We start from the raw sequence: 67362 nt of genomic DNA, 5'->3' as shown, positions 1-67362 counted from the left end.
ATCACGGGATCAACAATACTTGTAAGAGATGTTGTTTTGCACTTTTTTCGTGAAGCTGCAACATGCTCCGCCTTTAGTAATACCATGATATCTACAGTTTCTGCACAGCCAGCCTAAAGTTATGCAATAATAATTATATTGAGTGAGATTGATTACTTCTTCCATTTCTTCGTTTTATACTACTTACAGCAACAGTTGAATAAAATTCTATAAATGGAACCAAAAGCTCGTTTTTTTCGGAAACGTTGACAGGTACTTCAACACACTGTTCTTTATGCATAACAAAAACACTCGGTGCCTAGACTGACATACTCCAATGACGAATTGCATAACCTAAATACAAAATAAAAAGTCAATATAAAAATTAATATGGAACATACGAAAAACGATAACAGTCGTTTTGCTTACCATGTCCATGTAAAAAATGCACCTTTAATTTTTGGAATGTGTTAAATGATGCCTTTGAATATTTTTGAGCTAATGTTCGTAACATAGCAAGCATTCCAAACATAGCCTTGTAATGATCAAAACTAGACTTTCCACTGTTGTTACTTCCATAACCGTTTGAGACTTCAGTTAAGAGAATTTCCATGTTTAAAAATTCATCAGCACGAAGCACTCCATCTGCGTTGTAATGATACCGGCCATCTTTCATTCCAGATTGTTGTAACTGTTTGGTGATCGCATTCAATTCAATTTCACCAGGTAAAAACGTAATTTTGTATCCAGTGCGACGAAGATACTTGGCAACGTTTTTAAGACAAGGATCAAATATGTAATATCTGTAAATTGTTTCGGATTTTTGCAACACTTCTACTCCCACGTTAACATACACTTCTTCGGCACTAAAATTTGTAGGAAACAATAATGATCCGTAAGCCTCTTATAGTTGCGTAAGAACTCGATAGTGTATACTTACAATGTTGAAAGTATGCTACTAATAAATTTCTGTTCTGAAACCAATTTAACATCGTCAAGTTCTAGGCGATTAAGCTTTTCTATGGTGTCTTCCATAACCTGGCGGGATGTCTAATAAAATATCAGTTATTATCTTTTTCATGTATTCTCCCTCTATTAATGGATACATACCGCATCTGTCACGTCACTTACAAAATCAAGTAAGCACAAGTCAACGCTTTCAAGTTTTATACTGCTTACTTCTTCGTTTGTTTTTTCATAAAGTTCTGCTGAATAGCAGCTTCGACGTCGTACCAACTTTCCACACCAGATTACATTATGCTTTTCCAGACTAGTTAATGGCATGATTCTCAATAAGTAAAACATGTTACATCAAGTTTATGAAATAAAACGAATATAACCTGGTGAGTTTTAATAGTGAAGTCACTATAAAGTGGGGAAAGTGAAATTGTTTCTGTTTACCTCAATTGAATTAAATGTGACGTATTATCTGGATTGCCCAGGAATTCTTTCCATTCAGTCCAAATGCATTTTTCTTTGTTGTCATCTTCTTCTCCTTCGATATTATTATTATCAATTCGTACTTTTTTTTACTCAATTTTACTACTATTGCCCGAGCTCTCTCCATAATTTCGTTTACGCATATTAATTTCTTCTTCATCAGCTATTACTTGCGACATTATGCTTCGTAACCGTGACTACAAATTTATGTTAGAACAAATTTTACCTCGATCTTGCCTGTAACTATTGAACAATAGGCATACTTTTTGTGTTTCAAAATTCATCGCCGCAATTCCTATTGGTGTAGTATGGTGTTTGAAGTATTCTTGAAATATTTTTTTACCTCGAGCGTTCTATAAAACAACTACGGTGAGCATACTGTATAATGCAAGCGAATTCTAATATTATCCTATAATTATACTTACAGTTGGGTAATTTACAATAGCTGTAACCATCGTTTCAGCCACAGTGCCAGCTACCACATGCTCTTGAATTATTTTAGCGTCATGACGGATGCGAATTGACGCATTTCGGTTGGAAACGGCTGGGTCAAGTTTTACCAGGCTTTCTAAATAGTGCGTGAGAGTCCAGTGACAGGGCTCTTCCAAAAGCCAAAAGTCTACAGAGGTAAAATAAATAAAACGATTGTATGTATGTTTTTCGAGTTGAAGTAATACACTTCTTACATGATTTGAGTTACCTCTTAAATGTAAATCGCGTACAACTTCTTCGGTAAAAGTAGTTTGGAAAAATTTTGTATTGATGGTTTCCATGCGAACAATAGATCTTGTAAATCACGAAAAAATAAGGTATATAAACTGGAAGAAGTTGTTGAAATTAGGTAAAGTTAAAGTCAAGTTTTTTTTTTTAAGATTCAAAAGGAATGAATTTATGGGCAGGTCTATTTGCACACCCCCTCATGCACACCCCCAGTCACACCCAGGTAGGATTTCCGCACCACTGGCGCACAGAATTCCCTGCTAAAAATTGCCCGCTAAATCCATTTATTTGCTAAAATTAGCAGTTTTCAAAACCAGAGTTAGTCACTAACGTTGCTAACTTTCAATTTAGCTGACTACCCCCTTTTACCCAGAGGCCATTTTTCCGCCCCCATGAATTGATAGAAACACCTGCTTTTTTTTTGTCACGAAATATAATACTTAGCTTTATAAATCAAGTATCCGATTCCGCTTCTACGCAACACATTTTTGTTTCTTCATGTCTCAGACCTATCTTAAAATTCTAATTAGATCAATATTCCTACGATCGTGAAGAGCAAATGTGCTTACTTGCGCGTTTTTATATGATGGACCTTCAGATGGTTTTAAGAAAAAGAAATAAAAAAAGGATGAAAAAGGTTGCTTGACAATAATAAAATGCCTAAACCTCACGCAAGTATGTTCCCATCGAAAACTTGAATTGTTCGCCCATAAACCTTAGTTTCCATTGGCTGCTGCTCATTCTTTCTCAGCAACCAATCAACCCCATTTAAATCTAACAAAATCTTGTGACGTAATTTCTTTTGCCGATTGTTTTTTTCTTCTTTCCGTCTCTCACATATCTCACCAAAACAAAAACCTTCACGACCATGCCACACATCTAACATCTTAATATTAACGTTGATAATTATGAAATACTTTTAATGGCGAGGCTGATATTTTGAAGGACCGGTTCTTGAGCTGTTCCAGCTTTTCAACTCGTTTGTTTGATCGTTGAACATTGTTGCAAGTCGGCCAAGAACAGGAACAGATACGCGTTTTTTTGTTTTTGTTTTTTCGACTTCAATCTTCAGTCGTTCAAAAGAATCCATAAATCTACAAAAACATAAGCATTATTTCAAGTACTATTATTAATCTGATAATTTTTTTTTATATTTTACCTATCCATAGCTTCTTCAGAAAGAGTTTCGGATGCTGTGGATGCAGCTTCATCAGTTTCCATGATGCTATGTTGTGGTTGTTGTATTGGCTGTTGCTCTTGCTGTGACGATGATGATGATGATGATGGTGGTGGTGATAGTAGACGGATCAAACTGATTCCAAGGACACGATTGATCTTTATATAAACAAAGGTTAATGATCGCTCAAGTCCCTTATGTATTTACATACCAAATACATATGTTTGCATGGTGAACCGTTTGTCTGGTGATCGACACAAGTGCACGACACAAGATAATCTTCGTCGATATTGACCGAAACATCATATGTAGTACTTTCTTCCGGGTCAGTGAAAGAAAGTACTTTGTAAACGTTCCCTTCTTGACCAACAATTTTGGCAGCGGCTTCTTCATCTATGATGTGCGCAAAAAGGTTTGTATAATAGTATATATGAAATAATATTATATTAAATGGCGAAAGAGATACTTACCGTTCAATTCATTGACTCTTGCAAGTCTCATTCTTTCTGCCTTGTTCATTGTACGAAGCCTAAAGTTGGCTACCGTACAAACATGATCTTGCATTATATCTGGAAGAACATGGCTCCAAAGGATATAGACAAGCACGTCAACACGTTGTCTTCGCAAGCTTGGTAGGTAAACTTCTTTGAGGTGACGATGCCAGCTCTCTATGTAGTTGTTTGTGTTTATGTGATGATGGTGCTTTTATATTCGTGGTTAGTAACAGAATTCGTCGAAAATGTACATGAAAATATAAGATGAAGCAAAAACTTACACTGCGCCATGATTGGCTCCATTTCTCACGTTTAGGAAGAAACTCCCTCTCAAAGTACAAATACAAACGAGCACTTTCCCATTCATCCTCACTATCAATGGACCAAGTTTCGAATCGTTCATGTTCAAGATCGAAATCCGTTGGTACCTCAGCTTTCATCATATTCATCATTAGGGAAAGTGCATGTTCACGCATGTCTTTCTTCTCCTTCAGAGTCTTCGATGGAGTGGACGGTTTTGCGGTGAGTTTGGAAAGAATGTTCTTCTTCCATGCTCTAAGGACATGCCAGTGGCAGATAAGTATCTTCACTTTGTCAGTAAATGTGTTAGTGGACGGATCATCATTTACATAGTTATACGCCTTATTAATAGCAATAATTTCTGTATCAGAATCGTCGATTATAACACGGGGTGGTATATATTCATGCTCATCCTTCAGCCATTGAAGCCAATACAAAATAGGATATTGAGCTTGTGAATTTGTGATCATCCACGCCAATGGCTTGCCCTTTGCGGTAGTCCTGCATCTTGCTACAAGTGTATAGAGATAACAGTCATGATTGGCACCATCCACACAAGTCTTATGGGTGAATCAAGACAAACAAGGTCTCCGTCCTCTTTCAATTGCTATATAACAAGGAATATATATATGATTACGTACGTGTATAATGTATATCCATTTGGATCGATTGTTGTACATTTAATTGCCATTGTGACATGAACGCGAAAAAGAACATTCCCTCTTCATATCTATCAAGATTTTTTGAAGTAAAATGTCCTTTCTCTTGTTCTATTTTGTCACCCCATTTACCAAGACTGATTGCCATGGAAGGATCAAGTTGGGATTGACGTCGAAGATGCACTTTCATTGCAAAATAGACATGGTGATAATTGACTCGAATGGATTGAGGTATGTTATCATATGTTTCGTCAACCAAGATTTTATCAAGAACATCTTTGTCGAGACGAAGCATATGTTTGATATTTCTCCAGGTAAGACTTTTCTCTACTTGCTCTTGAATGAATTGCATCACAAAGCTAGGGAGTGTACCGGATGTTGTATCTATGTTGCTGCCAGGTTCATGACCGTATGCTTACGCCGGTATTGTACCGTGATCATGTCCTTGTTTTCACTGTCTTGGTTGACAAAGGCAGTAAATCCTGCTTGGCAATTGCAACAAAATGAGTTCGTTCCACGAGGAGGACCAGCCCGTTGGCACGTGTAGTACTATCGCAGATGGATTATACACAAAGCAGAAGTAGAAGTCATCTAATAAGTATCACACAAATGTTTTTTATGTTTACAATAAAATTTTTTGAAAGGTTTACTTCATTGAAGTAGAATGCTTCTCTTCCTCTGCTGCGCTTTTGACCGGGTGGAGGAGGTGTGTATCCATTTTGAAGATACTCTTCGTTCTTCTCTTTGCGTCCACGTTCAGTTTTCGTTTTATTATAAAACTTGCAGTTGTATTGCGTCTCTTGAGCTTCGATCCAGTTGCGATATTCTGATCTCGAAATAAATAATGTTGCAGGCGCATCATCATTTGCTGGGCGAGTGATAAAGGTAGTGGTAAGATAATTTTCCATAGTAAAGATACAAGATCCAGGGACAACAAATAAAAACAAGTGCCAACAAAAACTTCAAAATAATGAACTCAAATCAGGAAATAGCAGTCCAAGTGGTATTTTTAACTAGGCAAAATATCTGGCCAATAAAATTTGAGGTTTATGGGCGAACAATTCAAGGCTTGCCCACACAGCAAGTATGCCAGTACAAGTATGCCAGTCCTGTAATATAGCAGACGAGAATAGCTTTGAACTCTCTTGAAAGAATAGCACCACAAAGCGCACCTATACTTTGCGGACCTCCAATTGAAAAAGTTTGCCGCTGACTTTTTTTGAGTGTGCGCAGGTTGAGGTACATATGCCCTTTCTGATTTTTACTTTATTTTTTACCCTTTCTGCTCCCCCCAACAACAAAATAGCAAAAGTGCCCTATCAGTTCCACCCAAACACAGACCCCACAGTACCTGCTCTTCTTTTTTTTTATTTTCCCTTTCCCCCCCTCCATATCAAACAACGAAAACCATTAAAACTCAAAGGTGATGGCGCCGCTTGCCTTGAAGATTAAAGGCAACAAGTCATTTTCGCCTTTTGCCAACCTCGATTCCGAAGAGGACTTATCAAAGACCTGGAGGGTATGCACCAAGGTCAAAGACTCGTTAGAAAACGGCTCAAGACTCGAAAACCTGTCCTGGCGGCTATGGTTCCGCCACCACCTCTTGACCGAGAGGTCCAATGCCCCATTCCGCAAGTTGTCGCGTAGTACGACCCGTCAGCTCGATCACCAGAATTCGAAATTGACGCCGTTGAAAGATAACAGTATTAGTAATAAACGGATCGCCACAGCAACGAGTAGTCGAAAGCAGGATGAATTAGGTCGCACCAATGACCAACAAGTACAAAAGCAACAATTGCAACAAGAACAGCAGAAGCAGCAGGAGCAGAAGCAGCAGCAGCAGCAGCAGTTGCAGTTGCAACTTGAACAACAGAAACAGCAGCAGGAACAGCAACAGGCTGCTCAAGCGCAACAACAACAGTTGCAACTACAACAGCAGCAGAACCAGCAGCAAATGGAGCTTTGGCAAGCACAACAACGGCAACAGGCAGCACAGCAGTCTGTGTCGACACCGCCCGTTGTCACTGACAGTAGTAATAGCGGTGGAGCTAGTTTGCAACAGCAGCAGCAGTCGATGCATACGGCAGCGACACTCCCGATACAGTTATCAGCTGCCATCCAGATACCTGAAATGGATGCGTACAACCACAGCACGGATCAAGTCGATAATCTGGGAAGTCACCAGACTTTTGTTTTACATCAGTTCACATCTGACCAGGCCAGCGATCAAATGGTAGAACTAGACGACATATTTGGTGCGCTGGGAGATTTCCAGGGGTTCTTGCCGACAGGGACAGCTGGTACGAATAACTCGGCTGCTGCAGCTGCTGCAGCCATTGCACAGGATATTTCAAATGGAAATGATCTAAGCTTGGGTGGATTGAGCACCCAATGGAATTTCGACAGCTATGAATCGCCTGTAGAACTGTACTTTCCATCACCTGTACCTCCTCAAGTACAGCACCAGCAACAAGGTCAACAGCACCAGCAGCAAGCTGCAGGAGCAGCAGCATCGTCGTCATCATCATCATCATCATCATCACAACAGCAACCCCAGACGCAGCAGCAACAGCAACAACAAGCAATAATGCATCAACAACCTCAAGCATCTCGGCAACCTCCACAACAACAACAACAACAACAACAACAACAACAACAACAACAGCAGACACAACCGCAAACACAACAGCATCCCCATCAACAACAGTCTGTGCCTATGGTAATCGACGACAAGGCCATCCTCGATCGCATGACAACATCGTTTCCAGTACAACAGCAGGGACAACATCTATCCTTCTCCGTTCCGACAAGTCCAGTTCTCGGTCCTAGTCAACACCCACAGCAGCAGCAACCGAGTTTAACCCCACAACCGCATCAGCAGCAGCAGCAGCAGCAGCCGAGGCTGAGCTACATTGGATCTTCAAATAACAACAGCAACGCAAACTCAGTGATGCCGCCACCACCACAGCCTTCGGCTTGCGCACAGGCTCGTGGCAAGTTTATCGGTATGCCTGCTCCATCCGTCAGTTCGCCTACACACATGTATCATCAGCATCTTCAGCAACAACAGCAACAACAACAGCAGCAACATACATCCTCAGACTTTACCACACCATCACTATCTACATCGGCATCTACTACATCTTCATCTGCTGCTAGCTCATGTTCCCCACCACCACCTGGCATGTCAACACACATAATAGACCCTACTACATATGATTCTAATACTATGTAAGTTACTAAAAGAAAGAAAGAAAAGGAAGGTGTATATGGAACTGGGATTTGCACGAGGTGACGTACATCATCATCGTTATCACGCGAACATACTTTGGCTAACCCAGACTCCTTCACACTATATAAAGTGTTTTGTCACATCCACCTACCCGTTTCAATGAAAGTAACGATCATCAACAACAACAAACACTCGTCAGTACTCCTCCGTCTTCCTCATCATCCTCTGTCACAACACCCACGGCCACTATTACTCCTATTCCGGAGACAAGCAGTGCTGCTCCGGCTCCTACTACGACTACTTCACCAATAAATACTACCACTACTACTACTACTACTGCTGCAATTATCTCTGCTACGAGTGCCATCAAACCCAAGAAATCCATGGCTGCATGTTCTAGTGGAGGTGATGGAAGTGGCGTCAAGCCGATTTGTAGTAACTGTAACGCCACGCAAACACCATTATGGAGACGGTCGGTGGATGACGAGCTGCTATGCAATGCATGCGGTCTCTAGTAAGTATACTTGGGCAGAGACAGTTCTTTCATCCAGATCTGATTATATTAAAATGCACATTTTACTGACTGGCTCCCCTGTTTACTCATTCTCTCTCTCTCTTTTGTCTTGCACCCACCCCCAAATAACTTGATCGTTTATACAGTCAAAAACTTCACAATGCACCGCGACCCAAGACGTTGAAGCCAAACAATGGACGTAAGGATATGCGAGACGACGAAGCGGCGCAGCTGGTCTGCTCCAATTGCCAAACCACAAAAACACCATTATGGAGACGCGATACTGCTGGTTCCCCGCTATGTAATGCATGTGGCTTATAGTAAGTTAACATTTCATCACTCTATTGGAATAAGTTTTACGCAATAACAAATGTACGTGTGATTTTTCAATTAAATCTATTATCTTTTTTTCCATGAAATCATAGCTTAAAGTTACATCATGAACGGCGACCGCTATCAATGAAGACGGATGTGATTAAAAAACGGCAACGCTATGAAAGCGGGAATACCAATCCGACTGGACGAAAGCCTGGCAAAAAGTCTAAAGGGGATCAATCTCAACCGTCTTCACCGACTTTGTCAACGAGTGACGCTATTCCGCTAATGTCTGCCCAGCAGCAGCAGCAGCAGTCTCAGCAATTACAACAGCAACAGCAACAGCAGCAGCAGCAACAACAGCCACCACCACCACCACAGCAGCAGCAGCAACCGCAACCGCAATCACAACCTCAATCACCGCAAGCTGCCACCCAACAACAACAAACGCCCGTGTTCCTTAATAATAACCAATTTACCCTACATAATCCTCCTCCTTCATCCTATAAATTCTATTAAAAAGTTTGCTGAACCAGCTTTGATTTGACATTAGTTCTTGAAGTCCATCGTCCCCCTCGAAAAAAAGAGAATGAAAGGTGAATATGGTTTCAAGTTAAGAAAGGTTGGCTGGATCAGGGAAGGAGAGAAAAAGGTTCGATAGTAATAGGTACATAATTAAGATGTAGTGAGAGGAAAGATATGGACACCTCTTACATCAAGGGGATATTAACCATACAAGCTCGCTTCTAGCAAGACCCACCTAGTGCTAAACGTCAATTAGAATGAACCGTGAGAAAAGTAGGGACTTAGATTCTGAAGACAGTAACTTTCTGGTACACAAAGACCGTCATATATAACTCTCTCGCGCATGACGAGGGCATCCGAGAAATGTTCCCGGAAGCAGGATTTCCAGGTTCTTTATGATTCATGAGTTTATGCGTCGGCCAGGTATTGTCATACAGTACTTTACATGTATCCATCCAACGGATATGATAGATGGGATAAACGGATACGCTTAACCCGAGATCTTGATCGACAATCAATAATGCAACTTCTTGTATCTTTTGAGAGAACAAGGAACTTGCTTACCGTTGAGAGAATTTGTCATATCCTTATCATATCACATCCACGACTACACATAAATATGGAATACGCTTATGATAGCACGGTTGTTCTCAAGTAGTTGTTACTATATATTGAATGAAAGCACATAGTGCCAACAATTCAAACGTATGCACTTTAACCCATATTGTTCACTGTTCTTCTACTAAAACAGGAAAACCTTAATTTTCTAATCTACATGTTGCTTTTCATTGATGTATGTATTATCTACATCCTCCTGCTGCTGCTGCTGTTGTTGCAATTCCTCTTGTTCCATCCGTCGTTGCTCAAGCCATTCACTTAATGGCATCGCTTTGTGTCTCATCAATTCCTTATTGATCTGTGTCTTGAACTCTTTAAATATCATTTCAAAATCCATCACCGTCAGTCGCGGTTGTTCGTGAGAGATCCAAAAATCATTAAATCTATGATACAAGTAGCCTATATAGACATATATGTTTCCAGTTTCCCCAAAAAAAAGATTTAGACAGTTCCATCCGCCATGTATCGAGTGGAATAAAGAGAACTTACAATAAAATTCGCTATAGGCTTTTTTATCAGCGCCATATTTATACAGATAGTACTGCATTTGACGTGTTCGCAGAGCTTGGACTGCACATTGTGTGATATTGATGCCGACAATGGCAAAAGGGTACCTAGTAAAAAAAAATTTGGGACAAATATATCTTGGACTATCAGTTTTGCTCATGAACAATTGGAGTAGTCATAGTAGGACAAGAATTTTTGTTGAAAGACTGAGGGAACTTACCAGGATACGGGATGGCGTGAGCTCGAAAAAGTACGTTGGGCTGAATCGGTGTGTGTCGTTGCATAATATACGAGATCATCAAGCCCCTGGAGTCCCATGCCACGGAAATCAGTTGCAGGGTCATTACCCTGGAAACCAATCTATTGTAACTTTATTTGTCAAGAAAACTTGCGCGCCAAATGTTGAGGGGGTGTGTCTACGATCATGTCCCCCCTGGTAACAAACGTTATAAAAAAGCAAAAAACTAACCTCTGCCCATTGTTGAGTCAACCGTGATTCAAGTTCGGTGTCGGGCATCAATGCTTTCCATAACTTTAATAGCTTCTGTTCGTGTACTGAATTGGTTGAATCGTATTTGGTATGCGCTCTTTCGTTGATTTGGATCGTCAATACATAGGTTTCGCTAATACGTGATAAACTTGCGCAAAGAACGCGTGCTACTGGACTGTGGAATTTCTTTTTAGTATACAATCTCTAATGCCGGTTCGTATGGATTTTCGTACCTTTTCTTTGATCCAGCAAAGCCTTTCTTGGCCATGATCATATCTGCGACTTCATCTAATTGTCCTGATGCATTTTCAAGGCTGCGTCGTTCTGCCTATGTACACCAATTTTTTTATGGATGGGTGGCCCAGCAATCATCAGTAATTCCCCTTTTTGTTCCTGTGTTTTTTTTTTTCAAGCACAATTTTGAACAGTTTTGATCATGGAAAATGCTGCTCCTTACATCCAATTGTTTTGAGAACAGAATTGACCGGTCTTTTTTTTACATGAATAAGTCCACTCTATACGTCCTTCTTTTTATATACACTCAAGAAAAATAATGATAATAATTTACCAATCCGATACACGACAAGGGGAGGAATAGCCGCCTCTTGCTCTTGTGGAGAAAGTGACTTTATTAAAGGCGACTTTTCTTGTTCTTCATCAAGTTCGCTGTCGTCGTTGCTGAGAAATGCAAGTTCATTGTACCAGCCTAGCTGATGAGCTGCTGCATTGCTAATGCGGTACAATTCAGACGTCATGGTTGTCAAGTGCACACATGTCTTGTAGAACTTGTACAAGGCCAAAAGCACGGGTGACTGGTAGATTCGGTTGAGCACGAGGAGCCAGAATAGGGTCATGGTCTCGCTTGTTGTAGTAGAATATATACGGGTAAGGAATGAAATTGCGAGCCCCTGCAATAAGCTCACGCAAGATTTAAAAAGGGAAAAAAGAGTTAACGATCAAAAAGAGGCGTGGTGTCGTATATAAAGTGTGATTTTTTTTTCTTGTTGCTTTAAATCGAGCTGTGAAACGCTTTGGCAACAAGCAAAACACGAAACATAAAAGTTAGTTGACACGTGAGAGTGGGTATGCGTTGGCATTGCTACAACTGTGCACGTTTTCACCTTTCCACGTAAAACCCTAAAAGAGAGAAAAAGAGAGAGGGCATAGTGTGTGTCTGACAACTTTATACAGCCAACGCGACTCTGCCTTTAATAACTATCAGTGCACTTTATCGATTTTTTTTCTTTTCTTGCTCCCCTATCCCCCACCCCCGCACCACTTCTTGTTCATGGTCTTATCCCAAAAACAAGCCAATACGCCAACCCAGAACTCAACAATTAAAGCATGGCTCTCTGCAACTAATTCCCAAAAGCACCACGGTAAAGAAAACAATAACCGACACGATCCAGAGCTTGAAAGAGCCTTGGAATTAAGCCGACAAGACTTTAATGAAAAGCAAAAACAACAACGACACCACCAAAACCATTACACAGAAAAGACAATGATTGACGACGACGACGACAATGACTTTCAGCCATTTTCTCCCAAGCAATTGATCCTTCTTCAAGAACGAAAACGTTCAATGCAAAACAAACAACGCACGCAGCAACGAAAACATAATAAATCATCGAATGCCACTCGCGATTCACAAGCCAGTAGTAGTAGTAGTAGTAGTAGTAGTAGTAGTAGCACCAGTACCACTACCAGTCCTGTTAGAAATGAAACACGAAAGCGGCTCAGCAAAAGTCAAGGGAAAATACCAGTAGTATCATTAACAACAGCATCCAGCAGCTCCTCCTTTTATGACAACAACAACGACAGGGAGAATGAACACGATATCAATCATTCGGATGAACAACAGGAGCGTGCCAAAATCAGGCAAGAAAGCTTAGAGGAAGAAGTTGAAGAAGAGATTGTCAACTTTGAAGATTCATCCGATGAAGAAGTTCCAGTCATCAAGAAAGAAGGTGCTGTAAAAGTCAAGCGGGAGACACCGTTCGTGCAGGATGAAGTTGAGGAAGAAATAGTGCCGTTGGATTTTGACGATGATCTCGATCTTCCAGTGGTCAAACGAGAAAAAGACGAAGTTGATACGACGGCTATGGAAGCTGCAACACCACCAGAAGCAACACAAACTCCCATAACGACAACAACATCAGCAGCAGCAGCAAAAGTACCTATAACGTATGATACCCAGGATGATGACATTGAGGTTGCTGATCTGACAGATTGGGTACCTCAGGCTTCTAAAGGACCAGAGATCTTTACTCCTTCGCCTAGTCCTCCACCACTGTTATCACGTAATCACAACAGCATCTTTGAGCCAGAATCTTCAACATCATCGTCACGACATACAGCCGAACCATCCTCATCATCAATATCATATACTGCTGCCAACAGCAGCGATTGGAAGGGCAAACGTCCTTCTTCCAGAACCGACAACGATAACAACATATCCCAAAGCACTGGGAAGTTGAATATACCCAAGCGACAACGACGACGGCTGCTGCATGACAACACCCCTTCCTCTTTTCCTCCTGAAACGAGTTACACTCCGGCAACAACAATTAGCTCTCCCCGTCGACCGCGTCCTGTTGCTGTGTCACCTCTTCCAGAACATCCAGTAAGTGTAATTAGAATAAAAAAAATAGGTATATTATGTTGGCTCTAAAATGTTCATTCATCCATATGATCCGTCATATAGACCAATGATGAAGCTGACCCGGAATGTCCAATGTGTGCACGACGGTTTCCTTTGGATACGATCGGAGTCCATGCCTCAGAATGTCAGGGCATTGAAACTGGATCATCGTGGATGGATAGTTACAGCAGCAATAGTCATGCGGCTGCTGCTGTGGAGCCGACACGTCATGCAACTAGGCGCACAAACCATGCTACTATTTCACTTTTAGATGACGACTCGAATAATGCTGAACGAAACGACGACAGCGACGAAGCTATACCGCTGCGCGTCATACGACAACAACGATTGGAACAATTATCATCACGACGCAATCCGCGACAGCAGAGACAAAGACGACGACGGACACCATCACCCATCCTGGAAGACACGTTGAGCGATATCGAAGAGTTCGAAGAAGACAACAACAACAACGACCGACCCGTAGTAGCTACAACGCGACGTGACCTGAATAATCATTCAAGAGGGCAAACTTTTCAAAAATGCCCATTCTGCCATGATCAGATTATTGAACGCGACGTGGAGCAACACATTCGTTCAGAAATAAGGGCCAATCGCCGAATCGTCGTCTCGCGTGATGACGGAGGACAAGATTTTCGAAGGTGTCCATTTTGTCCTGATTGGGTTCTTGCCGAGGACTTGGAAGAGCATCTCAAGGCAGAACTGGCGAGACGTGGCAACAACAGCAACCCAGAGGGTCCAAGCTTTCATCAAGAAGAAGAAGAAGAAGGAGGAGAATCAGATTGGCGGACGTGTCCAATCTGTCAAGATTGGATCCCTGAAACTGAGATTGAAGAGCACATCAATGCAGAATTGGATGCAAGAGAACAGCAAAGCAGCGCAGAACCTGGATCAAGTAGTACACTGGGCGACTTGCGCGATTCCTTTGATGTGGTAAATGTGGATGACAGCGACGAGGATGATGACGGATATATGTCGCCACTTGAAGGATTTTCCAATATCAATCCTGCAGAACATCCTCAGTATTACAATCAGATCGGCAATAATAATAATCAAGCAACCCCACCTTTGGCATCATCAGCCTCTATGTCTCGTCGACGCACACCTGCATCATCCTCATCATCATTTACGTCTTCAACAACAAGACCAGGCAATCGAGCAAGCACACGAGGATCATCTTCCCGTGGATCTTCTTCTCGAGGAAGATCCGGTAGATCCTCTGGTGGTGGTGGTGGTGGAAGACGGACACTCACGCCTGCACAGAAAAAAGCAATCAGGGCAAAGAAATGGGGAAACAAAAAGTCCTTGTCGACAACAAAGAAGAGTTCCTCGTCGTCGTCGTCAAAAGGCAAGAACCCAAAGTCAAAAAAGTAATAGGTCGTCAAAAGAGCAAGATTGGTTACTGTATTAGGTTAGAGAAAGGGAGTTATTTTTTCTTCCATTCGGCTGGTACGACGAAAATTGCTATTATACGTACCTGCTCTCTCTATACATAACAACAACACCCACCGCGCGCACCGGGGCGGAGTAGTACTTATTATTAGTGATCCGTTTATTCCAAGCAACCCATTAAACCCTATTCCCCCAGTTTACTGTATAAATCTCTTATTTTTCTTTTCTTGTTGCGTTACATTGTATATAGCCAATCTATGGTATATGGAATAAAAAAAGGATAGTGTCACCAATTCGGCTAGTTTCACTCTTGTTTATGCAATTTCTATGTAGTCAATTATATTGGAGGGTGGGGTGAAAGCAAGGGAACTCGCTTTTGAGATCCAAAAATAGTGGGGGTTGGGATAGCAGCAGCAGCAGCAGCAGCATAGACACGCTCTGGTTCGCTGGTGTAACCATTTGAACACAAGCGTTTAATTAACAGAACGTTTTTTTTAGTATCACTCCTCTTCTCTCTCGACTCGCCTCCTTCCTTTCCTTCTCTCTCTTTTTCTACAAACCTCTTGCGTTCCTTTTCTTTACCAACCCGCCCATTCCTAACTTTTTCTCTCTTTGCCCCTCCCCCATTTCCCTTTCAAATTACCCACGTCATCGACACAACCTTTTTTTTTAGAAAGAAAAAATGATGAACTTTGTTCGATTGGCAAGCTTGGCCGCAGTAATGCTTCAAATGGGCTCATTTGTCCAGGCCAATCCCCTCTTTGAGGGTACACACAACAATGACGCAACGGCTGCTGCTTGCTCAGGTTAACGAAATTAATCACCACGTCTCTCTTCAAGAAAAAGCATTGCAGGAATACTTAGATCTTTTTCTCTTGATATATAGACTTCCGTGTCATTTATCCCGCTGAAACAGAAACAGGTACAGCCAGCATTTTTGGTTTTTTTTTTTTGACAGTATTCAAAACGACTAGAGCGGTCCACTGACCCCCTTCTCTCTCTTTACAAAATGAAAAATGATATTAGGTCTCACGTTTGAAGACGACTCTAGACAATTGATTGCTTGGAAAGCACCAGCAAGCATCCAATACGTCAATGTCACGATTGCGGATGCGAATCAAAAGACCATTGCCATGGTGAATGTGTTTGGTAAAAAATAAATAACAATCAAAATCCAATTTGGAATATGTTTTCAAAAAAGGAAATAATTTATTTACGAATGATGGGGTTATTAGATGCTTCCAAACAAGTGTCGGGCGAAATTCCTATCTCACTTAACGGTCAAGATACTGGCGAGTTCCATTACCATCTTGCAGGCATTGGCGGTCCAGCCTGTCAAGCAGACTCGATCACGTTCACAATCACGCGTGCTGGCGACGACGACGACGACGACGACGACGACAAGAAGACTGAAAAAGAAGAGCATAAGAACGCTGACAACAAAGACTGGGACGATGCCCTTGGTAAGATTGGCCACTATGTTCAAAAAGATAACAACAACAACGACGACAAGAAGAAGAAGAATGAACATAGCAACAACACAAAGACCGACGACGACGACGATAAACATAGCAACGATAAATGGTTCACCAACGATGATAAGCGTACGCACATCAACGCTCATTTGAACGCCGAGCTTGATACATTGTTCTCGACGCACGACAATGTCGGTGAATGGCAAGCCGAAGAACTTGCTGTCGATGCTGAGCCTGCGCATGAGGATAGTGCCGACAGCATGTTTGACCATACTAACGGTGCCACCTGGTCAGAGGAAGAATTAGACCCTACCCACACGGACGTTGAAGGGTTCCAAGCCGAAGAACATGACGACGACGCGACTGTCCAATTCATCACGGACTATTCCAACGTTGGCGAGTGGCAAGAAGAACAGGTTGACGACGACAACGAGAACGATGCTACGCATCAAGATGGCGCTTGGGTCGAAGATATCAAGACGTTCGACCATAGCAATGTTGGTTCTTGGGAAGAAGTACAAGTTGCTGATGATCACGATAGTCACAACAATGTCGTTGAATGGCAAGCTGAGGTGATTGATACTGAACCTGCTGCCACCAATGATTGGCACGAGAATGTGGCTTCGAGCGATTGGGTTGAACACGATGGCCAAGATGTCTCGCACGACGACCAAAGTGCTTGGATCGCTGAAGAAGTAGATGAAAACGGTTGGTCTGAAGCGCACACGAACCAAGGTCCTGCTGCTGCTCCTGAATCGGATTTGGAGTGGCACGTTGATGAAGTGCACTCTAACGGCGGTGAATGGCTTGACGAGAGCGGCCACGCGAATGATGTCCCTGACCATACCGATGCTGCCCCTTTCATTGAGGCTGAGATTGAAGCACTCGTCAGCGACGATGAAAACAGCCCACACAGCGATTCTTCGGAAGGCTGGTATGCAGAGCCTGCCCACAGCAATGATGCTTCGGTTGGCAAGGTAGGCACTGGCCGCATGCCTTCGCTCGACCAGTCAACCCACGATAACGACGGTACCATCCCTGTCATGCCTGCCGAGGCCTTGATTGCTAAATGGTAGACTTTTTTTTAAAAGAAAATACCCTTCCTCTCCTCCTACTACTCTATTTGCCCTTTTTTTCCGCTCTCAACAAGACAAAGCTTGATTTTCTCTCTCTCTCTCTCTCTCTCTCCCCTCAATTCCCCAGTCTGCTTTGATGTACTTCTTTTTTTTTTGGTTCCCTAATACAAAGCATGTGTACTTTATATTTATATATTTTTTATATGAACTGCTTTGGGGGGGGGAAAAAACTACCTATTTTAACCATTGGTTGTAAGTTTTGAGCAAGGTGCGTTGGCCACCTCCTCGACCGGCAGCTTGGAAATCGCGTTCCAGAGCAAACAACGCGTCTCGCACCGTGATCTTGCGTGAAGCCGGGTCACCGAGACGATGTCGTCCAATGGTTGAAGGAGGTAAGAACAATCCACCCACATCACGACCTCGACCACGGCCTCGTTTGGCATCGCCCGCCTTACGGCCGCGCGGTCGACCACGACCACGTCCGCTATCATCACCACCACCACCACCGGCGCCAGGTGTTCCTGGTGCACTTGTATCCCCACCACTGCTAGCAGTAGCAGCTTGTTGTGAACCTGTTCCACCGGGAGCAGCGCCTGCCTGTTGATCCCGTGCATTGCCTGCTAACATCCAACTCTTGCGAACACCACCAATCGCCTTCATCAAAGCCGTCTCACTCGCAACGCTGCCGCTCTTGTTCAAGCCATCATTGAGACCACCGGCACCACCGCGCTGCTGTGCCGACTCCTTGTCCTTCTTTTTACTCTTTGACCGGCCTTCTTCACCGCCTGCGCCGTCTTTACCCATCTGCGACCGTCGTTCCCTATCAGCCACGGCCTCCTTCCGCTTCTGCTCTTCTTCACGTTCGGCACGTTCAATGGCTAACAACTGTTTTTTGGTATCTTGTTGCACGATGACTTTGTAGAGTGGATGGCCGTTTTCGTCCACGGGCGGTGGTGCACTGACGTGTTGTGACATGGTTCGGTGTTTGGATGCGACGACCATGTGTTCGACAAGGCCTCGTAGACGTTCTTGCGTAGCCAGCGCTAGGTACGATACAAAGTCGCTGTCGAGTTTTCCAAGTGCGAATGGTTTTGCTGAAAAATTGCAAAATAAGTTAGACAGCCCAAACTTTTCTCTCTCTCTCTCTCTCTCTCTTGTGTTTACCTAATTCGAGCACACGCTCTTTTAATAGCTCAGGATTCATGAACTCTTGTGTTTTGGATCGATCTACACCATCGGGTAAAACACCTCCTGTCATTTCGCCATCCTTCATAAAGTGCTGCTCTTCTTCCTACACTCACGTAGAAGAAAATAACCCTCAATCAGCTATCTCTCATTTATAGACACGCCCTGTTCCCCACCTCCTTTTCCTAGCATACTCTTAAATCGACGCCCGCATAACCCATCACATCCGTAAGCGTATCGTAATCGATCCGATCACCAGAGGCAGCTTGTCCAGGTGCAGGAGTAGATGTTGATGGTTTGCTAATTATTCCATCCCACAGGGAACGTTTTAGTTTCTTTGTCGTAATAATTCACTTGATTTCAGAGAATTGATAAATATACATACGCAGGAGCAGTAGTAGTAGTAGTAGTAGCTTGTCCCGGAAGTGCAGTAGGTCCACCTGCCCGAGGTATTTGCAGACCAGCAATGTTTTGTACTGGTGCTTGCTGTTTAAACATGGCAGGGTTCATGGGAGTACTCAGTGGTGGACCCATTGGCATGCCGGGTGGTATATTATTATTATTACTGTTATTATTATTATTATTATGTTCGGTTTTGGCTCGTTTCATTTGTGGCGTTCTACATATATAGATGATTGAGTGAGTCTCAATGGACACACACACTCTCTCTCTTACATCAAATATACTTTACACTAATCCTGCCATGTGTGCATTATTCTGCTGGCTTGGACCAGCAGCAGCAGCACGTTTCTTGTCAGTATCTTTCCCATCTTGAGGACCTGGTTTGTTCTTCAAATCTTCGAGTTGTTGATACTGTTGTTGACCTAACATGGATTTGGCTCGGATATAGAATTGTTCGGGACTGACTGAATTGGTCTTTTTTTTTTTTTTACAGCAGAATAATATAAGTCTACATAATACAACTTTTCCCAAACTCGAAATTTTTTACCTGTAATTGTCGGAACAATCCCAAGAAATCTTCTTTTCGTTCTGGAGAAAGTTGTGATATGATATTTTCTAACAAGGTCGTAGCTATATAGACAAAAAAAAAGAGGTCAGGAGACAAACACGTGTGTGATATGGCTGAGCAAAAAGGAAAATTAAAATTGTTTCAACAGACTCTTACTTCCTGGCTGCGGTTGTGAAGGAGGATGCTGTTGTTGAGGTTGAGACTGTGGTGTATGTTGTTGTGGGATGAGTGGAGGTGTAGGAGTATGCGACACGATGGATTGTGGGTGTTGTTGTTGTTGTGGAGGCGGTACGGACATTGGTGCCGATGTAGGCATTAGCCATTGAGTAGCAGCTTGAATGTGTGCTTGTGAAGGAGTAGGTATTGCGTTCATACTCGTTGTTGGCGTGGCTATTGTTGTTGTTGTTGTTGTTGATTGTTGTGACGACGACGAAGGCGAAACAACATTCAATGGCTTTTGCTGTTGTTGTTGATCTTTATTCATATTACTATTCCATAATATTTCTTGCACATGTTGTTGCACTGCAGGATCAGCAGCTGACAAATCGTCAATGCCATTATTGCTAAATATGTGTTGGAGTTCAGCAGGCAAGTGCGCGTATTGCGATCCGTCTTCACTGCCGCCTCCATTGCCTGTTGGATTGTGCTGTACGATCGGAAAAGATGCATTGTTTGCGCCATGGTCACCTAGAATGTCTTGAATTGAAAAGTTCAAGTCTGGATGCTGCTGCTGCTGCTGCTGCTGTTGCGCTGGTGCTTGTTGTTGTTGTTGCTGTTGTTGTTGTTGTTGACCATCTTGGTGCTGCTGGTCAGCCATGGTCGTCGTCGTCTCCAATAAGTTTTAAAGAGAAAAAGGGAAAGAAGCGAAATTCGGGTCGCGCGGCAGTCACTTTCCCACAAAAAGCGAGAATCTGGGTGTATCACACCCACTGCTTTAAAGTGAAATCCTCTTCCACCACCACCACCACCACCACCACCACAAGATAATGATACATGCCACAATAGCATCAAACTGTTGCAAAGAAGGATAAGCATACATTTTTCGTTTCTTACTCGTAGCAATTTTTTTCTTCTATGTGTGTGTGTGTGTGTGTTGGAAAATCACGTAATTTGATTGGCTAATCCGCAGCGACACGCGACACGCTTTTGTTCATCTTTTGGGTGAACTGACGTGGTATGCGTGTTGAAAAGTGGCTATTTTCCTCACTTTACACAGCCAACTCTTTCTATTACGGCACATATTAAACTCGAGCAGACATCATGCACAAACAGCATACATTTCATAGGATAGTAAGTACAGTTGTGTGTGCTGCTGGTGGGCAGTGGCATTATTTGTCACTGTCACGACGAAATACAAAAAAGAAATGGTTTAATATACGTACATTATTACAAGGCACTGCTACTACATACAGTCTATTTTGATGTGTATGTATAAGAGCACATATGAATATGTGGGACGGGCAACCTTCTTGTCCTGAGAACGGGGAGAAAATGATCTGTTTTTTATTTTCCTCCTATCGTTACTATGTATGTAGCTCGTATCATAGTGGCGAGATGATAGTTCCCAGGTACATCTGCCAAAACCTCGATGGCATGAATGGGGTTTTCCTTCACCTGACATCCCCTCTTTGCCGCTTGCATATTTTACAGATAAACATTACACAACTCTCTCTCTCTCTCTCTTTTGATAAGCTCTTTCAGTGTCCAGTACATACATACTCACTCTTAAAAGCCTGTCATAACGAACTCCACTATGCAAGTGATCTGACAACCCACTACTATACAGGTTTATAGTCTCGGTAGTGACCCACACAACATGGGTCTCCTCGAGACAACATACGCTCCGAGGGTGGAGTATATGAGGGGGGGGGAAAGCAAGAAAAGAAGGAGACTCTGGGGGTTTTGAAAAAGTTTACCGAATGACCAAAAGATGTGTTGATGATATCTGTAGCTGCTCTGATCGTTTTCAATATATCCCTTGGTTTTTATTAAATGGGCGGGAACCAGGCACACACCACAAAAGGCAGCAGCAGCAGCAGCTCCTCCCACCGGGGATGGAGAGAGAGAGAGAGAGACGCATATGCACGTTTGGACCCCAAAAAATATCCTCAAAGGCAATTAATGAGATCTCCTCAAAACCAGCCCCGCGTGTTTCGTTTTCGAGATGGATTACATGTACTAGACATTACATGAGGCAGACTCTGTCATAGTTCAAGTGAGAGTAACAAGTATTTTGCGGGTGCATCCGAGGGAAGAAGAAAAAACAAAACATTTCTGCATCCCACTCTCCACTCCCCCACAGTGAATGACAACTTGTATGATAGTACTACTAGTAGAAGCCAGAGAGAGAGAGAGAGAGAGAGAGAGCCCCCGTTATTTCGATATTGTCCGGATTGCTGTTGCGTTTCTGTTATTGTTGTTGTTGTTGCTGTTGTCCTCAGAGGTCCGGTGTGGTGTTTTGTAGACATTCTTTCGAAAAAAAGTGATAAGCCTGGGTCACCCAAACGATTATTTCTTTTCAGACCGAGGCCAGGTAGTTGCTGTCCTGTAGTATGTAGTGTTATTACACACAGCTAATGTACAAGACATGCATATTATACAGTCTGCTAGTAACTCTGTGACAAAACCCTTGCTGCTTCAGTGTTCTTTCTCGAGAATAACTTTTGGTCCCACACACACACACACACCTCCGTTCTCCCCCCTTGTGTGGTTCTCTTAGTACATGGCTGCTGGTAGTAGTAGTAGTAGTAGTAGTAAGTAGAAGCAGCAACCCCCCCCCCTGAGGACCGCGTTTTTAGCCGGGAAAAAAAAAAGGAGCAAGTAGGTAGGCAGGTAGAGATTACGTGGAGGATGATAGGTAATACAACAAAAGCGATCCTTTTTTAAATGACGTGCTGATCCACCCTGCGGGGTCACAGGATTTCGACACGATAGCGTGGAGCAGCGTGATTGTTTGCGGCAACTCTTTGAGAGCACACAACAACAACAACATCAACAACGGGACCCCGGGGAAAGGAAGGCAAACTTGCAAACACGGGTGACAGTTGGACCTATAGCTTATGTCAAACTTTTTACACTAGAGCCCTTGGCCCGTAAGTGAGCGAGCAAGCGCGTTTATTTCCAATGATAGCACGCACACTCGGGTACATGACCATCCTTCAGGCCATGCATCTTGACGAAACGACACTTGTAGAAATAGGGGGGGGAGGTGCCTGCGAGGGGTCGGGGTGGGAGGGGGGGAGGGAGGGAGAGAGAGAGAGTATAGCGTTCAATTTGCATGCACTGGCCAACCCGCCAAAAAAGAAAGCATAGTCTTCGGGTGTGGGGGGGGGATTGGTGAAGTATTTCTACCTCAAGACAAGACCACGCAATGATAAACCCGAAATCTCGGTCCGAAGAAGCCCGAGGCAAATCACCGTCGGTCGTTGTAGGACCATTGGGGATGTTGGACACAGTGACAATCGCTCTAGGACCCGAGAAACACACACTCTCTTTAAGAATATTGAAATTGGAGTTCATGACACTATTTAGTACACCAGGGTACCCCCGAACAATTTCGTAAATTCGAAAGTTTGTTTCTCGGGATATAATATGTAGTTTAGTTTTTGGTGTGTTGGGGGGAGGGAGAGATGGCCGAGTCATTTTTTAAGGGGTAAAAAAAGTAAATCGTCAAAGTGAGGGAGTGGGGGTTGTCTGCCTGCCACAGAGTAGTAGTAGTAGTAGTAGTAGTAGTACTAGCCTTTTTGCGGGCCTGAGGAATTCTTTTGGCTTAACACCCACCGCATTGGGAACGGCTGACTTTTCAACTCTGCTTGCATGGCTATTGGTATGCAGTTTTTTCCCGGCGAGGAAAGATAAACACAGGAGTTTCTTTTTTATCAACAACAACAACAATAATAAAATACGCCAAGGGAATAAAACGGATGATCGAGACACAACAACAACAAGAGAGGCATCTCCCCGGTGTCAGTAAGACCAGGAATAGTGCAAATGGTAGTAGTAGTAGTTAGCAATCCCATCATAAACAAATCAACATAGCACACACACACAGAGAGAGAGAAATGCGGCCATTCCTTCCACATGTCATGGGACTCGTTCTCTCCATGACTTCTAGTAGTTCTTTTCCAAGTTCCAAAAAAGAGAGAGAGTCTTTGTGGAATGAGTAGGGATGGGGATTGTTTCCCATAGTCGAGCGTAAAGACACTCGACGACACGTTTCTTGACAGGAAGAAAAGAAAAGAACCCTTCAACGAAATGACGAGGCCATGGTAGAATATGATGCCATGGGTGTGCTCTAGGATATCATACACGCGCGTGTAAGGAAGGACTAAGCCAGGATCGACATGCTGCTGCTTTTCTTGTGTGGTTGTTTGCGCGACTTTGGGGACATTCTCTCTCTCTCTCAGTCTCCAAAAAAGAAAAGCATAAATTAACATTTCTCGGCAGTTGCTATCGTCACACACCACTTTTTTTCCATCTCGCATGCACGTCCCACCCCCCCCCCTCCCTTTCACCTCAGGGCAAAAAGAGACTCATTTCGCCTTGACCCCTCTCTCTCTCTCTCTCTCTCTCGATCTCTGTCTCTCTCTGTCTCTCCACATACATGCACACCCCCAAATTTTTCGATCCAACTGTGCTTTTTTTTTTTTTATAAATACTCGACTTTTTTTTTTGTTTTCTTTTGTTTTTCCTTCCTAACTGCCCTCCTTTCTCTCTCTCTCTTTCTCTTTTAACAATTCTTGAATTCGAGAGAATAATGATGAATTCAGCTGCTACACACAAAGACATGGACATCGAGCCTTACGCCGCTCCAGAGTCACCCGAGGCTTACGAGAACGACAATCCACTCTTCCGCCCTTACATTGGTATGGTCGATGATGTCGACGACGAGTTTGAGATCACGCGTGCCAAATACTCGACGTCTCTCGATGTGCGTGGCTATATTCCCGGTAAGTTTTTATATACACAAATCCTATTTCCTCGGGGAACGCTGTGCCCCCTCACACCCCCCCCCCCTTTAGATTGACAAATGGACTGACTTTTGGGTGGGATATCGTTAGTCTATGAGTACATGGCTGGCACGCAACCTATCATGTGGGATCGCGAGACAGGTAAAGAAAACAAAGAATGCATCTTTTTTCAAGGGGGAGGGATCGTCAAAGAATGAGTGAGAGGAACCCGTTTTTTTAATGCTTTCGCCCTTCGTGTGTGTGTGTGTATATATGTAGGCTTTGTACACTTTACTGGGATTTGGAAATGTCTCGGTAATTCCAAGGCAGACATTGTGCGCGTTGTTGATTCCAATCCTGAGCTCGGGGTGACCAAGATCCGTGGTGGATTCCTAAAGATCCAAGGCACCTGGATGCCCTTTGAGCACGCAAAGACACTCTGTCGACGTACGGCGTGGCGGATCCGCGACAAGCTTGTTCCTTTGTTTGGGCCCAACTTTGCAGACGAGTGTCTGCCACCCACACACGAAGATTATGGCTGCTTGCTATTGGATCCAAAAAGCGCAGCACCGCATCGCTCCGCCGCTCACCATCATCATCATCATCATCAAAGACGCAATAACAATGCAGCTACGACAACCACCACGACGACGACAGCAGTGGGTGGCGGTGGTAAATCCATGGTAGGTCGACGCCATTATCATCATCCTCCTCCTCCTTCGCACAACAACAACAACAACAACAACAACCATCATCATCATCATCATCATCCATACCATCATCAGCAGCAGCAGCAGCAGCATCATCATCATGCACCAGCCCCCTATCGCCGACGATCGTCCTCTTCCTCGGTCGAGTCGGTCGTGTCACCACCACCACCAGCAGCACCCACATCACGCCGCCCGTCAATGAGACGAACACGCGACTCGAGCAGCAGCAGCAGCAGCAGCATGTCCGTCGCGCGCTTGTTGAACAATGACTCAACGCCGTCCCCTAGCACAGACGAAGCACCCTCATCACCGGCAAACACCACGCCATCTCCGTCGTTTGCCCGTCGCAAGACGCCTCCGCCTTCGCATCACACTAGCTCATTTCGGTTTCCATTTTCGCCATTTGTGCGCCACAGCAGCAGCAGCAGCAACAACAACAACAACAACAATGCCATGAGCACCAAGCACACGGTTCTACTGCCACGCGTCTCGCCTTCTTCTTCTTCTTCATCCTCTTCGTCGTCGTCCTCCTCCTCTGACTCCGACTCTCCTTCTTCTTCTTCTTCTTCGTACACTCTCCCATTGCTCCACGCCACATTGCCCGGGTGGTCCTCGACGAGCTCGGATGATCAGGTCGATACCGTCCGCGCATCATTGTTGCTGCAGCGGTTGAGCGTCGATGCCGGCGAGCGCCCCTTCTTTTCGCCATCCGCCTCGTTGCCTCTTGCGGCGCGTGTGGTCGTCAACTCGTCTGAATTCACCGTCTCATGGGAAGGCCAGTAATAATACTTCATCCCTCCCAGGAGAAAAAAAAAAGGAAACAAAAAAAAAGCCACCCCAATATCTGTTGTATATATTTCCTTCCTTTTATTATTATTATTATCGTTATTATCATTATTAGTACTATTACTTTATGTTTTCAATCAAGCAATCATCCCCAGAAAACAAAATATTACCACCCTCTGTGTAATTCCTTCCCCCTGGTGCGCGTGTATATATATCTCTCTCGCTCAAACCTCACAAAATACACACACAGTCCCCTCAACACAACAACCCGTAGTTTGCTTTTCCCTTAATACACACACAAAACAAAAAAAGTTATAATTATTATCTTTTTCTTTTTTTTTTAAATAAAAATTTCTCAAGAGTCAAATAAATGTCGCTTTATTGCCACACGCTGTGAGAAAACCCTTTAGTGTAAGGAAAAAATTCTCGTTATTAACGGGCAAACCAAAAGCATCATATTCTTCCGGACTTTTCCCGAAGGGTAAACAATTCATTGAAAAGAATAGACCACAGGATATAGAACGGTGAAAGGTGAAGTTTGAAAAAATTTTCACTTGCGACTTGTTTAAATACCCCTCTCCCTTTTGGTCGGATTCCCCGCTCCCTCCCCCCGGAGAATGAATCCGCTGTGTTTGTGTATAGTGTGGGTCCGTAGCCAACCAACCGTTTCCAAGGCAATTGATTGGACTTCGGCGCTTAATAGATGTATATATTTCTCGAGCTTCGAGCCCAGAATAACGTAGTATCGTCCCAATTCTATACATCGCATTTGGCACCCTTTTTATTTTTTCGGTAAGTATACACACACACCACAACCCATTCCTGAAATGTAATCAATCGATACCTTATTTGTTCCATGCAGTGTCACGATAAACCGGGGGGGGGCTGTTCTGCTGCAGGAGGGGCCTTATAGCAGCCCCCCCCCTTGGTCCGTCAAAATAATGCTGTAGTAACACATAACAATGAACTGTCGAAAATATATCTCGGGAACCCAGCTGACACTATATAGATGTGTCTTATTTGTTGCTCGGCTCCCCTCTCTCTCTCTCTCTCTCTTTCTCTCGGTGGTTTGGGGGCATTATTTGATGTGATGCACCCCATCATAGTTCGTCAACAACAACTCATTCTCGGCCGAAAATGAAAGGGAAGGGAGAGAGCTGCTCGCTAACCCATCTCTATCAATGATTTCGTATATGGTTTTTATTTGAACTTTATATTCAATCACACATGCCCCCCCTTTTATTTGTTACCCCTTATTCTCGGAAGAATGGAGTGGATCCTCCGAAAGAAAAAAAAAAGTATGTGATCCGTGCATGCAGGAGTTTGCGTTTCTTTCTTTTCCCGTACACGGTATACAAAGAAAATATACATGTGTATCATTATATGGCCACAAGCAAACAACGCTTACGATAATTTTAGTACATGGCAAAAACAATCCTACCGTTAGCATTCACGTCGTCACTAGTTGGTATATAGTAACGTATTAGGATGGACATTTCAGGCAAAAGCCCCGAGGGAAAACCCCAGTCTTGTCTCTTTTTTATTACGTTATCTCCCACCCCACCGCTCTGTATATACATCTACTATACTAAAACCAAAATAGATATTAGATTAATAGGCTTGGATCAGCCATCCATCCAAACTCTGTTTCCCCGAAGAAAAGCGAAATATGTACTCATGACTACGAGAAGGAAGAAGAAGATGAGTGGGCTTTAATACATTCGTGTTCTTTCTTGGGGGAGGGAAGTTGTGGAGGATGGGCGAGGCACTCTCTAATTATTATGTCAAGTCCCGAAGCAATATGGTTTAATAAATGCTACTCTTGGCGCACACACACCCGTAGCATCAGCTGCACACAATGACAGTTGCTTTCTCGATGACTCGCAGATTTTTTTTCATAAACAACCATTGATTTACGCGTTTGCGCGCGCCTCTCACACACACACACACACCGAAATGGAGCAAGAAGAAACGATTTGAATGGAGGAGGCGGAGGGGACCCGGGATAACCTCTCAAGTTATCCTTATTTTGTTGTTGTTGTTGTTGTCATTCCCATCATCATCATCTAACATTTCTTTTTACAAACTTGACTACGGATCCGTCGTCGGAAGAGGGAAAACAAATTTCTTTGTTGTTGGGCTTTTTAACCAAGGCCCCCGGCCTTGCAGCTGTTACATGTGGTACACAAGTAATGTGTGTGTGTCTTGTAACACATTTCCGCCCAGTTTGGACTCGACGAGATCCGGGCATCATCCGAAATTCTATAATTGAAAAGAGGATCAATCGGGATGGTGGGGTGGGGTGACTAACGTCATCTCCAAACTTACAGTAGTAACTTTTTCTTTGTTGTGTGTAAATGTATATGTGTATCGACTTGCTTATATTCTGTGGTAAATGTAAAGTTTGACAGACAAAAGCAACATCAATCATCATATCGTGCCATAAGGAAGCGGACTGCAGGCCTAATGACTCACACCACGGCACACTTTTTTTTAGCCTTTCATTGTGATGAAACTAAACGTACTATACTATGTAATTATAATCACAATGTATATCATACTAGAGTCTTATGTACGATCATATAGTACATCTCTTTAATAAAGAGAAAGTTGTCCCGGTTATGTATGTATAGCAAAAAAACTATTAAATTGGCCTAAAATCCAATCCTATTTTGATATCATATTTGGCAGCCTTCTACAAATGAGTAGCTTCTTTCAGTGTCTTCAACTACATATAATTCTACCTTTCCCTGATTTTGTCTCTTCCATCCTGCCAATGTCATGTGCACTAGCTATAATTAAACTTTTGCTCAAAACCACATAAAGCGTCCTCAAGAATAAAAAAAACTATGTGTGTATCATACGCAAAAACAAAGTCTAGACGTGATATGTATTAAATACCCTAAATTCATCCTCAACATCATCGATAGAAGGTGTATATTTTGTTTTGGTATAGGTGCTAAGTGCTGCGTTCCGGATTCGCTTCCTCGACTGCATACCACAATCTCTTTTGTTTCCTCTGTCTAAAAGCGCGTTGCAATCGTAGTCATCGATCTGATGTAGTGTCGTCCGTGTTGTAGTTCTAGTCAGTACAGTCGTCTCTCTCTGTGTATATCAATGGGTTTGAAGAAACTGCTTTGCTGTCAGTGCCGATGACAACACTACATACTGATATGGCGTTCGTTGTTATGCTTGCGCCACATAGAGATTGTGTCTAAAGCTATCGACCGCGTTCTGTGATTTGTATGATGCTAGTTGTGTGTGGGGGAGTGTTAGAGCGCAAACATATACGTACATTGTGGTGAACCACATTATTACACTCTGCCTAAGATACATTATCATATGATAAAACATTTGGTTAAACATCAATACATACCAAATTAGCTTTTTACTCGATATATGCTTCCAAGTCTTTTAAAACGTAGTGCGAACATCAACGGCCTTCCCAGACGTGCACATGCCTTATGAACCAAACAGTTTAATCCATAAATATCTCAAGCTCAAGACAATCCAGTGTGTCTTCGACCACAGCGTAGGGTGGACTGGTTCAAAACTTAGCGGCTTTCCATGGATGAACGACACCCGGAATGATCAAATGGCGAAATGCACCCGTCATACCCGTTGAAGGGCTGTCAATGGGGTGCTGTCACGGGGGCGCGCTAGGAACATTACGCCACCCGCAGATTTTTACAAAAGTTACTCGATGCATTTGGAGCGACACACCTAACCTCCGAAAACGAAGGAACAAGAGAGAGAGAGCTCGACTAACAACATCTTGAACAGCCTGCCCATGCTCCCACGAACCGCGGGCAAATGGAAAAAGACATGGTGAGCACAACTACGTGGAAGATCGATCCCATAAGGATGAGTAGTATATACGACGACAGCGTCCGATGAAGCCCTACACGGCAGCGCATCAACAACAGCAGAAAAACATCACTCTGGTAGCATTACCTTTGCGCATAAATTCCGTACTTTTTGTATACATATATATAATATTAGCGCACAGACCTGTCTTTTTCTTAATAGGGGGTTTTCAGACATGGGGCCAAACCATACTTACAGTTCCAAACATCCACATTACCGCTAGGAAGTGATCCTAACCGTATAGGAAAAGATCTATAAGTCTTCCGCAATAAAGTATATACTTTTTAACTATATTCGTTATTAAGGGGATCGGTTTTGTTTATGTATGCTTTAAAAAACGAGGCAACAGAATCAAGTATTCTTTTTTACTATGTTCGTTAATGCTGCATGACTCAAAACATAGTATACGAGTATGTAGACAGCCGTTTGTGGCATTACGTAGGAAAAAAACTGCTCATGAACAGCATCGAGAAACAAGTTCTAGCTGTCCGATCATTGGCCAACTCAAATGACTCACCGGTGCTTTCATGCTCTTTTGGTTACTCCATTATAGTAAGAAGGCGTTTCTGGGGTTTCTTGGACTTATATCATAGGAAACCTCTGCCTATTCGCCAGCCTTTTAAAATAATACCATGAATATGTAGCACCAAAGTTGACCAGGCAGGCTGTCGTTATATATCCGTCAAACTGTCCAACAAGGACAGTCCTTTCAGGAGAGAGAGCAAGGTCAATATCTGTTGTTGAGTGCGTGCTGTCAAGTACTGTACCGCGAGCTATTTTCATCGTCACTGTAAAAGCTCATCTCTTGGGGTAGTCTCTGGTCACCAGTATTATTCCGGCGGCCTTCATCCAATGAAGCCGAAAACAACCACTGATAAACCTTAATGAAGCACGCAAAGTAATTGGGTATATAACTTCCACATGTTCTATGTACCGTACATACTAGAGTAAAAAGATACCAAGAGGATTGTTAAAACCATTTAGCTGAAGACTATACTTAGACTACCTTTCTGATTTGTTTTTTGGTCATAACGTAGTCTCGTATCAATTCTCTCACTTTCTGTTCCGTCAAGAAACAATTAACTATAGCTGTCATTTTAGTACAGCTAAGCAAATTAGTATGAATCTTAATTGTACGTATAAATTTCATGTACTGTAGTTAAAGGACATTTGCAGTGTGGTTTCTGTTCACAACGTTTTTCGTACAAGTGTCCTATCATGATTACAAAGAAGCCAATCACGAGCTGTTGTGTTGGATTGATGGGATCATGTTGATAGAATGCTTCTAAAAGCCTTCTGACAAGGTCTTTATTTAGAAACAAGCTGTTCGCAGAAGCATTTTGGCTCAACGGAGGGGCTTGATATCCAATTTCAAGCACTGTCATATCCCTGTCAGTGCATTTTGGTTTGGATTACCGATGATGTATAGCTTGCTGTTTCTTTAAAGGCTAAATAATAATAATGACGACGACCTACTAAGCTCCTTACCTCTTATTCTTGATATGATCAGAATATAAGTACTAGAATCTAGACAGCGTTTAAGAAAGATAATGACACGTTACGATTCTCGCCGTTCGTCTACTATAACTTTCCCAGGAAACTGTGTATTACTTTTAGTCAAAACCTTATCGGAAAAATGGAACCCGCACTTGCCGGGCTGTGGAAAAAAAAAAGATGTGATCCGTGCATGCAGAGCATGGTGTTGATGATATTGATATTGTGACGCAACGAAAAATCATATGGACCGGGGGAATGGCCGAAGGAAGGTACTACTTTTCTACTTCTTGTGTTGGGTTAATGATAGTACTAGTATGCTATATTTGTTAAGTCTAGATGCGAAATAAGTTGACGACGCCTATCCGTATATGATACAGATAAGAGATGGAGCTCAAGAATTTTTATATTTTAAAAGCAAAGTACTAATACATTACGAGAAAGTATCCTACTAGTCATCGTATTGGCGGTGGTGGAAAAAGGACTTTGATGAGAAGAAGAGGACCATCCTCATTTTCTATTTTCCCTCGATGATACTGCTATTGGTAAGATATCTTAGAAACGATCTCACCTGCTTGCATAGTAGTTGCTTAATAAGAGGAAGATCGTTGAACGTTCAAGAATTTCTACAAGTTCGAAAGACCCGAAATTTACAGATTCGGAATAAAAGGGAAGTTTTTGTATGCACAACAATAACAAGAAGCAATCACTATCGTTTTAAACTCTCTACTTTAAGGCAAAAGAGTTTTCCCGAGCAAGCATTATATAAGGCGTGGGTTACCAAAAAGAATCTGTTGCGTGCTTTTTTTTCCCTGCTATTATTATCGTTACTTGAGCCAAGGTTGTTGCTTGGTTTATTATATTTTGGGGAAACTGAATGACAACAATATGGGTCAACAAAACAGCAAGCACAATGAGCCATTTGCATTTACCGGCAACAATGTTCTCAGTACTATGGCATTGCAAGTCCATGACCCGCTGCATGGCGGCGGAAAACGACAAATAGAAGAAGAAGAAGACCAAGACCTTGTCCTTGACAATCCCGACTTTTACCGTCTGGAATATACCAAACTTGCCGAGGACTTGGCCTATATCGACCAAAAGTATTATGAAGACGCAGACGATGATGATCCAGAAAGTGCGACTTGGCGTCGGCGGCGACGACAATCAGAAGAAGTACGCGCCGAAGGACTTCAAGAAGTCACTGTCGATCATCGAACCATGCCCTCGGTCGCGATGGATTTGACGGGTAGAGGACTCGTTCGATTAGGCGCCGGTATTGGTTCACTCGTGAGTCTTACTCAACTCAACTTGTAAGGGAAAAGAAAGAAAAAAAAGGGACAACAGAAAAACCTAGGTATCCTATTCTACAATAATCATAAAAGAGCTTGATTATTTACATGCATTGTGTTTGCTATTACGGTGTCTTCTTACCGGAGCAAACAGGTCGCATAACCAGATCCGAACGCTACCCAACGAACTGGGAAACCTTACACACTTGCGCGTCTTGAACCTTTCATACAATCGTATTGTCGCTCTTCCGAATTCCATTCATCGACTCAACCGACTACGCGCTGTCAACGTGAGCCATAACCAACTCCACACGTTACCGGCATCCATGTGCACTTTGGACGACCTTTGTGTTCTGATTGTCAACAATAACTCACTTGTCCATTTACCCTATCAGCTGGGTCGTCTCAAACGGCTAGCAACATTCCATATCGGGGACAACCCGTTATTGACCTCTTTGCCGGCCGAGATAGCCGACATGCCCTCCATAAGAAAACTCATGGCCGATCATTGCGGGTTTCCCGAGACAGTACCATTGAGGCTACCACACGATCCCCCATCACTCGTAGAAACATGTGCCAGGCAATTGATCAAACTGAGGTATAGCAACGCCACCGGCAGCAGCAGTAGCAGCAGCACCAGGCGACTACTGCACCAACAGCTACAACCACGCAATATTCCACGAGAAATAGCGCCTTATCTGGCAACCGCTAAAACTTGCTCGGTCTGCAAGGGCCCCTACTTTGATGCGTGTGTGCGTCATCATCGCATGGTCGATCGATCCGGGACGTCGATAGCAATAGAATACAGATTGTGCTCCCTGCATTGGACGACCGAGGAGGATCGTCTGCTCTATACTTTTGGATGTCGTCAGGTTATGCCGGATGGCGTTGTGGATGCTTATGCTTCTGACATGCAAAGACTTATTGCTGGTGCTGCACGACATGATCATCAACAGTCTTCTGAGGAGGACACGCTGCTCAAACAGGAGGCTCGTCCAGGAGAGGATGGTTACTATTATTGTCGGCTGGTGCCGAGCAATACCGAGTCGCTGGATTCGACTGTTACTACCATCCCCGCACAAAAAGGAAGCAGTAAAAGCGGCTCTTCGGGCCTGAACTTTTTTGCTACACGACTTTTATAATAGATTTTTTCCCAAAAGTATGGAGAGACAACTTTTGTACAAAAGAGATACATACATACACGCCAAAAGAAAAAAAAATCCTTGTATAGCTTCTTCACGTAGTATTTCGGTTAGCCCGTTCAAAGAAAAAGGAGACGGCCTTTTTTTTATGTAAAAGTTTTAAAACATGTACAGAAAATTAAAGAAGATAGGCGCTGAACTCATCCACGGTTCGTTGAAGTCGGCGGTTTGAGCCTATAAAAGTGGGGGTGGGGCCATGCATTAATGCCAAGTAAAAAACTTTGTCTTTCCTTTTTCTCACGTGAAGTGGATTACTAAAAAAGAGATGTTACCTAGTAGCGGGAGTATCTCTTTGAGGAGTTCATGTTTTGACAGCGAACCCTATGATTGAAAAGAGAAAACACAATCATGTAAGCAAAATCATGCTAGCATGGAAAAAATGTATAAGAGGCAAGGGAAACTGTTGGAAAAACTTGTACCAGCACTGAAGGCTCCCACGGTTGATCATCCTTGGATCTATTTGAAAAGGAAACAATTTTCTGGGTCAGTGATAACGGATCACACTGCCGATAAAGGACATGATAACTTACATAAACGGTGGTCCAACTAGCCAACGACACAATTCCTTGACCTTTTCTTGTGCGTTTTCACGGGACAATCGTGTTGCATATTGTTTGAGCCAATCTCGATACTCTACAGGTGATTCCAATAGCGCAGCTACTGCAATTTGTATCTAATATTGGATAAAAAATAAAACCAGAGCCAGATTTAGAAATCTTCTAATCCAAGTGTATATCCTGACCTCCTCATGAAAACGTATTGTACCTCCAGATGGCTTAGAGTGATCGCACTTGCAGCCTCCTTTTTACCCTCCAACAATGACAACATGGCTGGTCCGAGTGGATCCAAGCCTGTATTCAATGACATGGCCGTTGAGAGCCAGCCCAGGGGATAATCGGTGGGTGCACCCATGCCCGAGTTCCAGAACTCAGAGATAATGTACCACGCATCGCTGATGCGCATCCAAACTTTCATGCCCAAATGATATGCAAATGCTTGTCGATAATTCGTAATAAGCAATGGGATGCCGTTCTTTTGGATCCGAACATCTTTGATACTAGGCGCGTCTTGACGCTCGTCTGAGCCATCATCATCTGTGCTTTCTGGTAAACGGGCAACGTTGAGTACCGGAGCAATAGATACGCCATCTAGACAGCTAGTCATTTTGATGACATCCCTGGATGATATAAAGAATTAGAATTTTGCACTTGTACAAGTCAAAGAGAACGCTTACCATGTATACAAAAGTCCAGTACACGTTAAACATAAAAGCCATTGATCAGTGCAGTGTAAAATAACAGGCGTGCTTTCAAGCACCATGGGTGGGAGTATCCTTCGACCCGCGCTCGAGTAGACATGAATGCTCGCATCTTCACAAGCGGCAGCTGAAAATCGACCATTGCCGGTCATCAGCATGACAGCACTCGGTAAATAATCCTGCCACATTGTCTGGCCTTTCAAAGTGACAGTTAACCGGGCGCATTTCTGTTCATTATCGGATTCGCCGTCGGAATCGTCTTCAGCTCTAGCTGGATTATCACACTCCATGACTACGGCCTTTGTCGCGTCATCCCGTAATGGTCGGATCACTGTGGATTTGACTTTGGGCACGCCTAATCGGATTTTGCTCTTCAAAGCAGCCGGTGGTAACATTGCTGAATCCAGCCATACAGGCCGTTTGCGAGTCCGTTCAATATCATCCACGTCCATTTGCGTTTCCGATCCCGGAGGTCGCTTTGTACCCGTTGCAATGGATCTTACGCCAGTCGTACTTGGTATATTGGCCGAAGGGAATTCATATACAGTGGTTGGATCATTGCGCGTCATGATTAATGCCGCTGGTCTCGCTTCATCCTGAAACTGGATCTGGTTGTTGAGAAAGGAAAGTAATGTGTTTCTTGAGTTATTGTGCATATATATATGTATTGACAACCGATATGTACATGCTTTAGGAGATGGATAAAGTTTCAAAAAGTGCTTTACCTTGGTTTGCGGTGAGTTAGATCGTAAACCACTAGGTCGTGGGGACATGGAGGTTTTGGTTCGAATAGTCACCGGTTTTATCCTTCGTTTCCCATCCTTGCCAATGGTTACGGTTTGCTCTGTGATGGTGTTTAGCTTTTCTGAAGAGGAGGTGAAATCTGCGTCGGTTGGTTGTGATGATGCTACTACGGCTGCTTGTTGGTTTGCTTTATGTGAATCGATAACTAGGCCGTTTCGTGTTGATGCTGATGCTGATGATGATGGAAGTGCTGCGGATGCATGAGTATTATTGATGCTAATATTATTATTACTGTTGTTAGGAGTGGCCATGACATTATTGTCAGTCGTTCGATTGATATCGCTGCTAGTGCTGATATTGGTGACTGGTATTGGTACTTCTGTTGTCGCTTGCGTTGTTGTAGCAGTAGTAGTAGAAGTTGCTGCTGTTGATCCCATGATATCTGCTATGCGCTTCGTTTTAGACGCAATTGCATTTTGTTCTTCACGTGCGAGTTGCTCAGCGCTTTCTGGATATATGCCGTTGGCAGCCGTTCCATTTGCACCTCTATAACCGTACTGTGTTAACTGTTCTAGCACCTCTTCATCAGATGCACTTTGAGAAAATGTATCGTCCAGTCGCAAACAAGCCACCGTGCCATCATGAGAGCATGCTAATAGTGTGCGTCCGTCAGGGAACCTATCCATATATGATTACGTCTGGTTAGCATAATCACTGAAATTCTGTAATCAAGTTTCAACATTCTTTCACGATTTACACACCAAGCTAAATCATATACGTTGCCATCGAAAATGTCTGTTGCTACAATAATAGGTCTGCAGTATTTAGTCACCCATATGGATACGCCGCGATCTTGACCGGCCAACGCGCACACTGTGGCAGGAGCTTCCCGGGAGTTAGATTTCGATGCTTCATTGTTGTCGTTGCTGTTGGTGCCGTCTTCTTCATTAGGGAGATAGAACAATTTTGGATTGAAGCACTAAGTAAAAACATGCGTTTACATCACATTGAGAGTTTAACAACTTTCGCCCAGTCTCGTTTCTTCAATATATATCCAAAACACGGCACTAATAGAAAAAAGACTTACTGCTACTTCAATCGGAAGCTGGTGGCCAACTAGAGATACATCCGTAGCCCAATCCTCTCGAGACACTACCGCGGCAATACAATGTACACCATTCACTGCATTGGATGCGACAATATGCGAACCGTTCGGTGACCAACTATGTGTGCGAGAAAAACAAGTTCATTTAGTTATGAGGGGACAAAAATCGTGTACGTTATCATATCTTGACAAAGCGCAACCAATTACGTACCTCAACCGTCGAAATAGTGTTGTGCCGGGTGCATTGATGAAGGGTGCTTTAATCTCTTGCTCAAGTCCCCAGTCAGATGTGCGCCATATTTTCAGCATTTTATCATCGGACTGGCATGCCAAGTATTTGCCCACAGGATCCCATGTTACTCCTTTAACAAATCCTCCATTCTGATCGATTTTTGTGACTTGTGCTATAATCATCATAACAAAAGATAAGCGAGTTAATTAAACCAGGACATGCATTATAAAATATGTTGCTTATGACGATCCATTGGAAAGACACACCAATGTATGTATAACTTACAGAAATCCGACCCATTCCATACTACTACTACACCATCGACGCCACAAGAAGCCAAGTATTGATTATCCTTGGACCACGCTAAATCTTGAACGTCTACATGATAAAAGCAATATAAGTCCAGCTGAACGATACTAATAACTGTAACCCGTGTCCACCTCCCACCGCGTTGCATTGTGGGTAATAAGAAGAAATGATAATCTACCAGATTCGTGTGCTCGAAGATATTTGACAGGTCGCCAAGGCTCGTGGTTTACTGCGGCACTGCCAAACACTACTTCTGAACTTGCATCTCTATATTGATAGAACGGATACGGGCGTAATGGTCAACAGGTATATTTTGTACGTAACATTAGTATGTATCAGCGTGTACGAGACAACGAAAAGTTATCAAAATAAAATCAAGGAGAAAATCAGGTGTCTGTATAATAATATTACCTGTCGAGTTCCCATACAATGATAACGTTATCATTATCCGAACTAGACGCAAGGTAGCGTCCATCATTGTTAGACCACCGAACGCAAAGCACCGCACCTAGCAATAATTAATTACCCATCATTATCATTGTATATCAGTTACCATCAGATATATAATCCAGTGCTTTTTTGTATGGGCAAAAGCATATTAGCTAATTTTTGCTTATCTATTAACTGATATCTTACCACTGTGTCGTTGCATGGTACACAGCAATTGATGGCAATCGGGATTCTGTTCTGCTACTTCGTCAAAAAGGGGTTCCGTGCTCCATATTTTAACAGTGGCATCTATGCAGAATGTATATTTCGTCGATTGGCGTTAACATAATCATTTTTTAAAGTTTGAAGAATAACGAAAGGGCTGTTGTTGTTCGTAACAAGTTTCTATCATTTTTTTCTGTTTTTTTTTTGTTTTTGCAGCGTGTTTACCTAATCCGCCTGTAGCTAATCGTTTTCCGTCAGGATGGACATGAATAGAATATACGCAAGGCTTAACGCCTTTGGCACGATCTGTAAATGCAAAAGGAGAGAAAAAAAAAAGTGTAAGGTATGAAACGTTTTAAAAGGAAAGTTAAATGGGGAAGGCAAACCTGAATGAGTGATCCAACTTGGTTTGAAAATGATCATCGGGATTAGGGTAGGTCGCGCGTTTTGCCCGCGTAGTACGTTACGTTTTTGGGGGGAGGGGTGTTAAGGTGGGTTGGGAGAAGTGCGTGAAGTGTTTAAAGGCGAATTATGGGGATTTCCCTTAAAAAAAGGCAGTCATTTGTCTCGAAAGGTCAGGGCAGCGCACAAGTTAACAAAAGGACCGAAAGTTGCTGGTGCGTTTGGGAGCTAAATGATCGAGCACTCAAGCTGAAAGGCTGGGGGTGGGGGAAAGAGAGATATTCAAGGTGAACCGCAGAAACCTAACAATCTTAAGGTTTTCATCATGGATCTGATCCAAATGCACACTGCATGCTAGTTGTTTTGTTTTGGACATCTATGGTATCAATACACAACATCATTGCCCACTTTTATGATCTTCTATCCTTGTTTCACATTGTCAATACGAACAAGCACCATTAAGCATTTCGTATAATTTTTTTTTGTTACCGAGCCATATTTGCCATTTTTTTTGGCAACCCGCATGAATACTGGATTTGTACATTCTAGAAAACCTTCCGTCACATACACGTCAACTAGACTTGTATGCTGCTAATTATCACCCTCTTCGCCTCGGCTTATAGTAGCTAATGGCTCTACTACTCCTAACCCCTTTTAAACGATGTCTGCTTCTTTTGCTTTGTACTTCTTGATCGATCCTTTTTGGATTAAAAAAAAACGCTTGTCGGAGTTTTCATGACGCTACTGCCACCTAGCACTGTGATGGTTTCTTTTCCCTTTTACTTGACGGCTTTCTGTGAACTATTTGACGATGTTGCTCTGATGATAATCTGTACACAAAAGTAAAAATGACTGTGTGTACCCAAGATGATTATCAAAATATATTGTACGCGACTGGAAAATAATTAGCGATCGAGAAAAAGAAGTATAAATGTGGAAAAATCATGTGATTATTAGGATGTATATTTGACATTTAAAGTGGTATAAGTTTTTCAATATACTTTAGTGGAAGACTTTGTGTTCCATGAGCTAAAGAAGTATATATATGCATGTAATGAAGGCATTGACATAAAACAAAAGAAAAAAAAGTGCTGCTGTACCACCTGAGGCATTCCGGGAATCCGGGCTTCGTGCTACGATCGGCTGCTGAAATGTGACCTCAATAAAAAAATTTAGGGCCTGATTTGTGTGAGCAAGTAACTCCTTGTGGGATAGATACACGCATTTGCTCTAGGTACGCGAAGGAATAAGAGCTTGGTTGAAATAGAAAGGCTGATCTTAAAAGAGGTTACGAAAAAACAGTATGATTGAGTCTTGTTAATGGAAATTACGAGAGATTTGCATTGAGAAAGAGAATGGCGCGGCTAGGAGCGGATATTACGTGTTGAAGATATTCAACAAGGCAATAAGGGTGTAAGAGATACATACAAGGAATTGCACTTTTAGGAGCTTAGGTTGGACTTTTTGCGTATATGCATGTGCAAATACAATGACAATGTACAATAATACAGACATATTACGACAGCGTCGTTCATTTACGGTTATATGTTGTTGTCGGCTTGAAGATTTAGTCCAGCGTTGTTTAGGAGGGATTCAAGTGTTAGTGCTAGAAAGAAGTAGAAGCCGATATGATACTATACCTGCATGGTTTCAACTACTGTACTGGTGAATAAAAAAACCACAGCAGCTTCTTGCTTATGCAACTCACTATCGCTAATATAATGTGGTAAATAATCATGCAGTCAAAGTGACTATTATTCAATCAAGATATACTTGTTTGACTCTAAAAGCCTTTGTAAACCATAAGCTATTACAGCCATAGATTACATCATAAGGATTTAAAGCTCATTAACATTTAAACAGTATTATGATAATTGCAAAAAAGATTACTGTAGCTCTCAATAATGCAAAATGATAGAAGAGATATATGATCTACCTCGTCCACTGTACTGCAGTGTTACCATAAAAATACGCAAATGACATATCCTTAATAGCGTTCACAGGTTTCAAAGTGCATTTTACCAAAATTTATTATGAGTCATTGTATGGTTTGAAAAATAAGCAGAAAATACTAAATACTCTTAACTGACACCTTTCAATTTCAAGTTTCGTCTAATCGGTGGCACAGATCGCTGAAAACTTAAATAAATAACATTGCTAATCTCGTGCGATATGCATACTGTTTTCATTGGAGTAAAGTATTAGAGTGTTAGTTCCTGCTGAGAAGCAGCAGCCAAGAGCAAGAGCATGATATCATTACGGCGGCTTTGTGCGTTTAAGAAGGGCGACTATGAAACATTTCTTATACAGCAGCAAGTAAAATCCACATGTGCGTTAATTTTGTTGGCGTCCTACTCGCTTTTTCCAAGACAACCAAAGTTAACAGATATTTACATTTCCGAAATCCATCCAGTGAATAGATCCACAACAAAGTTATGTTTTATACCCTTGTTTTGACACTTGCAGAAACGTATAACCGATTTGCTCTGGTATACATGCATCAGCAATCATGCTTTCGTGGGTCCGGGCATCGTAGAATACTATATACACATGAAACAGCAGCATCGACAACGGCATCAGTGTTGGAGCATGGCAAAGTGACACCCGAGAAGCGGTTCTTCAGGAATGCTTTGTCGAGGCTGGACAGAGGTCGATCGGACGATGAGTACGATACATGTATACTACTCATTCAAAAATCATAAAAAAAAAGTTACGCCGTCGGTATACTGGAGCGTTAGAATAACTCATAAGCTAATGAGTAGAAACCATAAAGTACTATGACAGACATCCCCACTATCTTCTATTAGATTTTAAAACATTCAATTATATGACGTAGAGGGTAAGTTCAATAAGGGCAGCAGTGCAATCCAAGTTTTCTACCGATGATAATAGTAATACATCTCTGAATGATCTTCAAGCTGAGGACCTCGTTTTATATCGGTATCAAGTAAGCCTCTCTTCACCAACCCTCCTAGAAGGGTTGGAGATATGCTGCAGCAAAATATAGGGATACAACGCAGGCAATCTGACTCGGATGTATTTGCAGGTAGCCGCAGTGATAGCAGGTAGCTAAATATCTATTCTTCAAAAGAGTCCAAATTTTTAGATCCCAGGTTTTGCTTCAATAGGGTACTACTGTACATAAATTCTTTGTGGCAAGATCTTCTTGAGGTCTACCATATCTCTTTAATCTAAGACAATCTTTTTAAAGGTGGGCGGAAGCGACAGTGGAAAGACTTTTGTGCTCTTTTATTACTAAACATAAAATGTATGTAGAGTTTTCTGTCGAAGGTGTATAGTAGGCAGGTGAATACTACATTATACTACTAAGCGCCGGTGATATACTTCAAAATGTCTTGATTCGAAATAGCAAATGTTAGCAACAGACGTTGGACCCAAGACGCAAGTGCTTGGATGAAAAAAGCTCTTTTTTCCATCAGCTCTGATAATAATTTGATATAATGAAGGCTACCCTTGTCAGGGCTCCTTTTTCCATCATTGCCATTGCCTGGTGACAAATGTAATTGTACGTAATTGATGATAAGAAAATAGCGTATCCGAGTCGACTAAGGAAGAAATTACATACCAATTCTTTAATCCAATTAACAAATTAGAAACAAAAAGGAATATCAAAGTAATTGAGGAGACAACAGCATGCGCATCACCCGAAACAACAACACTGCTCGGGGATCTTACACTCTGAATATAGGTAGAAGAAAAGCTTATTTGATCGAGATCAATTTCTTTATTATCATTACTATGAGTGTATCAGACGGCAAGATCATGATGCATGTGTTCCTTTAGCGCCGGTTGGCGATGCTTTTTCTGAGACGAATAAACATTCCCCCTTCCTCCCTCCTTCCTGCTGCTTGTTCACCGAAAAAAGCATATACTGTATAGTCAGGCCCTGGTAACTTGCATGATCGGAAATCGATTCAATGTATAACTGTATAATCATACATAGGAATCTTCTATTTACCCATCATTGACGCAAGTAGACATCATTAAGGGGAGGGGTGCGCGGCTGTATACACAACAGTTGCTGTGGATCTTTGATATGAATGGACCTCTATCGTCTGCTGGCTGAATTGGAAAAAAAAAGAAACATCTTCTTTTCCATTTTATCTATTTCAGCGCTAATGCTGTGTTCGATCGGGTGTCCCCATTCGAAATGCATGTGTATTAATTGATGCATAAGCTATATAAAAAAAGATAAGCTAAAAAATAGACTGTAAAGACAACCCATTTCTGGCTAACCCTATTACAAATGATCGGTTGTTGTTGCTGGCCGGGGCACACAAACAGTTGGCACAGCGATGGAATGTGGGTTTTAGAAAAAAGACAAACAATGATACCATCCTTTCAAGGAAGAGAAAAAAGATGGCGTTTCAAGTTTGGTTGTTGCAAGACGTTGTTACGCACGTACTATAAAGTAGCTATGAGATAATGGGCACGCACCCGTTACTATGCAACATATTCGCATAATTCTTTCTCCGAGCCATTTTGGGTTGTGGGGGCGTGCCTTCCATCGTTTCCAAAAACTGAGCTTCCTTGAGGTCTTACAATAAATATTACATACAGTCTATGGTAACATTCTGTTGGGACTCTTTTCAAAAACAGGACGCCGTACCATGGCTTAACGTGAATGTGTGTACAATTTCAAAAACTTAATGTCTGGTTTTTTTTTTGGTTTCCATCAAAAGGGAAATTGTCTAGGCACAAGAAAGAATAATCAGGGACAGCGATTGGGATCCGCCGACGGTAATGCACAGCGGCCAAATGCACCATTAGGTGGTGGTGGTGGAAACGCTTTGGGCTCGTCTGCCTCTTCTCCTTCTGCTGGTGGTGGTAGTGGCAGTGGTCCAGGCAGCGATAGAGAAGCTATGCTTGCAGCAGCGGAGCAACGTCGACTCAAGGTAAAAAGAAAGAACACCCCACAGCTTTTATTATATGCCAAGGAAAAGAAGGAAATAATGACTATGGACAAACGTATGGAAAAAGGCTGAAAATCGTGGCGTGGTGAAACAAGACGGCAAGCTAAGCAAGCAGCTGGCGGACCAGAAACGCCAAAACCCGCTCCAAGCGGACAGCAACAAGGACATGCCCGAAAGAATTGTGGTAAGACTTTGGGGAGTTATCAAACAAGACGAAGAAAAGGGGAGGTGGTGTGAAGAAACTTGAGGGGAGAGGAGAGGGGGGGGGGTCCCGCGCTTTTCAAGATTGCTTATTGTCGTCGGTTTCTTCTTCTGCTTCTTCTGGCAGTGGGATTGAAACCCGTTTCATCATTGAAATGTATAAAAAAGGAAGAAAGAAAATAAAGTACCACCATGTGTGTAGTGTATGCGTGTTTCTTCTTTAGCCCTTTTTTTGTGTCTTTGGTGTAGCGTCGGATTCAGATAAAAAGGAGGGAGTTTGTTTGACGGCGTACTTTTTGTTTTTTTACGCACTCTTCTTCTCCGCTGTCAAAAAAAATAATATATAACACCCACAACACTATGGCTAAGCGCTTGCCACGCAACGCTGCCCCTATACCCTTCCCCACCGTTCTTCGGGGCCAACAAACTGTCTTGTCAACATCGCCCGGATCCTACGCGAGCGATCGTCATTCAACCCTGGCACAATGGGGTGAGCAGGTGTCTGATATCCCGACACGATCCCCGTCGTCTTACAGCGAAATAGAAGTCGTCCTTGAAGACGGCATGATCCAGAAACGCACCGTGTCGCTATCCACCATACCCGAACCACAACTGCATAGCGATGAGGATTCCACAATGGAGGGCAGCGATGAGAATGCCGCTGGTAGACACAGCGAACAACAACAACATCAACAGCAGCGGCCGCCGCAGGAGCCACTGAAGAACCCAGGCTTCAATAGGTAAAAGCAAAGAGGAGAGGTGTTTTGTTTGTTTATGTTGCAAGTAATATGAGGGGCTTATTTGTTTGTGTGTTGCAAGCAATAGCAATAGCAGAGAGACAACCCCATTGTTACGCGACGCATCTAGTGCTCGACGACCCTGCTATGGTGTTTCAGGTTTATCTTCGTCATCGTCATCTACAACCACTTCAGATACAGATTCGTCCGATACGCCCTTTTTCCCAGCCGGCAGCAGCAGCAACAACAGCAGCAACAGCAGAAAAAAGCGATACCGACCCATCGTAAGCAAAGATGGTCGTGATCCAGACGACGTTGATAGCTCGCTTCGGGCCCGTTTAAGGCGCAGATGGCATGCTTGTCGGTCCTTCAAGCTGACCAACGCTCAACGGAACGTTCTCAAATGCAGCTTTGCTTACTTTTTCGGCTCGCTCTTTACGTTTGTGCCTGCGCTCAACTCGCTCATTGGCAACAACCGTGTATCGAGTCACCTGGTTGCCACGGCAACAGTGTTTTTCAATCCAGCCAAATCCCTGGGTGGCATGGTCGAGGCTGCCGCATATGGCTGGGGCTATACCCTTTTCGCACTGACCACCTGCCTTGGTTCCATGATCACCACTGATTTCTTTATCGATCGGGGCTATTTTGATATTGCGCATACCCTGTCCCTGTTCATCTGGCTAGCCGGTCCCACCTTTGTCGTTGCCTTTTTGAAAGCGCACTGGAACAAGCCGCCGGTTGCAACAGGTACTGTACACAAATGGAATGGATGGGGGTACATTCATATGCAGAATGAAATAGGACTTTAAGGTTAACATACTTTCGTCATGACAACAACAACAACAGCGTCAAGTCTTTGCTTCATCATCATTTTTATCATTGTCGTACGAGAAGGTTCGGCCAACCACGGTGACTTTAATACGACTCGCATCGAGCAAATTACATCAGCCGTGGCCACTGGCACCGTGATCACCGTATCTGCTTGCATTTTAATCTGGCCCTCTTCTGCTGCCAAAAAGCTAAAGTAGGTTACCCTGTCGTCGTTTGGCAGCTTTAATTCCTTTATACTTTAAGGTTCTTTCCGTCAAGTGATAAGCTAATCCACCATCCGAAAAACCAGCAAAGACCTTGATGCTACACTCACTTCATACCGAGTCCTTTTGAAATTGCTGACAAAAACGTTCCTTCTGGATGAGGATCTTCCCGAGTTTACAGCAAACAAATCTCTTCAAACTGCCATCGAATCGCACCGGTCCAGTTTCACAGCGCTTCAGAAATCCCTTTCCGAGGCGAAACTCGAGGTCATGTGGAACAGACAAGTGCGTGGTCGGACCGGTGAATACGAGCAAATCGTAAAGAGTATGCAGCGTCTTGCTCAGCATGTCGGAGGTCTCCGAAGCAGCTGTGGTCTACAATTCGAAAGAATGTCCACGCAGCAACAACAAGATGGGTCGCGCAAAGCCAAGAGCAGGCTTCGACGATCGTCCAACAGAAAGAAGACCAAGAGTGCGGCCGAAGACGAGTGGAATATCCGCGCCAGTTATCGTCGACGACGACTCGAAAGCGAAATGCGCAGGCAAAAGACGATGCAAGTCGTTGCAGACGCTGATGTTGCTGCCGCTACCAGCATGAGCGAATCGAGCGACCATTACGAGACCGACGATGGGACAGCTTTGATCGAGTTTATCCGCACCATCCGCCAACCCCTAAAGTCGCTTGCGTATACGTGCAAGCAGACAATTTACAACATCCAGTTCAGCTTTGTACCAGTGACCCCATCTGCTCGCGTCAAAAAGGCGATACCGACGTACGATACCTTGGAAGCCAATTTGGAAAAGGCGATTGCACTCTTTGAGGTCTCGCAGCGACAGGCGGTGCAGCGACTCCATCAACGTCGAACCAGGCATATGCATCGAGGAGAACGGAACGAAGAGGCTGGCTATGCACCTGGCGAAGATGTGTTCCTCGTCTATTTCTTTGTGTTCAACATGATTGAATTCGCACGCGAGCTTATTACTTTGGTGCAGGTCGTCCGGGAATGGTCTGAGACGGGAGAAATTGTAAAGTCAATGCACTGGTGGCAGTTGTTTGCTTGGAAAAAGAACAGAGATAATGGTAAATGTTCTTCATTCATTTACCCGTACGCGGGAAGCTATCTTGACTAAAAGACTGGGTTCTCTCTCATTCTAGTGCATGAGAAGAAGCCACGGAGAAGATCTTCGTTTGGCGGCTTTGTTCCCAACGAGAGCAACACGATGAATACGCTGCATACACCCGAACCCACAACGACCTGGCGCAAAATCTTCTTGCGAGTCTGGCGAACATTCTCGCTCTTTAAGCTACAGAAAGTCCGGTACGCTACCAAGGCAACCGTTGCAACCGTTCTCCTCGCATTGCCCGCATTTTTAGAGTCAACTGCAAACTGGTTTAGAGAGTGGCGGATGGAATGGGCCCTCATCACGGTAACTAAATTCAAAAGACCTTGCATATCTCTGTCTGGCTATGGGTAATGAGATTGACTAAAGCCCCCATTTTTTTTGTTTATAAGCTCATGGTAGTAATGACACCTACAAGCGGCCTCACCAACTTGACTTCGATCTACCGTATCTTCTCGACCGCGCTGGGCTGCTTCATGGCCATGGCCTTCTACATGGTGTTCCCGGCCAACATGTACGTCCTGCCCATCCTAGCGTGGCTCTTTTCGATACCCAACTTTTGGCTCATTCTCAACCACAAGCATGGCAAGTTTGGACAATTCACGCTCCTTGCATTTAATCTCGTGCTGCTCAACAAATACAACGACCGTGAGACAAACACAGTGGAGGTGTGGCGCCTGGCATTCCAACGGTGCGTCGCCATCCTTATCGGCGTCGTCTTTGGTCTCTTTGCAACCAACTATGTTTGGCCCTTTGAAGCGCGATCCGAATTACGCAAACAGCTCTCAGACTTTCTGTTACGCATGGCATGGCTGTATCAAAAACTAGTGTCCATGTATTCCGAACGGCCCGATGAAGAACGCCGTGTGATGTCATATGCTGCTGCTGATGGTACCACCACCCTCATCAAGGATAGCGATTCAACCGAAACATTGGTGGGTCAGCGGCAACAGGCAAAGCAAATGTTTCAAGAGATGGAACTCGGGCTGCAGCGAACGTTATTGGATCTCCAGGCATTATTGGCTCAAACGCCCAATGAGCCGCGTCTCAAGGGCTCTTTCCCGGTGTCCACGTACAAGGACATGCTCATGTCGTGCCAAAACATTGTCGACAAGTTCTTATCCATGCGCGCCATCATTCTCAAGGATGCATGGTTTGACGATGTCCAGCGCGATTTCATCATGCCTGTGAGTCGAGAATCGCGTGAGATGGTCGGCAATGTCCTTCTCTACTTTTATTTACTAGCCTCGGCGCTCCGCCTCAAGACCCCGCTACCGCCGTACTTCCCACCTGCGCGCAGTGCATGGCAGTCGCTGATCTCCCGTTTAAGGCAACTACCGGTAGTTCAGTCCCAACAATTGCTGGAAAAGGAACATGTTTATGTCCTTTATTATGCGTACGTTACCATGATGGAGGATATCGTTCGAGATCTGGACAAGGTAAGAAATAACAGAGAGGGAAATGATCAAACAAAGGACCTTGCTGTGTTTGCTTCACTAAGCAACGTTTTGTTTTATTGTTAGCTGGGAGAAAGCATGACGCGTCTATTTGGGTCCTTGGTTCCACCAGATCAATGGGAACGCTTATTTGAAACGAATGATGTCGAGCAAGGATCACTGTTTGTTGAGCACCAGCAACAACAACCACAATAACGATAACAACACACCAAACCGGGCGCGTTTTACTATATTTCTCATTCTCATTGCACAAAACAGGGCATTTTATTTCTTCACACTTTATACATGCTATCATTTCTTTCCCCCCCCATATCTGTCCATATCTGCTATCGCATCAGTATTTCTTTACATATCAACTTTCTTCTGTTACATTATTCCCTTATCACACATTTCTTATTTTGTTGTTCTGACTATTATGTTTGTTACCCCACAAAAAAGCATCCAATCAATACATCATATCTTATTCTTCAGTTTCATGATGATCTTGCGTGTTGATGTCAAGTATGTGTGTTTATTGTAATGCGGTGCGTATAATTTGAACTGATCAGGCGCCTACCACTACCAAACGGTTGCGCCACCATCAACCAAAATTTCAGTACCGGTACAGAAAGCCGATGCCTCTGATGCCAAAAACACGACGGTTCCTTTCAACTCGTGTGGCGTGCCGACGCGACCCAGTGGAGCTTCCGATTTCCAGGTTTTCACTGTATCCTCTACACTCATGCCCATCTCACCAATAAGCTTGTTTGTCATTTCCGTCGCAAAGTAGCCGGGGGAGATGGTGGTTACACGAATGTTGTGGGGTCCCCACTCACAGGCCAGACATCTTGACAGTTGTAGTACGGCCGCCTTGCTAGCATTGTATGGTGCATGAATCTGCGGGTTGTTGAAGACATGAGCTGCCAAGGATGCCACTGTGACAATGGATCCACCTCGTCCAGCATCGATCATATGTCTATCAGGTTATCATATAGCCAAATTCGACATGTATACCATGTTAGCGCTCTCATACTTATGACACTCCACGTAAAGATGATAAAGATCAAAGTCCATACTTGGCGGCTTGTTGCATGCAGAAGAATGTGCCAGTGACATTGACATCAAAGATCTTGCGTACATCCTTGCCCGTAAACTCAAAAGCTTTACCATTCTTGTTGATACCAGCGGCGGTAACCAGTACATCAATTTGACCATGGTGCTCGACAATCTTTTGAAACACGGACGCAACCTGCTCCTCATCGGCTACATCGCATTCCCAACCACTTGATTTGACCTTGCATTCGGCTGCCACAACTTGTGCAGATACCACTGCCGTATCACCAAGGATATCGATGCATGCTACATCCGCACCGGCTTCAGCCAACGCGAGCATCATTTCGTATCCAAGGCCGCGGGCACCTCCGGTCACTAAACAAAGCATTAACTTTGAATGAGCGTTTTTCTTTTGATTAAGCGTTATCAGTTCGCGATTTTGGCATCACTTAATTCTTCCAAATACTTACCAACTGCAACCTTTCCTTTAAGAGACATTAAGTCAAAGACATTGGGCGATTTTGTGGCAGTCATCGTGATAAAGTTATTTTGTTGAGGTGATAAAAAAAAGAAAGGGAGAAAAACTATACAGTGAGAAGGAAAAGAGTCAAAAGGGTCAATACTTTATATGATATTTATACATTAATGCAGCAGGTCTTAAGCAGTAGTGCATAGTACTACTGTACTGTAGTAACGGGTGAACCTATAACAACATGTAACCGAAGCATGAATTAGAGTATTAAGCCTTTCCGATCCTTACTTAATCCTGGTATCACACACTCAGTATGTATACGTTGCTGCATAACAATTTAACCGTTCTCAAGGTCTGTACATGTCGTGTGAATCGTCTTACAACCACTTTCACAATGCATTAAAACCAACAATTTCTACATTAAAGATGTATATATCTTTCTTTTTTTGCCATCCTCCTCTTTTTTACTCTTCTTTTCTGCATTATGCGCAAAAGGACTTCTTATACTGTTTGCATAGGTTGTAGAAAGTGTAATTGATACTTTTTAATGTGGGGAGACAAGCACAACAGCGATATGTGAGCGCGGTCTCGACCATCATCATCATCGCCGTATTGTTGGTATTAAGATTAAGTATACTTCCGGCGTTTGACCCAGAAGACTAATACTATTATATATACTTAGAGAAGATTCTGCAGGTTCCGGCTATGATGCATCCCGTTTATAATCGCCAATGTTTCATTTTTTTTATGCTTTAAACGTCCGCTTTGTATTGCTACGCCTATGCGCCTATGCGTCTATGCGACTTCATTGTTTAAAAATACCTCTTTATCTGTTTCTTCCCCGGACATATTGCGGCTGTATGCCTCAATGTATCTGCCCTACCGGTCACTTGGGTCACAAAATGTACAGCCAAATTTTCTGGCAGAGTCACCTGTGCATTATCGACTAGTAACTAGCAAAGAAACCAAATACGGCACGCAATTCTTTTGGCTGAGAACGATCCTGGCTTCGAATCCGGCATAAAGTTCAGTGTTTCGAATTTATACAGCTTCAGCCAAAAACCGGCAAAAGCGGCCAACTTTGATGGCTGATAACTTTTTTTTTCACATACAAAATAGGTAAACCCGAGTCTACTAACTATTCTAAAGATGCTAAAGAATGCTATTTAAATAACAAATAAGCAAATTATCAATTTATTGATCTTTTATTAGAGCTCACTTTTTGGCGATTTATATAACGCGCTAGTATACGATTTGGTGCCTGATAGAGATTGCTCGGATGCTGAGCAAATAATCATACTACTTTGTTATAAATCACTGAACATTGGCCAACTATCGTAATAACACGCGTCATACCATGAGGATATGTATATGTTTACAATTATCAAAGAGAAACTTGATCATTTGTATGTGAGATGGGAATGTATCATCAACAAGCCTACTTCTATTATGCAAGAAATCCTCTCACGTTCTCCACATTCTGTGATAAAAAAAATAAAGTTTCTGACTTTTTTCGCATGAATTGAATTCCACGGAAGCAATAAAAGCCTTTCTCAAGGTTTTCTCTCCTGCCTAAACTACTTCCGTGGAGACATGAAAACCCGTGCATCTAATCAGAGCTAAAGAACTCGAGAAAACAAGGTTTTTTTAAAAATGAAGCTAATAATGAACCTATAAGATGTCAGCTTTGTTAACGGTTAAATGGGTCACCACGAGAGCATGATTGCACCGATACTACGTACTGTATACGCGGACAACAAGATGCTCCTGTTGCACTCTGCTTCGGGAAAAACATGAAGCTTCTTTGTTAATGTAAATCTAAATGGCTGCATAGCAAGTATCACATAAACCATCAGTTGACTCTTTTTACACGCTCAATTGCTAAGCTATAAATGCAAATGAAGCAGCTGATCAATTTGAAAAGCTTTTTCAATTCTCTTCTTTAAGTTCCATTACAACGTAGAATCGTCAACCTCTTTGAAAAAATATGGTACAGACAGTCGACCAACGAGCAGTGAACACAGTCCGTGTACTTGCAGCCGATATGACCCGCGCTGCTAACTCTGGCCATCCTGGTAAGCGATAATATCTTTCAAATGCATACCCATTTTCTTTGTGATGTTGAAACAAGATACCGTTTTCTAATTTGATGCCAACATTGCTATTCGCAATACATGTGTGTAGGAGGACCCATGGGTGGAGCACTAATGGGCCATGTACTCTTCAGCAAATTCCTGAACGTCAGCCCTCGGAACACCAAGTTCATAAACCGCGATCGTTTCGTGTTATCGAACGGTCATTGCAGTGCCCTGCAATACATTCTATTGCATCTCCTGGGTTATGATTTGTCAATGCAAGACTTGAAAAATTTTCGACAGCTCGGTAGCAAGTACGTTCTTCGAGAATAATTCTAACATGATATGGTAGCTTGTAAATAAGGGAGGATGTTATAAATACCTTTTTATTTGTCTAGGACACCTGGGCACCCTGAAGCTACAGAGACACCAGGTCTTGAGGTGACAACGGGTCCGCTTGGTCAAGGTATTTCATCAGAGCAGTCCTCTTTTTAATTCGTTGAGCACCATGGGCTGGGTATACTAACACCAGCTCGAAACATGCAGGTATCTCGAACGCTGTGGGACTCGCAGCAGCGCAGGCACACTTGGAAGCTGTATACAATAGACCAGATTACGAGATATTCAACAACTATACCTATGTCATTCTTGGTGATGGATGTCTAATGGAAGGTGTTGCGTTGGAAGCTGTTTCATTGGCAGGGTACGTATAACAAGTTATACATTTATTTCACCCGAAAATGACAATGTTTTGCTCTGTTTATACTTAAAAATTAATAATAACGGTACTCAAATAGTCATTGGAAGCTGGGCAAACTGATCTGCTTGTATGACGCCAATAACATTACGATTGATGGCGAACTCAAGGTCCAATTCAGCGAGGATGCCATGTTGCGATTAGAAGCTTGTGGATGGCATATCTTGGTGGTAGAGGATGGAAATAACGATCTAGAGGCTGTTGAAAAAGCAATCGAAGAAGCGAAGGCTGTGAAGGATAAGCCAACCATGATCAAAATCAAGACAACTATCGGTAACAGAAATATTCATATGGATTATCGCTGGGGTATACGATTCACATATATATATTAAGAGTGAGCTTAACAATTACTCAATGTATGATCAATTTAAAGGCTTTGGATCCCTCATACAAAACGAGCCCAAAGTGCACGGAGCTCCTCTTTCAGGTAAGTTTAAGCAAAGTCAGCTTCTTTTCTTCAATGTTAAGATATATCCTAATCGGTTTTCAGGCTTACAACATACCGACTAAATACCTTTTTTCATTAGTCGACGATATCAAGCAGCTGAAGGAGAAATTCGGATTCAATCCCGACGAAACCTTTGTTGTTCCTCAAGAGGTATGTAATATCACTCGTATTTTATAGGTCTTTTTTACTGTTTGTATAGAGGGATCACTTACGAGTATGATAATTTCTCCATAGGTGCGCGACTTGTACGATGCTAGATTAAAACAGCTTGAGGAACAGGAAAAATCGTGGAACGCATTGTTCGACAGCTATAGCAAAAGATTCCCCACAGAGGCCGCAGAAATCCAACGACGTTTCAGCGGTGCCATGCCAGAAGGATGGCATGAGGTGCTACCGACATTTTCGCCCAATGATCCGGCCATGCCAACCCGCAAAGCATCCGAAATTGTCCTCAATGCATTGTCCGACGTTATTCCTGATATCATGTGTGGTTCTGCCGATGTCACTCCGTCAAATTTGACACGTTGGAAGACAGCTACCACCTTTCAGCATGTAAGAATTGGACCCCTATTTATATCTTTTGATGATCGCTAATCCCTTTCACTTGTCCTTTTACTCATCATGTATCAGCCCTCAACCGAACTAGGAGATTTCTCCGGTCGCTACATATTATACGGCGTGCGTGAACATGCGATGTTTGCTATCATGAATGGAATGGCTTGTTATGGCGGGATCGTTCCATTGGGTGGAACATATCTTCAATTCATGACGTAAAGTATTTAGAAATTGTATATTTATTGCTTTCAAACGTTCTCAATTTGTATTTTTTGGAATGCTTCTTTCAACATGTAGATATGGCTGGGGTTCTATTCGCCTCGCAGCATTGATGGAAAAGCGAGCCATCTACATTATGACGCACGACTCGATCGGTCTGGGTGAAGATGGTCCTACTCACCAGCCAATTGAGAGCTTGGCCTTAACCCGCAGTACACCAAACCTGCTAACGTTCCGACCATCTGATGCCAACGAAGTCTGTGGTTCTTATTGGGCTGCCATGAACGAACTCCATCGCCCTTCGGTGCTATCGCTGTCCCGCCATGCATTGCCCAACCTCAAAGGCTCATCGGCTGAAGGAACTCGTAAAGGAGCCTATATACTCGAAGATCAAGAAAACGCTCAGGTCATTCTACTTGGCACTGGTTCTGAAACGTCCATTGCAGTGGAAGCGGCCAAGACTTTGGGCGACGAGGGTATAGCCACACGCGTTGTTTCCATGCCATGCACCGAGCTGTACGATGAACAGTCGGACGAGTATAAAAAATCAGTCTTTACGCCAGGTGTTCCAGTCATTTCGATTGAAGCCTTGGGAACTTGGGGCTGGGAACGGTATGCTCACGTACGCGTCGGTATGCGCAATCGCTTTGGGGCTTCGGCACCGTATAAACAGTTGTACGAAAAATTCAATATCACCGCCGATGCGCTCGTCAAGAAAGCAAAGCTCGCTATAAACCATTTCAACAAGATTGGTTATGTACCTGACCTTAACTTGGATCTCTAAATCAGAAACCAAAAAATCAATAAATAAATAGTTGCTGGGAAAAGGGAGAGCCGCTCTCGGTAAACCATAATGTACAATGTGCAACTTTAGCGGTTGCTTAGTAATTGAAGCGCAATGCATTATGCGCTGTGTAACAGCAGCTATGTAGGCCGCCTTTTTCCATTTAAAGCAAGCACATCCATTCATCATTATCACGTGGCCAAAGACATTTATGGTAAACAGATCGAGTAATGTGTTGTTCGCTGCATTATAACTACTCTCATAAAGAACTTTTATTGATTAGGCCAAACAATACGCGTAAGCTTTTAAACAAATTTAGTTATAAGATTGCTTCGATATTACTTATATAAAGGGTAAATTTTGAGAGGATCAAACAGAAATTATACCAACGAGAACCCTTATTCTCCCTTAAAAGTATCATGGCACCTCTACAACGTGAACTTGGCAAAGGATCCGGAGCTTTTATTAACCCGCTTGGTCTTGGATGCATGGGGTAGGTAAAATGTGATGTAAAGTATTGCTGTCATTATCTATGTAAGAGTGGTAACTGAGCGTGCATATTTATGGTGTAACCGTTAGCGCGCATGCTAAATCATACTGATGGTTGTTGTATTCACATGTACACAAATAGAATGACCGAATTTTACGGCGACACGTTTGATGAGGAAACAAACATGGCCGTTCTGGATCGTGCGTTGGAACTTGGATGTACCTTTTGGGACACGGCCGACATGTATGCGGCTGGTGACAATGAACGCTTATAAGGAAAATACTTTGCCGAGAGAGGAAATCGCGTAAAAGTGTTCCTGGGGACAAAATTTGGTGTCATCCGTGATGAAAAGACCAAGCAGTTCTTGGGATTATCGGGAAAACCAGAGTATGTTCACCAAGCATGTAATGCCAGTCTCAAACGTCTTGGTGTAGACACTATCGATTTGTTCTACATGCACCGCCGTGATCCTACAACGTAAGCAGTAGTTCTTGTTCATTCGTCGACTTTTTTTTAAAGCCGCAGCCTTTTATTTTTTTCGTGTTACAAGCGCTCCACTAAAGTCTTTTGCAAAATATGATGATTCAGTCCTATCGAAGAGACTGTCAAGGCCATGGCAGAGTTGGTGAAGGAAGGCAAGGTGCGGTATTTGGGACTGTCGGGTGTTGATGCGGATCTCCTTCGACGTGCACACAAAGTGCATCCAATCGCCGTCATTCAGGAAGAATATTCTCCTTGGATCCTGGATATTGAAAAGAATGGCCTGCTTGATGCTGCTAGAGACCTTGGGGTGTCTGTTGTAGCTTAGTAAGTGCGATAGGCTTATTTTTTTTTAGCTATCATACATATTAGCTTGACGATTATTGCAATCTAACACAAAACAAACAACTTTGGTAAACACCAAAATTAGTTCTCCCCTTGGATTGGGCTTCTTGACTGAAGCGATCAAGTCTCCCGACGAGCTCGTGAATACGGATTTCCGAAAGACAAACTCTCGCTTTTCCCCCGAGAACTTTGCAAAGAATTTGGAACTTGTAAACAAGATCAAGAGCCTTGCAGATAAGAAGGGCGTGCTTCCATCAGAATTTGTTTTGCCTTGGATGCTTGCTCAAGAAAATGAAATCATCGTTATCCCCGGTACCAAGAAAATCAACTGCTTGGAGCAAAATGTCAACGCTGGTCAGGTTAAGCTCTCAGCCCAGGAGGTTACAGAACTACGCATAATTGTGGACGCTACAACACCTGCAAAATGATCGCTTCAATGTGTCTATTATATCCCCTTACTTGAATGTGCCAATTATTGTGCAGTTGTAGTTGATACGTTTCTATGATATATAAACTCATAGTAGAGCATGACATATGCTGTTTCCTTTTTACATAGCTCACTTTATTATGTAGTACATAATCAATGGGCGTTGTCAATTGAATGCCATATATAATACACGGATTGATCTCTCTGCAGGCTATTAACATAACTCGATATATACACGACCTCTAGTGTCATACTATACTCATTAGCTTAAAAGCAGACATTATACAGTACTTCAGAACAATGCCTGCTCTCGATTCTTGCAAAAGCCCGCTGTCCGCGTCTTTTTCTAGGGAATCCCATCATATTGCAAAAAGCAGGGACTTACTGTAGAAAATGGCGAGCACAGAGCATGAGAGGAAAGCAAATAATCGTAGGGCATAAACTGGTGCGCTTACGCATATACTCATGATGGTACATTTCATCCCTCTTATCCAAGATCATCCATCGATTGAGCGCTTTGATTTTCAAAGTATCATATTGTTAAACGAAAATATAGAGGTTAGTACAATACAATGTGTGCATACAAAGTCACCTTCTTATGATATTCGTATGCTTCTTCCAAATGTAGTGCGAACATCAACATCCTTGCCAGACGCTTCCTAATATCTAAGCATGCGCCTTGAGCATAGAGATAAATACGTAATTAAGGGTGATCGGCTATATTTATGTATGTTTTGAAAACGAGTAAACGGATCCAGGTATTCAGTTTCATTATGTTCGTTAATATTCTATCACAAGCAGCTTCATTCAAAGGACTGTCACTATACGAGTAAACAGCCTTTTGTCGCATCACGTACGAAAAATTGCCTACGGACAGCATCCAGAAACGAGTTTGTTAGGATTTATGAGCTGTCCGGTTCGTTGGCCCACCAAAAATTATCATGGCGACCTCCTCAACTCCATGTGGAAGTATCGACCACTCTTCTACAAAAAACCTTGCTATGTATTCGGTAGTCATGTGCTGTATACGCTTGATCACTGAAAACAAAAGGAAATGATGGCTTATATGTTAGCTGCTTTGGGTATGATTCTCGCAAAGAGTATCCCCGTCAAATTTGTTGTCAACAGCAACCGAGAATTTTTTTTTCCTTTTTTTTGAACAAACGCCCTAAGCCTCCTCCCAACGTTGTTACCTGGATTATGAAAAAAACATAAAGCACCCCACTCCCCTTCTCCCAACCAAAGCTTGCAATCAATATCGAAATCCCCAAGCCCAATGAACAAATATTTACTGTAAAAAACAAGGTTTCTTTTTATTGACAATGAAAATGAAGCTAGTTTCTATCCATCCAAGATTTTTGTCCAGGGGAGGTGAAAAAAAAATCTGCCAATAGAGAAAAATAAAATGAAATCAGCCTTTCTGTTTTCCCTTTCCCCGTCCATATTTCCTGAGAGAGGAATCCCCACAAAAGAGAGAGAGAACCGCACAAGAAAAGAAAACTCAGTGTAACTATGAACTCAAAAAAGATTGAAAATAAAATTCATTGCACCTGGTCCTCCAGAACGGAGGACAACTGATGGTGCTCGAAAAATATTTGCTATCATCACCGTTTTCTTTTCTTGCCTCTCTCTTTCTACCTCCCACGACTGCTAAATAAAGCAACACCACACACAATCTATATAGCCGATACATACCTGAATGGAAAGAGACTGAAATACAATCGAGAAGAAAGAAAGGGAAAGAAAAAGGACCAAACATTCGCCTTTTGTTTTATAGACAAAATGATTATGCGGTCACGTTTTATGGAAATGCTCTCCGACTAAAAAAAAAAAAAATTGACGGGGACGGGAGTTGATTTTATCCGGTGTCAACGCGTCTTATTCCTCGTCACGCGAAGAGGAAGGTCGGCCAAGCAATCTGAATGTTGCTATTTTAACCCCAAAAACATAGAGTAATTAGCAAAGGTGAACGACACACACACACACACACACACACACGCCGCTTGTCATTATTTTCTTACATTGATGGATCTCTGCCTTGGTGCGCGAAACACCTTCCCGATCCGTATAGTCGTTATAACGAAGGCTTCCTTCCACATAGACGAGGTCACTAAAAACAAACAATCCCCATACATCGTGTCAGCTCTATATAAAAGAAAGCGGCAAGCAATGGTCCCACTTTTCCCTTTCTCCTCTTGTCTTATTACCCTTTCTTGACCTTTTCAGGAAGCCAGTCTGCCGCGGTCCAAGACGTGATACGGTGCCATTGTGTTCGCTTAACCAGGTTACCTGATAATCAACCCAATATTTTAATACAGAGGATACTCTCTATCTCTTTGTGTGTTTCTTCTTTCTCTCTCCCAGCCATCATAAGCTTTCTGCTTGAACAGGTTACCTTCTTTGTCAGGTCGGGTTTCAGAAGTTGCTACAGTATAGTTGACAACACGACGATCTTGTGCAAATTCAGTCACTGTGGGATCTGCACCAACGCGTCCAATGAGTTGAACCTTGTTCACTACAATCCCATATGAATTAGTCAACGCCTTTTTTTTTGATAGTATTCTCTTTAAAAAAGGCAACCAAAAAAAAAAGATCAAATCGATTGGATCCCCCAGTGAAAGAACTTACAGTCCAAACGAGCACTTGACGACGAAAATGCCTAAAGAATGTGCGCAACACAAGAGTGAGAATTTCAAGAGAGAGGGAGAGAGTTAAAGCTGCTTTCAAGCATAACTATTTACCCTAGCAAATTTTGTGGAAATGGAGACGGGTCGAAATAAAGAAGCCATGAGGACGTAAGATAGGGTAGAGTGAAAGGAAAAGAAAATATAAAGAGGGGCGCCTGAAGGGCAAAATCGCCCTTGAAAGAGACGCCACTCCGCTAGGAAATTCATTGTTTGCTGTTGTTGCTTGCTTTTGGTTGGATGGGGGGTTTTTATAATAGTATAAAAAAAAGTTATGTATATTATGCTAAAAAGCGAATACTTTACTGTACAGAAGGTCAAGTAGTAGACGGAGAGCTATAAATAGAGATTATGAAATGAAAAGGCAAAGGTACTAGTAGGTTGATACGGTAAACAACAAAACCAAAAAGGGGGCTTATGCTAATTATGCAGCACAAGGCGATGAAAATGAAGATGGTTTGTTGCTGCTGTTGTTGCTGCTACCAGTATGGACCGGTCCTCGGTATACTGCCCGTTGATTGGAAAACTGTGATCGTGCCATATGGTCAAACAAATCAAAAATGTCTTGTTCCTTTTCTTCTTCTTCCAGAATGCGCGGTGAAGGGGGAGGTGAAGGCATCATTCCTGTTGGACTCCTGCTACGCGGACGGATCTGTGCATCTTGGTTATCCAGTCGTCGTCCTTCCATCTTGTCCACCTTGCTGAACAGGTCAGACATGAACATGTTGCGTTCCTTGGTGGCTGTCATCTGGAATCGCTGCTTGGAAAAACGTGGTCTGTGCAGCGACTTGACCAATGTATCCATCATACCAGACATTTCTCTAAAACGTTCGTCCGGTGTCTTCTTTGTCCATTCCTAGATTACAAGGCATCATTAATGAAAAAAAAGTTCACATTTCAATTAAAAAAAAAGGAAAAGACTGGATTATTTAAATTGCTATTTACCTGATCAGCCATTCGTCCGCGATCCATGCGATCAAATAAACCATGCATTGACGCCGTGTGCATCTTTTTCTGTAACCGCGAGTCTACTGACACACGCTGGTTGTCAAATGACCTAGACGCTGTGTGACATATCTGGACAACCAACTCCCTCAGCATAGCATCTTTCGGTTTTGCTGCTGTTGGTAACGTGGCGCGTTGGTCGTTCATGCGGCCTAATGCAAGTCGGTCGACGATCTTGCCTATCGAGGCAGCTGCCAGTTCATTGGCTTGGCGCTCGGTCATCTCCACGCGTTGGTTGTTCAGACGTGGCGCTACCTGGCTCAGACGGTCAATGGCTGTGAACAAATTGTCCAGATCCAACTGTGTCTTTTCTGATACGTAAGGTGGCGGTGGTGGTACGTTCAAGAAATCATCATCGTCGTCTTCGTCTTCTTCTTCTTCGTCGCGTGTATGATAAGCAGGCGGTGCGTTGCACTTTTCGTAGCCAAGGCAATAGACGGCATCCATTAACTGATCCATTTCTTTCCAAAGATCTGTTAATTCTGCATCGTCGTTATGGTTTATTGCTGCAGCATGAGTCGGCTGTTGTTGTTGCAGTTGCTCGCGTGCACGAAATGCTGATACTTTTTCGCGTAGACGCTGGTATACATTCGGGTTGCTGCTGTTGTTGTTGTTTCCAAGAAGGTCGAATTCTTCTTCATCTTCGTTGTCATAGTTGCTGCTGTTGTCAGTGTGACCACAAGTCAATTCAAGCACACGGTAAACGTTGCACAGCAACGCAGCCAAGGCATAGCACAAGTGATACTCCTTGCTCCGGTCAAGGAGTGAAAACACTTGCTGCTGAGAATGCAATACCCGGCGAACGTCTGACATGGTCATCATATCCAGTAGGGGCGAAGACTCGCTGCGCACCATAGGACTTGTGGCTACTGCTGCTGGTGAGCCGCTTAATTGGCTTATCCGTTTAGTACTGTGCGCGATCGATCCCAGCAACTGACTATTGGGCATGAGCGCAGAATCCGATTTGCGGCGAACGCTTCCATCATACGTGGGTGGTGGTTGATCGGCTGTTGTGGTTGGAGTAGGCAGTGTCACGACAATGCACTTTAGCATTGAATCAAGTGCAATAAGGCAATCCTGCTTGACTGATTGTAACGATCGAATGACCTGATATGCAAACATGACGTAAAATAAATAAATACAAGTTCAAAAAAAAACGGCAGTGTGCATTGTTGAGGAAGAAGAAAAAGTGATACCTCTTCAGAGACGGCATGGGTTTCGACAGGTCTGTCAAACTTGGAATAGTACTATGAAAAGATGGGTGCATGTGTGAGTTTGTCTTTGCTGTCAACCAAAGAATACAAGAAGTGGTCGGTTGTTGTCGGTGTGACACAGCCTAAACAACTCAATAACAACAACGAACCTGGTCACACATGGGGTTGTAATGAAGAAGTTGGATTGCTTGGATGATACAAGAAGAAAAGAAGTAGGGAAGATTATATAAATTTAAAGTATATATATATGTATATATATATATATATATTTGAGTGTATACATTATACGAAGGGTTGGGGGGTGTGGGCCCATCACAGCCGTCCCATCCAATTCATGCAGATCAATGTGCTCCTTCAATCCCATCCACCCGGGACATGGCCTGGCTGCTGGCTGGCTGACAGGCTGCTGCTGAATAATAATTATCTCCTTTTCGTTTTTTAACTGGCCCCGTCTCTCACTCAAACAGTAGATCCACCCCACCCTCCTTTCTTTTCTTCCCGGGATAGGAAGTTATTCGCTCCCGAGAAACATATTTACCATTTACTGCTACGTTACTGTATCTCTGCACTCAGCCTTCAAGGAGAGGCCAAGCAGAGAGAGAAGACTTATCCAGAAAGAGAGAGACACACACACAGAGAGTGTGCTGATTATCTGTGGATAAGGAGAAAATCCTCTCTCAACAAGGGTTGATTGCGCTCTGATTTCTAAAGATTACAACGCACTGCTCCTTCTTACGTTCTCATGCAATCAACATGAAAAACTGTTTGAACTCCTCTTCTCTTTCCCCCCCCTTCCAAACCTTTGGCTCAGATTGTTCCTCGAGGGGGGGGGGACACTTGTCTGAAGAAGAAGGAGAGCAATGTTTCAGTGAATAGTCAAAAAAAAAAAGAACTGACATCATTCCAATACCATATATCTGACCATATATAGAGAGAAATGGACACCCATGTATGCTAAGCGGAATTGTTTTTCGTAAAATCAAATATCGCCACCCAACCCACTGTTATCAAGAGTTTTCCGTTTTATTGTTTTCAATGATTACATAGAGTGTAGTCATACTATTAAACTACTACTACTACTACTTGATACGCCGATCGACACGAGAAGTCATATGAACATAAATATACAGCGTGGTGGTTTGACAGATCCTCTTTAATCATCAGCACTTGGATCTGAAACAAACTATCAATAAACAACGTGTGACCCGCGATGCATTTACATGCGCAAGAGAAAATATATACGCTTGCCATGCCAATGAACCGGGAACATGCTAGTAGTAATAGTAGTTCTACTCTGTACAGTACATAGACATACGGGAAACCCCCCTATTACAGTAGCAACTACCTATTTCATCAAAGACATATCGAGTTAGTTAATATGTTTACACAATGTGTTATCTCGGAACCCCCCCCACCCCCAATAAGAATTATAATGTATGCAAAAGGGTTAACGTGCATCCATTTCGTATATCAAGTTTACGGATGAAATAAAGGACAGGACATGGAGAGGAAGCGAGCACAATAAGAAAATGATCAGACGTAAAAAAGAAGGAAAGGAAGAAAGAAAGAAAAACCCTTTGGGAACACACAAAAAATAAGGAACTTTGCGTGCATGTAGTCGTAAAGCGGGAGTTTCTGATGCTGTGCATACATCTCGGGATTTGATACAGTAGATAGGAAGAGGAGAAATCGAGGGAGGAGTTGTATAGTACTGTAGTGAAGGAACAATATAACACACACTCACTTTTCATTATTATAAGCATGCTAGTACATACAGACATTTATGCTCGTTGTGCTAATATGCTTTGCTTCAATGTGTTCTTTTTTTACTCAATCAAACACGGAGTTGACATATTCATTGTTTCGTTGTTATTTAGTGTTGCTCATGGATATAACAGCTAAATAAAGACATTTGCGACAACAGCTCCCGTATACTGTACTGTAGTAGATTGATGGGCACGAGTTTATTCTTTCTCACTCATATATGTATGTGTGTATGTGTGCTTCGTTTTAATTTATCACGTTGACAGAATTCATCACTCTGTTGTTTCCTGTCATGTGCTGCTTGTGGGTACGTGAGCATGAATCTGACAGGCTCTCGTAAATTTACTCTTTTTGGAACAACTTTATGTGTAGAGCATGGTACTTGCATATTTGGGTGCATGCACGACATACACACACACAACCCTTTTAGTATTATGCTGATATGTATGTGTGTGCTATTCTCTCGCTTTCGCTTTCTTTTTTCGCATTGGATGCATCATTTCTTTCCCTTTTCTGCCTACATCTTCCCACGTTTTCGCTTCAAGTTACATTTCTCGCTTAAATGAGATACCATGCATGTACATTAATCTTGAAATATATATTATAAGAAGAATATGTGTTACAAAGAGAGTTGTTCGGCATGTATACTGTTCGTTTTTCAGTTTTTTTTTTTTTTGTTTCTCAGATGTGGGGGGGGGGTTAGAGAAGCATATGAAAGTAGGAGCGTTCGCGTCAGGAGAGAGGTAGAAGCTGAAAGGAGGAAAACACAGGTTGTGAGGAGCAGAGATATATATACTAGTGTGAGATGTGGCAGTAGTACAATAATAGTCAAGTTGGTGAGATTATCTGTTCTTTTTGGCAGCATTGCCCGTCTCCCGTTCGGATTTGGCAGACTTCTTCATGACAAAGTAATGAGCAATCTGGAGGCCGATGATACCTTTTTTTTTTCCAATTACACAGAACATGTTAGATTTCCGTACTCTATTTGTTTTGAGATTTAAGAAATATATAAAGTAGAATCTTACCGGTGATCGCCAGCACAATGATAAAGTGAGCAGCAGCAATGTTCTTTAATGCAGCAACCACCTCCTCTGTTTCTCCAGCAGCCGCAACGATCACTTCCAAGCCTAATGATCCGCTGTTAGTCCATATAATCACATCAATAGAAAACAGCCGCGAATGAACAACGTCCTCATACCTGGTCGCACAGATGTAGCGTGTGTGGACAATCCAAACAGCATCAAAACTGCATATCATACACAACAAAGAAAAGCCGGTCGAGGTAAATCAATCATTGAGATGTATTGTAGCGCCTCCTTTCCTTCACCCTCCATCACATATAAATGATACTTTACCCAATGATGCACCATCAAACAAGATATTGCCTTCAGTGAAATGAGCAAGACCAGCCGAGAAACCAATAGCACCAATAATGAGGTTGACAAATGGAATATATTTGAGAATGTTGGGTGCTTGCGTTTGCGTCGTGTAGTACAGCTGAGGAAATTTGGATCAAAAATTATAAGTTCTTTGTCTCCTATAGATGTGTACTCTCCCGCACTTACGCATATACACACGCACTAACGCTACTAGTACCATCACTACTGCCACTACCAAAACATATTGACAACATGAAGAAACACCTCGCCCATGTATAATAAGAAGAAAAAAAAAACTTACAATGGCTCGAGGAATTGCACTGGGATGGTCAGCAGGGTTGGCCCACAAGAGATAATAATCAAATGCCCAATCAGACCAATATGTCTACAAATGTTGAGAAGAAATTTGGGGTTTAATTTTGCATTTCGTGTGGATTTTTAATTGCAAATACAGTTGAAAAAGCAAAAGAGTGAATCACCCGGCCGAGAAATGCAACGTATATAAAAAAAATACCACAAGCAAAACTGCTTGGCTAAAGAAAATAAAACTTACTCCGTATGCAAAGAAGCATGAGCACAAGATCAGTGCTACTTTGACCGTTTGCATTTGTTCTGCTGCTAACATGATTTTGTAATTCTCGAACCGAAAAAGCGCGGGGAGGAGGGTTGGTGAAAATGAGAAAACTCGTGGGGGGAGATCACGCTCATTGAAATAGACTGGCTTTCATCCACCGCTGCTTAACAACCTAAACCCCACGCTAAACGAAATGCGCATAAAACGCAACAGATATGAAAAAGTCCAATCGAATATGTTTTTCTCCATCATCTCTTGTTGGATATTCTTCTTAAAAAAGACGACTGCCGGTAAGGCTATGCAAGCTGGTCATATAATAGCTCACTAGCACACATTTTATTTTACTTTAAAAATTGTGAAAAGCAGAGAGGGAACCAAACTTTAAGGTTTCTCGGAGATCGCACACGGATATCGTCTTGTTCCCACTTTTATTATCCACCTAAACCTTATCTTGGGGAGATATCATCATTATCGGAAGAAAATGAACTTTTTTGTGTCTCTGTGTCATATACACAACGACAAGAAATTAAGAAAGGATAAGCTATCATGACTGTTCTCCCTCAATCATTCAAAACAATGGTTAAGGCGCGATTGAGTAATAACCTAGTAATTAGCAAAATAGTATTGATGCGATAGCATACAAAAAAAAAGTATTGATGCGATAGGCTCTAATGCACGCGTTACTCCAACTATCGGCGAGCCAACAACGGTAACCTCGTCCTAGGAATATGGTTCCGCAATAAAAAGTTATACTGAGCTAAAATTTGCGGTGCCCCAGTATTCTGATACGGCCGCAAACCGCAAATTCGCGCCGCAAATTATGCGTGTACGGCTAATCGGTTTTCCGCTTATGCAGAAAGTGGCTGAGTGTGCCTGAATAACTTTTCACATTTCTAATTATTGAATTCTTCAAACACACGTCAAAAGCGCAAGCAAACAACAACAATGCATAGAGTCTCGGACAAGGCGATCTAAGCTCTCCAGGGTCTCGAGAACTCTAGCTACGGTGACTACCAATGATAGCACAACTCCATTTGCATCCCGTCAGTCCCAATCGGCGAACGTTGATGTTCCTCCTTCGGAATGGGAAACTGATGATGAAAGAGGACGAAGCCGGTAATCTGCCAAGTCGTCAGACGGCGGCTTCCAAATGTGCAGCTCGCTGGGCCAGCCTTTTTCCTGAATTACTCAAGGCCTACAAAGAAGGCTATAAGCAAGCACCGGTTCCAGAGGCCGCTCGAGCCTATCGACGGAAGGATCTGTGGTTGCGGCGCTGAGAAGAAGGGCAACAACAATGTTGCTTGTATTTTTAAGTGTGGTAGGCATTAGTTTTGCTTTTTCTTCTCTTAGAAACAAACAATCAAATAAGTATGATCGTCTGTTTAGGCATTCGACAGTACAACATCTCGAGTACTGCAAAGTATGCCCTGGCTATTCTTTGTCCCTTGTTTTGATGCGCCGTCATATGTTTCCTTTGACACCAAAAGAGCCCGGCCACGCAGTGCACGTGAAATTGATGACAACTTGCATTACATTTGCCGCGTGTCGATTCATAGCATTGCTAAATGGGCCGAAGCAGATCTTGAGCAAGAGGTACTACTTCTAATTAGACAGATTTTGCGTCTATCATTTTAAACCTGCTCTGTTCTATATTTAGGTTCCTGCTTCGTTCAAGCGTCGCATAAACGATGCACTTTCTGTTTTTGGCAGAATACTTCTCAGCTTGAAAAAGCAGTTGAGAGAGCAACACGGCATTCAGAACAATGATTGTCCCGGTTGCAGATACGTGGTACTGGTTCAAATACATTTGTTGTTTCGGGTTTAGATATAAAACATTTAAACATGTCTATTCCAGTTCTTCCTATTGCTTACAGAATCATATATTTCTCCTTCCTCTTCTTTTTGATCTTGTACCCATATATTTATGTGCTCTATAATATTTGGTAGAGCCATGCCAAGACCGTAGCATTGGACGGTAACTTCCAGCTGCGACGCTTTGCACATATCAAAGATGTAGACGGCGTGGAATTTGAAGGAGAAGATGAGGTCAACACCATCTGGGTCAACGAAACTGACCTCATCCCTTATAATGAATCGGTAAGGTGTTTATTCCTACCATTATTCAACAGTGTCTAGAGCGCTCATACCTTTACATATATGATAAGGCCAAGGATGGGTGCGCATCCTTCAGCGCGCTTGAAAAACAGGGCGGCTCAACGAAGGGTCTCGATCAAACCGGTGCCTTTGCGTGCACCTGTGGACACCATGGCTACCCTATTGCTATAGTCGATATGCCTAGCAAAGGCGAACGGTTAGTTTACTGTTGAGTTGTATTTGAACTGCTATATATGTTTACTCATCTATGTACATGTAGTTACACGTATGTTCTTAGCGTTTTGAAGAAAGTTACAGAAACTGAACTATATGGAAACGACATAC

General features: G+C 42.8%; 20 protein-coding genes across 20 annotated transcripts; 11 read left to right on the top strand and 9 right to left on the bottom strand.

The window, feature by feature from the left end:
- Window positions 1–133: 133 nt before the first annotated feature.
- Window positions 134–289, bottom strand: BDB00DRAFT_758327 (uncharacterized protein; the record flags this gene model as incomplete). The annotated part of the gene is made up of 1 exon (XM_053119051.1): window positions 134–289. A coding segment is annotated over one exon (156 nt), but the record flags the coding sequence as incomplete, so codon positions are not given.
- A 75-nt stretch (window positions 290–364) lies between these two features.
- Window positions 365–682, bottom strand: BDB00DRAFT_758261 (uncharacterized protein; the record flags this gene model as incomplete). The annotated part of the gene is made up of 1 exon (XM_053119044.1): window positions 365–682. A coding segment is annotated over one exon (318 nt), but the record flags the coding sequence as incomplete, so codon positions are not given.
- A 5513-nt stretch (window positions 683–6195) lies between these two features.
- On the top strand, window positions 6196–6363 carry BDB00DRAFT_758276 (uncharacterized protein; the record flags this gene model as incomplete). The annotated part of the gene is made up of 1 exon (XM_053119047.1): window positions 6196–6363. A coding segment is annotated over one exon (168 nt), but the record flags the coding sequence as incomplete, so codon positions are not given.
- Window positions 6364–8384: 2021 nt separating this feature from the next.
- On the top strand, window positions 8385–9349 carry BDB00DRAFT_758206 (uncharacterized protein; the record flags this gene model as incomplete). Its single annotated transcript, XM_053119039.1, has 3 exons — window positions 8385–8515; window positions 8662–8835; window positions 8941–9349. The coding sequence occupies 3 exons, from the start codon at window positions 8385–8387 to the stop codon at window positions 9347–9349; spliced, it is 714 nt and encodes a 237-aa protein (XP_052982648.1).
- Window positions 9350–10121: 772 nt separating this feature from the next.
- Window positions 10122–11824, bottom strand: BDB00DRAFT_785483 (ELMO/CED-12 family-domain-containing protein; the record flags this gene model as incomplete). The annotated part of the gene is made up of 7 exons (XM_053120543.1): window positions 10122–10372; window positions 10463–10587; window positions 10701–10840; window positions 10950–11103; window positions 11204–11298; window positions 11428–11459; window positions 11539–11824. The coding sequence occupies 7 exons, from the start codon at window positions 11822–11824 to the stop codon at window positions 10122–10124; spliced, it is 1083 nt and encodes a 360-aa protein (XP_052982647.1).
- Window positions 11825–12057: 233 nt separating this feature from the next.
- On the top strand, window positions 12058–15114 carry BDB00DRAFT_117125 (uncharacterized protein). The gene is made up of 2 exons (XM_053116122.1): window positions 12058–13593; window positions 13675–15114. Exons 1-2 carry the CDS (start codon window positions 12259–12261, stop codon window positions 15004–15006), a joined length of 2667 nt encoding a protein of 888 aa, XP_052982646.1. The 5' UTR covers window positions 12058–12258; the 3' UTR covers window positions 15007–15114.
- A 1285-nt stretch (window positions 15115–16399) lies between these two features.
- On the top strand, window positions 16400–17752 carry BDB00DRAFT_808635 (uncharacterized protein). The gene has a single exon (XM_053122424.1). It carries the CDS (start codon window positions 16760–16762, stop codon window positions 17573–17575), a length of 816 nt encoding a protein of 271 aa, XP_052982645.1. The 5' UTR covers window positions 16400–16759; the 3' UTR covers window positions 17576–17752.
- Window positions 17753–20566, bottom strand: BDB00DRAFT_926620 (transcription initiation factor TFIID component TAF4 family-domain-containing protein). The gene is made up of 7 exons (XM_053128849.1): window positions 19881–20566; window positions 19710–19792; window positions 19452–19636; window positions 19146–19379; window positions 18955–19060; window positions 18740–18866; window positions 17753–18669 (listed from the first exon to the last, which is right to left on the bottom strand). Exons 1-7 carry the CDS (start codon window positions 20545–20547, stop codon window positions 17810–17812), a joined length of 2262 nt encoding a protein of 753 aa, XP_052982644.1. The 5' UTR covers window positions 20548–20566; the 3' UTR covers window positions 17753–17809.
- A 3950-nt stretch (window positions 20567–24516) lies between these two features.
- On the top strand, window positions 24517–26172 carry BDB00DRAFT_785478 (transcription regulator HTH, apses-type DNA-binding domain-containing protein; the record flags this gene model as incomplete). Its single annotated transcript, XM_053120542.1, has 4 exons — window positions 24517–24679; window positions 24791–24841; window positions 24959–25351; window positions 25682–26172. The coding sequence occupies 4 exons, from the start codon at window positions 24517–24519 to the stop codon at window positions 26170–26172; spliced, it is 1098 nt and encodes a 365-aa protein (XP_052982643.1).
- Window positions 26173–32983: 6811 nt separating this feature from the next.
- Window positions 32984–33709, top strand: BDB00DRAFT_750852 (uncharacterized protein; the record flags this gene model as incomplete). Its single annotated transcript, XM_053118612.1, has 2 exons — window positions 32984–33452; window positions 33513–33709. Coding segments are annotated over 2 exons (666 nt in total), but the record flags the coding sequence as incomplete, so codon positions are not given.
- A 234-nt stretch (window positions 33710–33943) lies between these two features.
- Window positions 33944–38954, bottom strand: BDB00DRAFT_116797 (WD40-repeat-containing domain protein). The gene is made up of 15 exons (XM_053116121.1): window positions 38719–38954; window positions 38558–38638; window positions 38315–38416; window positions 38090–38186; window positions 37857–37945; window positions 37655–37747; window positions 37349–37541; window positions 37120–37255; window positions 36794–37011; window positions 35265–36710; window positions 34796–35207; window positions 34561–34703; window positions 34450–34486; window positions 34303–34351; window positions 33944–34204 (listed from the first exon to the last, which is right to left on the bottom strand). Exons 1-15 carry the CDS (start codon window positions 38753–38755, stop codon window positions 34149–34151), a joined length of 3189 nt encoding a protein of 1062 aa, XP_052982641.1. The 5' UTR covers window positions 38756–38954; the 3' UTR covers window positions 33944–34148.
- A 4313-nt stretch (window positions 38955–43267) lies between these two features.
- Window positions 43268–44106, top strand: BDB00DRAFT_808601 (uncharacterized protein). Its single transcript, XM_053122423.1, has 4 exons — window positions 43268–43321; window positions 43438–43650; window positions 43736–43852; window positions 43997–44106. Exons 1-4 carry the CDS (start codon window positions 43319–43321, stop codon window positions 44003–44005), a joined length of 342 nt encoding a protein of 113 aa, XP_052982640.1. The 5' UTR covers window positions 43268–43318; the 3' UTR covers window positions 44006–44106.
- On the top strand, window positions 44107–48738 carry BDB00DRAFT_808599 (Fusaric acid resistance protein-like-domain-containing protein). Its single transcript, XM_053122422.1, has 6 exons — window positions 44107–44609; window positions 44695–45353; window positions 45453–45630; window positions 45727–46721; window positions 46797–47068; window positions 47155–48738. The coding sequence occupies exons 1-6, from the start codon at window positions 44230–44232 to the stop codon at window positions 48283–48285; spliced, it is 3615 nt and encodes a 1204-aa protein (XP_052982639.1). The 5' UTR covers window positions 44107–44229; the 3' UTR covers window positions 48286–48738.
- Window positions 48739–48777: 39 nt separating this feature from the next.
- Window positions 48778–49785, bottom strand: BDB00DRAFT_881989 (uncharacterized protein; the record flags this gene model as incomplete). The annotated part of the gene is made up of 3 exons (XM_053128116.1): window positions 48778–49174; window positions 49275–49626; window positions 49722–49785. The coding sequence occupies 3 exons, from the start codon at window positions 49783–49785 to the stop codon at window positions 48778–48780; spliced, it is 813 nt and encodes a 270-aa protein (XP_052982638.1).
- A 1896-nt stretch (window positions 49786–51681) lies between these two features.
- BDB00DRAFT_971392 (transketolase) lies at window positions 51682–54609 on the top strand. The gene is made up of 10 exons (XM_053129855.1): window positions 51682–51798; window positions 51908–52112; window positions 52197–52264; window positions 52345–52501; window positions 52596–52828; window positions 52929–52982; window positions 53083–53153; window positions 53238–53555; window positions 53634–53773; window positions 53856–54609. The coding sequence occupies exons 1-10, from the start codon at window positions 51711–51713 to the stop codon at window positions 54559–54561; spliced, it is 2040 nt and encodes a 679-aa protein (XP_052982637.1). The 5' UTR covers window positions 51682–51710; the 3' UTR covers window positions 54562–54609.
- A 371-nt stretch (window positions 54610–54980) lies between these two features.
- Window positions 54981–56304, top strand: BDB00DRAFT_892135 (putative oxidoreductase; the record flags this gene model as incomplete). The annotated part of the gene is made up of 5 exons (XM_053128485.1): window positions 54981–55054; window positions 55193–55305; window positions 55327–55528; window positions 55640–55858; window positions 55962–56304. 5 exons carry the CDS (start codon window positions 54981–54983, stop codon window positions 56302–56304), a joined length of 951 nt encoding a protein of 316 aa, XP_052982636.1.
- Window positions 56305–58181: 1877 nt separating this feature from the next.
- On the bottom strand, window positions 58182–59092 carry BDB00DRAFT_869316 (uncharacterized protein; the record flags this gene model as incomplete). Its single annotated transcript, XM_053126587.1, has 6 exons — window positions 58182–58231; window positions 58325–58413; window positions 58511–58592; window positions 58699–58818; window positions 58932–58962; window positions 59045–59092. 6 exons carry the CDS (start codon window positions 59090–59092, stop codon window positions 58182–58184), a joined length of 420 nt encoding a protein of 139 aa, XP_052982635.1.
- BDB00DRAFT_808586 (uncharacterized protein) lies at window positions 58941–60045 on the bottom strand. The gene is made up of 2 exons (XM_053122421.1): window positions 59933–60045; window positions 58941–59843 (listed from the first exon to the last, which is right to left on the bottom strand). The coding sequence occupies exons 1-2, from the start codon at window positions 59993–59995 to the stop codon at window positions 59412–59414; spliced, it is 495 nt and encodes a 164-aa protein (XP_052982634.1). The 5' UTR covers window positions 59996–60045; the 3' UTR covers window positions 58941–59411.
- A 3443-nt stretch (window positions 60046–63488) lies between these two features.
- BDB00DRAFT_808584 (ER membrane protein SH3) lies at window positions 63489–65117 on the bottom strand. The gene is made up of 6 exons (XM_053122420.1): window positions 64903–65117; window positions 64651–64734; window positions 64326–64467; window positions 64169–64216; window positions 63996–64097; window positions 63489–63907 (listed from the first exon to the last, which is right to left on the bottom strand). Exons 1-6 carry the CDS (start codon window positions 64972–64974, stop codon window positions 63813–63815), a joined length of 543 nt encoding a protein of 180 aa, XP_052982633.1. The 5' UTR covers window positions 64975–65117; the 3' UTR covers window positions 63489–63812.
- Window positions 65118–65939: 822 nt separating this feature from the next.
- Window positions 65940–67250, top strand: BDB00DRAFT_869313 (uncharacterized protein; the record flags this gene model as incomplete). The annotated part of the gene is made up of 5 exons (XM_053126586.1): window positions 65940–66146; window positions 66310–66516; window positions 66581–66712; window positions 66871–67020; window positions 67089–67250. The coding sequence occupies 5 exons, from the start codon at window positions 65940–65942 to the stop codon at window positions 67248–67250; spliced, it is 858 nt and encodes a 285-aa protein (XP_052982632.1).
- Between the last annotated feature and the right edge of the window lie 112 nt (window positions 67251–67362).

This window comes from Zychaea mexicana (assembly GCF_025766255.1).
Source record: "Zychaea mexicana strain RSA 1403 chromosome Unknown BDB00scaffold_14, whole genome shotgun sequence".
Classification (NCBI taxonomy): domain Eukaryota; kingdom Fungi; phylum Mucoromycota; class Mucoromycetes; order Mucorales; family Lichtheimiaceae; genus Zychaea; species Zychaea mexicana.
Note: the sequence above shows the minus strand (reverse complement) of the source record. Positions and strands in the feature narration are given on the sequence as shown.

Coding starts and splice junctions, on each gene's coding strand:
- BDB00DRAFT_116797 (XM_053116121.1), bottom strand. CDS start 38,755: ATGATCATTTTCAAACCAAGTTGGATCACTCATTCAG. Junction 38,639..38,718: donor AAGTTGGATCACTCATTCAG/GTTTGCCTTCCC, acceptor TTGCATTTACAG/ATCGTGCCAAAGGCGTTAAG. Junction 34,352..34,449: donor CGTGGGAGCCTTCAGTGCTG/GTACAAGTTTTT, acceptor TTTCAATCATAG/GGTTCGCTGTCAAAACATGA.
- BDB00DRAFT_808584 (XM_053122420.1), bottom strand. CDS start 64,974: ATGTTAGCAGCAGAACAAATGCAAACGGTCAAAGTAGCACTGATCTTG. Junction 64,468..64,650: donor GTGCAATTCCTCGAGCCATT/GTAAGTTTTTTT, acceptor AAATTTCCTCAG/CTGTACTACACGACGCAAAC. Junction 63,908..63,995: donor CATTGTGCTGGCGATCACCG/GTAAGATTCTAC, acceptor GAAAAAAAAAAG/GTATCATCGGCCTCCAGATT.
- BDB00DRAFT_926620 (XM_053128849.1), bottom strand. CDS start 20,547: ATGGCTGACCAGCAGCACCAAGATGGTCAACAACAACAACAACAGCAA. Junction 19,380..19,451: donor GCACACATGGCAGGATTAGT/GTAAAGTATATT, acceptor CTATATATGTAG/AACGCCACAAATGAAACGAG. Junction 18,867..18,954: donor ATGCGGGCGTCGATTTAAGA/GTATGCTAGGAA, acceptor ACGTGAGTGTAG/GAAGAAGAGCAGCACTTTAT.
- BDB00DRAFT_808586 (XM_053122421.1), bottom strand. CDS start 59,995: ATGCACACGGCGTCAATGCATGGTTTATTTGATCGCATGGATCGCGGA. Junction 59,844..59,932: donor GCGGACGAATGGCTGATCAG/GTAAATAGCAAT, acceptor CTTGTAATCTAG/GAATGGACAAAGAAGACACC.
- BDB00DRAFT_808599 (XM_053122422.1), top strand. CDS start 44,230: ATGGCTAAGCGCTTGCCACGCAACGCTGCCCCTATACCCTTCCCCACC. Junction 45,354..45,452: donor CAAGCCGCCGGTTGCAACAG/GTACTGTACACA, acceptor CAACAACAACAG/CGTCAAGTCTTTGCTTCATC. Junction 47,069..47,154: donor TGGAATGGGCCCTCATCACG/GTAACTAAATTC, acceptor TTTGTTTATAAG/CTCATGGTAGTAATGACACC.
- BDB00DRAFT_808635 (XM_053122424.1), top strand. CDS start 16,760: ATGTTTGACCATACTAACGGTGCCACCTGGTCAGAGGAAGAATTAGAC.
- BDB00DRAFT_117125 (XM_053116122.1), top strand. CDS start 12,259: ATGGTCTTATCCCAAAAACAAGCCAATACGCCAACCCAGAACTCAACA. Junction 13,594..13,674: donor CACCTCTTCCAGAACATCCA/GTAAGTGTAATT, acceptor TCCGTCATATAG/ACCAATGATGAAGCTGACCC.
- BDB00DRAFT_971392 (XM_053129855.1), top strand. CDS start 51,711: ATGGTACAGACAGTCGACCAACGAGCAGTGAACACAGTCCGTGTACTT. Junction 52,265..52,344: donor AACGGGTCCGCTTGGTCAAG/GTATTTCATCAG, acceptor CGAAACATGCAG/GTATCTCGAACGCTGTGGGA. Junction 53,774..53,855: donor ACATATCTTCAATTCATGAC/GTAAAGTATTTA, acceptor TTCAACATGTAG/ATATGGCTGGGGTTCTATTC.
- BDB00DRAFT_808601 (XM_053122423.1), top strand. Junction 43,651..43,735: donor CGGAGCAACGTCGACTCAAG/GTAAAAAGAAAG, acceptor GTATGGAAAAAG/GCTGAAAATCGTGGCGTGGT.